We start from the raw sequence: 71,036 nt of genomic DNA on the forward strand, positions 1-71,036 counted from the left end.
CATCCGTTCCATCCAGTGGCTGGGCCGACAATCTTCGTGCCACATTGTTCACATTGTCCAATTAACACTTTGTATAGATTTTTTTGGTAAAAAATGAACGAAATAATGCAACTAATCTGAACGTAACGTTTGGCATGTATCAAACCAAGTTGCAACTATTCCTCAAAAAAAAAGAACCCAGTTAGCCACTAATTGCGCCAAACATATCTCGTAATTACGAACGAAAATGGGTTGACAATTATATCTGGAAATTCTTGGACTGAATTTATTGCTCTTCCTTTTTTAGAGAACAATAAGTTAGAATGGTGGGCGGCGGGTTGGCACGGGCACGGCGATGGCTCGGGCTTGTGTGATATGTGGTTCGACCCGCGGTCAGTGCACACGTTTTCGAAGCCCTGGAAAGATCGCGCTCGTTAAAAAAAACTTGCATCGAAGCGCATTACTTCAAAATAACTAATTAACCCTACAATCACGGATATATACCTTCCCATTCTACCGCATATCTACCCTATCCTAACCACCCCCATCTACCTTGTTTCTCCTCACATAGCCATCGCCGGGATCGCGCCATCGCCTCTCAAGCGACCACGCCGACGCCCATTAAAAAGGTCTCCTCCACGGCTTCTCTCATCTTCGATTGCAGTGCTCATTATTTTTTCCATTGATTCGACCAACAAGTAATTTCCGAAGAGATTAGAAAATCCAGCTTTTGCCATAGTTGAGTAGTTCTGGTGTGATTCGAGTACAAGATGTCATGCAAGAGCTTTTTGATTGATAGTTTGTACTAGTTGATCGTACGAACTGATTATGAATATTTTTTCACGGTCATATTGTTTCGAATTAGTTGGATGAGGGTGCGGATACAATTTTCATACTATGGGTATATGTGTTGCTGTAGGGACCATGGTCTCAGAGGCGCATAACAACCGTGCGGAGTATGACAAGTCTTTGCATGAAGCGCGTCAGGAGATCGACTTGAAGGTGCAAAAGGATCGCGCTGAGGTAGATAAGAAACTGAAAAAAGAACGTTCATACGTGGACAGGATGATAAAGGAGGAAAGTGAGGAGTTTTCCCGTAAGATGGCGAAGATGCGTCTTGATATTGAAGAAAAGTATAAGAGGGACTGTGAGTACATGGAAAAAAAGTTTGTCTTAGGCTACAAGGAAATGCATCAAACGTTGCAGAAGGACCGGAAGCTTGTGGACAGTATTATACAGACAGAGCGAGTCAGGATGGATGCCTATGTGTTGCAGGCACGTGCGGATATGGAAAGTAAGCTGCTACAGGAGCGGTCGGACATGGATTATAAGGCGATGCTGGAGAAGGTCCGCTTGGAAGGACATATGTTAGAAGACCGTGCGATCTCACGGCCACCCCGACAACATGTCTTCAATTATTCTCCCCCTGCAAGTATCTCGCACCGATTCTATATATTAAGGACCTACGTATTCTATGATACAAACATCTTCAATTTGTGGCAACCTTATGTCGGTGATTGTATGTAGGCTAAGCATCATGAGACGGCACAGTCGCCATTCACTCGAGACATTGCGATACAGTCACCCGTTCAATGCCACATCAGTCCACCCCAACAACATATCGTCAATTCTCCCCTTGTAAGTACCTCGCAACGATGCATACCCAAGATATGGTATGACCTTTCAAAACTTGTGTGTAAACCCACTATCGACGTTTCATACGCAGGATAAGAAACCTGTGATGGCAGACTCCCCAGTCACACCACATGAAGGATACATTCCACATAAAAAGGTGAGAAGGTTTGAGATGGCACAATCCCCAGTCACTCGACATGAAGGATACATTCCACATAAGCATGTAACAACGTCGCAATGTTGCTATGCACATAAAAAATTATGTTTGCCCCTTTACTCATTGAATGTATTAACTCTGATGTGAGATACTAGGTGCTGGTCATGGAATTTTTTGTTAGTAGGGATGATGAGATGTCACATGTCCCGAGAGCATACTTTGATGAACACCCGGCAGAAGTCAGAATTTTTGAACCCGCCAAAGTGACCTATGATCTCATTATGAGTGAAATGAGAGATACTTTTGGTTGCAAACTGGGAGCAGAACTGTACTACTTCTTACCCGGGTCTGCATGGAAGCTGCCAGAAGGAATGTTCTTGATTGCAGGACCAGATGATGTACAAAAAATGCTTTCTGATCTGAATGGCAGCAAGACATGTCACCTGTACATTGTGTACAATAGAACTACGGATTATTTTCCCGAGGATGACATTGATTCCGAGGTTCAAATTTTACATGTTACATGCATCTAGTTTATGGCTACATCTTTTTTGAGTTCTTCCTAATACAATTCCTATGGTTTTCTACAGGAAGTGAGAATCCAAGAAATGGAGGGTCTTGCTAGAGAGTTGGCAGAGAAAGACCAAGAACAACTTAAGTTGTATGGTTACATTGATGTTAAAGAGAAAAAGATTGAAGCACATGGGTCGTCGCCAACGACGCAACGCAAGAGGTCACTGGATTTTGGCAGTGCAGAAGACAATATGGAGTAGGCTCAATTGTTTTTCAACCAGTTTAAGCTTCAAACCAGGATTATTTAGTTGCAAACAAACATTTTGTTTTCTGTTTCACACTATGTTCGCAATTATGTTACAATTTATTCATGAGACAGTTCTTTGAACAACAATGCATGTGTTTTATGATCAATCATACAGTTGTTTCTGAGTTGTTTTTGAGATGGCATTGTGTCTAAAGAAGTTTTCATCTATAAAACTTGGCACGCAGTCGCATCGGAATCGCGTATCACGCGAGAGGCGTGCGTCGCACGGGAGCGCGTCGCACGCGAGCTTGTTTTCGGGTAGAAATCATAACATATTTCGGATAGATAAAGTTCACGTCCGCCACCTGCGCATGCAAACCCACGTCGCCGCCATTCCCATGCATGCATGCCTCAGGCGCAGACAACGAGACGGCCCATCCGAATTAGGCCCATCCAAATTAGGCCATTAGAACCCTCCCCGCACTCCACCTATTCCCCTCGCACTGTGGCCTCCCTCCCTCCATCGCCAGATCCCCTACTCGTCCCCCTCTGTCCGCCGCCCCTGCACGCCGTTGGCGACTCCACCCCCGCTGCCCCCCGCGCCCCCCGAACGGGATCGGCCGGATCCATCTCCTCAACCACCGCAGGACAGCGCAGGTACCCCAGTTTCTGTTCACGTCTCAATGGTATCCATGCTGATAATGCTAGGTAGATCGACTGAGTGTAGAAATTTTGTGCCACCAATCCACTTTTCTGGAAAATACTTGCTAGAAAACCATCTGAAACTTGTGATGCTTGCTACTGTATAATATAGGACTTTTCAAAGTTCTGTTATGATGGCACTATTGGACACATACAATAGAGCTGCGTTTTTAGTTGTTATACTTTCAGTTACCATCACTGCTTGGGAAAGGCCGAATTGGATGCATTCAGGTCTGAAGTTGATTGTGTATCATCATAATGTAGGTGCTGTGTTGTGTGATTCTTCATGCTGACAACTTCAGCTTTTTCAGTTATAGTGAAAGGCTTCTGTATAAAAAACTACTAAATGATCACAAAAACTTCTAGACAACATTCTGTATGATCTGACCAAAACTTGAACTAAATGATCACCAAAAGTTGAAGGATTTTGCATCACATCACAACCATAAGTGTTCTGCACCAGCATCATAACAATCACATAACTACATAACAAAAGCAAACTTGTTCATCATTACAAAAGCAAACTTGTTCAACATAACAAAAGCTAACTTGTTCAGCATTACAAAAGCAAACTTGTTCAACCAAATAAGTGCAAACTGAGACACATAATACCACAAACAACTCAATATCCCCAGTAGTAGGGGTCATCCCAATGATCCTCCGCCTGTTGCCAGTACTCCAAACCTTCTTTGACGATTTCGATTTTCTTCCATGCCTCGTAGGTGACGTGCGCATCTTTCGCTGCGTACTCGATGAGGTTGTTTGGCAGTGGGCTGTCCCCCCATAGTTTGTGGTCCAATTCCTTGTTGATCTTCTGCTTCATTTCCTTGTACGATGGGTGGATGAGGCTGGCTGCCAACTCAGCCAAAGCCTGCCACTTCTTTCCATTGTTTGGAACTCTCCATTTGCGCTGCATGTCGACGTACTTGTCGGGGTTGATCTCCAAACCAGACAATTTCATCTTCTCCTTGTCACCTCCAATGGAGAAGCCAACAAAGGTGTACAGCTTCTTCTCCTGCAGGAGCGGGCGGAGTTCCTTGGGCCTGCATCAAATTAATCTGGTGCATCAAATTCATCTACTTCAAAAACTTCAGAAACTACTAATTAGACATAAAATTCAGAACTAGTATTGCATCTACTCCAGAACTTCAGAACTAGTATTGCATCTACTTCAGAACTTCAGAACTATTACATCTACTTGAGAAACTTCAGAAACTTCAGAACTATTGCATCTACTTGAGAAACTTCAGAAACTACTAATTAGACAGAAACTTCAGAACTTCAGAACTAGTATTGCATCTACTTCAGAACTTCAGAACTATTGCATCTACTTCAGAAACTTCAGAAACTACAGAAACTACTAATTAGACAGAAACTTCAGAACTTCAGAACTAGTATTGCATCTACTTCAGAACTACAGAACTATTGCGTCTACTTCAGAAACTTCAGAAACTACTAATTAGACAGAAACATCAGAACTTCAGAAATGGATGTTTTTACCATTTGGTTGCCGCGGTGATGTGGTATACCAGGACGAGATCCTCCACGCATAACTGTAGAACTGCAGCCTTTTGCGGAGGTTCATCTTCCCTCGTATACTCGACATCAACGCCGATCGACCGAGAAAGCATGCCGCCGAGCCTCCTCCTGATCTCGCGGATCCTCTTGTTGGCTTCGTCTGGATTGCTGGTGCATACGACATCCAGCTTCTCCTTCTTCAGGTGGATATCAACCATGAGCGGCACGGTGTAGTCCTGCTTCTGCCCGGGGACCGGAACGTCGTCGTCGACCACCAGCGGCTCCTTGCCAGACGCCTCACCTTGGTGACGCTTGGCAGACGGAGGGGAGTTGCTCCACGATGCCTCCGCCATTCTCTTGGCAGACGGAGGGGAGTTGCTCCATGATTCCTCCGCCATTGCCCTCCTGGCCAGCGATGGTGGAGGCAGAGGGGAGTTGCTTGATGGTGGAGGCAGAGGGAGGAAGATGGAGCGGCAATGGAATGAGGAGGGAGGCAGAGGGAGGCAGATTGAGCGGCAATGGACTAGGAGGGGAGTTCCCTGCGTCGTGGGGAGTTGCCAGTGGAGGGGAGTCGTGGGGAGTTGCCAGTGGAGGGGAGACGTGGGGAGTTGCCTCGAAAACTCAAACGTCCTGCCCTTTGGCCCTCGAAAAATCTGGAGGGGAGACGTGGGCCCTTTGGTTTGTCCTGTTTCTGAAACAAAACAAAAAAAATAACAGCCATATTTTGCTCTCACTTCAACCATATTAAGAGATCAAAAATGGCACCAAAAAGTCACTCCAGCCATCCTAAATGGCACGAAAACAGCACCAAAACAACATCAGCCAAAACAGCAAAAAATGCATCCATCGATCGTTCTTTATTTCTTCTAACATTCCGTGTTCTGTGCAGTGAGATAGACACAACGCTACAAATGCAGGCTGACAACGCCCGCGATTTCATGACCATCAGGACAGAGGCGGCTTCATCCACGCTCCGGTCCCATGAGTCGAGTCGAAAGTAGTGATGCTATGTGTAGTTCTGAAACATTGATTGGCTCATGTTGTAATTAAACTTTAATGAATTGTATGTCTCTTTGGTTTGGACAGTCGTTCGACTTAGATGTAATCGATGCTATTTATTACTAGGACCATGAATTGTGCTATTAATGTCTTGCTTTTCTCTTCTGATCCTTTTGTTGCATACTTATTTATTGCTTATGTATTGTCTGTTGTTTGGCTTATGCATAGAGATGCCGTCATATGTCGTGTACAAGGGTAAGGTTCCCGGAGTCTATGACGACTGGGAGGAGTGTCGGAGACAGGTTCACCGTTTCAGCGGTAACAGTTACAAAGGGTACACCACTAGGGCGGAGGCGGAATCTAGATACGCCCGCTATCTAACGGGAGAGAGGAGGGAGCGTTGGAGGAACCGGATGAAGACCAGTTTCATAGCGATGATGCTCATCGTGATGACCGCAACTCTCTTCTATGTGATGGTAGTTTAGATGATCGATATCGACTTGTAATGTGAAGACAAACTCGCTACTCGCGGTCTCGAGACTTGTAATGTTCTATCTTTGTTCGGTCTTTTGAATTCGGAGACTAATATGATGAATTGTATTCGGAGAGCTATCTTCTATTGTATTGGATGAATGTGTTGTTGCTGTGTGGTGCTGTCTATATTCTGTCCAATAATATATTTTGTAACCTGTGAAAATATCAGAAATGTGCATTTTTTCGACCACCTCCAAATCACCTCAGTTTTGGCACACATGATCTCTTCCACAAACAAAACTAGGTTTCCAAGTTTTTGAATTTTTTTTGAATTTATAATGCCCTCTAGACTGACTGCTGAAAACATCGGTCTATGCCTCAAGGGGGCATTGTAAAATAATTTTTTTCAAAAATTTCTTGCATACACATGTTTTGCACATGTGGGTGACCATGTACAAGAAAATTTGGGTGATTTGGAGGTGGTCGAAAAATTCACGTTTTTTCAAAAGCTGGCTTAAGTTAACCAAATGGTCCCTCCGGGAATGCGGGCATTTTTTCGACCACCTCCAAATTACCTCAGTTTTGGCACACATGATCTCTTCCACAAACAAAACTAGGTTTCCAAGTTTTTGAATTTTTTTGAATTTATAATGCCCTCTAGACTGACTGCTGAAAACATCGGTCTATGCCTCAAGGGGACCTGCATGCAAGAGTCGGGGACCTGCATGCAAGAGTCGGGGACCTGCATGTGAATAGTGATTCATCAAGGCCTTGACAGCTACTGGCACAGCGGCGGCCGCCCGATTTGCATGCAGCGAAGATGAACGTGCATGGACGTTTTTCAAAGATTTCCAAGCACACCCCAGTGGGCCCCGCTTATTTAAAAAATACGTCATTCATTATTGCTCTGTAAATGAAGAATATGCATGATGATTATGAATATGCATGACAACCATAGTAAGGGTGAAGAATCATAGTGCCCAATTTGTTGAAATACATCATCATTCTTAAAGTTGGACATCAAATGATACGCACAGAAAATGGAAACGAAAGATGTCGAACTAATACAGTAACATGGCAGTACAACCGCACTTCACTAAATTACTGTCACGATGAAATAGAATGTAAAGACCACGTCACACAAAGCTGAATGGCACACGACTTTCTCTGGCTCATCGTCGGTTCATGCTATATGTAGATATCACAGTTCAGCCTCGAGATCCTACATAGAAGAATACAATAAATCACATGGACATCAATTATGAGTAAAACACATGCAAAAAAATATGAACATATTTCGTACCTCTAGCAATTTAGCGCATTTACGTCGATTGTGACCTGGTTTCTTGCAATAGCCACAGATATTATGTGATCTTGACTTCTTTGTCTTTGCTTGCAGCCTTTTCTTTGGTGCACCTCGTCCTGGCACATGCACGGGATCCAGAACCTTATCAACTTTCTGCGAGTGCGGCATCAACGGGCCAAACCTAATGCTGTTATGCTGAGCATTAGTTGACTCCTTGCTGTCAGCTTGTTCAAAACTTGATTGCTTGCCATGATGTTGTGCTTGCAAAAGCATCTTTAGACGGTGATAGTCCTCATCAGAGTGGCATGCCTGGAAACTTGCGGCATGACTACAATTCCACAACTCGCGGTACCTCTGCAGGCTTACCGAATAGTCATACATCTGGTTTTTTCTGGTAGGTGCGTATGCACATTTTGCATTCATAGTCCACCTAGTGGGAACGCAACAACCGGGCAGAATTGTTTGTTTTAAAATCCCCAATATGTAAAAAAATGTGGGAACATGGTGTGCCTGCGCATTCCAGCTTACGGCAAGAACAACTCACCCTGTGCAAAAGACCTCCTTGCTCTTTAATGCGCACTCCAAACTTTTTATCCATTCTTTCCTGCTTGGACACAACATAAGTGGAATCTTCTGATCCATCTAGTATCTCTCTAATATGACATTTGCTGACAGCATCTATGCTCCATAAGACCATCTTAAAGACACTAGGTGTGAAAACTGTTGCGGCGTGTTTCTCAAGCGGCGAAGCATTTTTCCTCTGTAAATGGAGCGGACTGCAAGGCTTCGACGTCATGGAGAGCTTCGTTAATCCGTCGCGACGCAAGGCAACGCTCATAGTGCTCTAGCATTTCAAACAACGACATCTTACCCTCAAGATGCGTATGTAGCACAGAGTTCAAGCTCTCACTCCTCTGATTGCTGCTCAATCCTAGGAAACAACGCCCCTCAAGATATGGAGCACACCACAACTTTCTCATCTGATACATCTGATGCAGCCAAGACTCCTCACTGGTTACTTTATTCCGTTGTAAGAATTGTATCCATTTTATCTCATGCTCTTCAATGGAGAAGTATCATAAATGAAAGATCTGAATTCCTCCTTTACGTCGTCATCATGCAGATGGCGTACAATGTTCTGCTGAATGTGCCATATACATAGTCTATGGTTTGAGTCTGGCCAGACCACCCTTATTGCTCTCTGCATTGCAAGGTCCCCATCTGTGATCACAGATATCGGATGCTTCTATGCCATGCAATCAGAAAAGGTCCGCAACATCCACTCGTATGCCTGGCTTGTTTCATGAGAAATTATACCACAGCCAAATATAACAGTGCTGCGGTGGTGATTCAACCCGACAAAAGGCATGAATGGCAGATTGTATTTGTTGGTTCTGTATGTGCTATCAAAAACAATAACGTCTCCGAAAGCCTCGTAGTCAAGTCGCGATTGACTATCAGCCCAGAACAGTCCCTTCAGATGGCCATGCTCGTCTACCAAGTACTTGAAGAAAAAATCCACATCTCGCTCTCGCCTCGCCATCATGTGCATGATCACCGTTTTAGCATCACCGGCACTGATTGTCTCCTGCTTATTAGCATGGCAGAAATAATAAACGTCCCTCTTTATGCATCCAACCTTATCAAATCCACCGTATTGAAAGCACAAAATATCCATAATACGGTATTTGCGGATCCCACATTTTTCCATGTCCACAATGTCCGCTTTCTGCTCATCACTAATTCATCTGTGCGAACGCAGCAGACAAGAAAGATCCCGTGGGGCTAGAGGATGGATGTGCTCATCGACGAAATCCTTGACAAACCACCGACCGGTTTCCTCCTGTCTCGTAATGACCAATTTAGCATTACACCCAACACGAGTTAAACTTCGTGGCCTCCTTTTTCTATCTTCCATCTTTCTTTTCATGTGCTTATCTTCGCGAAACCCTTGACGACTACACACAATTTTCCTTAAAATTATGTATTTGTTGGATCCATCCCACTCAATGTAGCTTTTCCTCACACTAAAACCTTTTTCAAGAGCATATTTGTTGTAGAATTCATAACCTTCAGCCTCACTATCAAACATCTTGCTGACAACATTTACATACTCGAACATACTCTCATCACTTGCATACGCCATGTCTTCCTGCATATGACATGTGAGGGAAACCAATCATCAACATCTTTCTGTTTATCAATGTTGCAGGTGTAAAATAGCTCATAGGCAAAGACAAGTGCATGGAAAAGACTTTGCTGGTTTGACATGTGAGGGAAACCAATCATCAACGTCCAACAAGTAGTATCTCATCTTCCTTTAAACTATATTTCATGCGCTATGCAAACCTAAAGTGATGATGACTTTAATAAACTAAATTAAGTGAACTATGGAACCAGTATCTCATCTTCCTTTACTATATCTCATCTCAAACGTCAACATCTTACTTAAACAAACATGATGCGATTAGCTCAAGAGAAACTATGCCACGATGAAGCTTTCCATTCGTTGTTCTAGTCCGTACCCGGATCTTGTGGGGTTGAGGTTGTACTGCATGCACGGTGGAGGGGCGCAACAGCCAAGAGAACGAGAAGAACGCCAAGCCGAATTCATACCTTAAGGATGGTACGCGCGAAGAGATGGGATCGCCCGCCGCGGTCGCCGCCGATTCAGCCGGCGCAGATCCGGCCTTCTTCTTCTTCGGTGACGGCATGGGGGGCTGGGGTTGGTTGGGTGGAGGACGAGGACGATGAATTTATTCCTCTCGCCGGGCAGGTCGAGGACGGAGAAGGTCAGGAGCGGCGAGCGGCGACGAATAGATCGGAGGAGGATTCTAAATTAAATTGCATGCACTAGGGAAACCTAAATCGATGATGACTAAAAAAATCAAAGTAGGAATGTAAGCTATGAAACAAAGTAAGTTTATGGCCTATCTCCTGCAGGCATTGATATCTCCTGCTGCATCAAGAAAAACAAGCCTACTTTCAGAACAAGCATTGATATCTCCCGGCGGCCTAACCGAGGGGCCAACCGCAGAGTATAGATCCATCTACGAGGAAGTTGGAGTTTTTGCCAATAGTCACTTCCAGCGGGCCAATCAAATGGGGAGGATTTGAGATTCGGGCGATTCATACCTTAGGATGCAAGCCCGGAAGCGATGTGATCGGCGGGGGCGAGTTCCTATAGTGCCGCCGCCGACACTGCCGCCGCAGATGTCGCGCCTTAATCTTCTTTCCTGAAGCCGAGCACGTCGTTTATAGTGAATGGGACGAGGTGGAGGACGACGACGCCGCCGCCGAAGGTGTTGGTTCCTCTCGCCGGGCTCGTCGGACAGAAGGAAGAGGACGGGAACGAGAACTTGATGAGAACGAGGACTGGATCTAGACGTCGTGGACGTGATCGGTTCAAAACAGAATATTTTACCCTGAACCATTATGCCCTTCTCTGATTAAACTAATTAAGTTAATTCATTTTTAATCCCCCACCAGATCGGACGGCCAATAAAAATCGGAGGGGTAAGTACTCGAAAGTACTGCCAGTACTTTCCCAATCACCGTAAAACACCTCAATAAAATAACTAGGTGAACAAATTGGTGTTTATTATCACCTCCTGACAATATATCAATGATCCTATCATGTATGGCTATGCTTTTAGTCTTTCATAATTCCAATGGTTGGTAGATATATGTATAGATAATTGTGTCGTGTATGGGACCAAATCCTCACGTGTTCCCGATATTTCTGCAGTGTGTATTTGATTAGTGATGCTTTGCCTTGTTGGATTCATGCAGCCATCTCTCTGTAAAGATGTCGTCGCCGGTGTCCAATTCCAAGAAGTTGCGCGGATCAGCAGCACATGGTGTTGACAGGCTCAGCAGCCTTCCTGACCCGCTGCTCCATCTTGTGATGTCCTTCCTGCCGATGCCAGAAGTCGTCCGCACATGCTTGCTCTCCCCAAGGTGGCGTGATCTCTGGGCCTCCGTGCCCTTCATCCACCTAGACTACAATGACTTCGTGGATGGTGAGGATGATCAGGAGAAGAGAGAGATGGATCAGAATAGGCTGCATAAGTTTGGGGATCACTTGCTACTCTTGCGGGATGGCACTCTACCCTTGGATGAGGCTCGGATCTTATTCAGAGATGGTGATTTTGAAACCAAATGTGATACGTGGATTCGTCATGCCATCAGGCATAAAGCTCGTTTGCTTCATGTCTATGGTTCTAGCGACATCGGAATAATATTCGACAACAGGTCAATGTTTTCTTCTCAGCACCTGAGAAGAATCAAACTCCAAGAGGTCAGTTTGGATGACAGTTTTTTCAAGCTGCTGAATTTTGACTTCCATGTGCTTGAACATCTAGAGCTGGGGCATTGCAATGTCTTGGACCCGCAGCAGATGTCATCAAGGTTGCTCAAGACTATACGCATATCCTGCTGTTATTTCAACCAAGGTCTCGAGATTTGTGCTCCAAACCTAAACCATCTGTCTATCCTCGACCCAACATATCCTGCTGTTTTCTAGTAACCAGGGATTTGCATTATCTAGTTACAACTTCTATAAGTCTAAGATCTGGTGTTCTCCAAGGCAATCGAGGCAAAATATTGGATTATAGTATACTCCATGGCCTCTCACATGTCACAGCCTTGGAGTTGTATCACCATTATCTGAGGTACGATTGATTGGGCTTTCCTTTTTTCACATTTATGTGACATGCTAGTTTAGCTGAATATTATCTACTGCGTTGCTAGATTTTCTAGTATTAGGTACCTCTTGATATCAGTGCAAGACACAATCTTCTTTATTGTTTAACCAACTATTTTACAAATCCTATTTGTCATGTTGCTATTATAACTAGCTTCATTAATTTCATCTTTGATGAACATGAAGCACGCATTCGAGAGGGGTTTGCAAACATGCCCAGTGTTTGGCAACCTCACAAGTCTGGTGCTGGACGAATGGTGCATGGCTTCCGACTTCACTCCGCTGCTTCTCATTCTCCGGCACTCCCCTAAACTGAAGGATCTGACCTTTAAGCTCAAAATGGTAATACTCCTTTAAGATAGATTTGCCTATGTAGTGTGGAACCTTGAACTAATGTGCTACCCTGCTGTCTCTTGGCACACTGAATGCAGGAGCAGTGTGGAACATGCAAGGATGTTGACCGTCATCTGTCAGCGAGTAAGGAATCGTCACCGGAGAACTATCCTACCATCGAGAGGACTGTGATCTACTGCGGCAAAGATGATCCAAGGGTGAGCGCATTGGTGCAGGTGCTGCTACCGATTGTCATCCCATGCGGGGAAATTAGCATCAAAGGTCACTAGTAGTATCAAACACATTCCTCACTCAAGTATGGTTTGATCTCGGCATAGTGGCTCCCTCCTCTGGCGAGCGCAGAGTCCTCAATTTTTTTTCTTGAAAACTCAGTTAAAAAATGTTTCTTTGGGAAAGAAATAGGAGACTGGAGTCTTTGTTGCAACAAAAAAAAAATCATCACGCGTCTACGCGATTCGTTTCTTTGTTTTCGCGTATGTGCCATGCAGCAAAAGAGTTAAAAAATGAGGAAAATCTAACGCGTGCGCCTGAGAGGTTTGATGCGTACTCGACAACACAAGCGAATCGAAGCAGGCCGTCGAATAGACAACCTGTCAAATGGGCGCTGGACAGGGCGCTTGATCTTGCGACTACAGGAAGGGAGAATGGACTGAAACCTGCCAAGACCCTAGCTAAGTGGCGGCCTCCTGCCATGGGGTCACTGAAACTGAATGTTGATGCGAGTTTGTGCGAAAATGATCATCATGGCAGCACCGGAATCATCATCCGTGATCATATGGGTAACCTGATCAGAGGACAAGCGATCTGGTATTATTGTCTCCTCACTGCTAATTGCCGAGACGTATGCCACTTCGGGATGGGGTTCGTCTGCTGGCCTATGATATTGGTCTCCGATCTGTGATTATAGAGTGATGCCCACCAATTTGTGAGATGGCTGGATCAAGGTACCTATGACAGATCACCACCGATGGTTGTGTGCCGGGAGTAAAAGAGCCAACTGCAAGTTTTGATTCTTTCACTGTTGATTACATCGGGAGAGAAGGAAATCGGTGGCACATATTTGTGCCAAGCAACCTAGAACTACTACTAGACGTAGATGTCTTTGGATCACCTTTGTTCAAAAAAAAAATAGCTTATGCTTTGCAGTTTGATTGTAACCCCGATTATATATATAATGAAAACGAAGCAGGTCGTACGTATAGTCGGTATAGAGGAGACGCACGAAGCGTCCAAGTAATTAACAAGGGTCTGGCCCAAACATTGCAAGCGTACATCCTTCTGCTGGATAAGATCCAATCCACCCGCCGTACGTACGTGCGTACGATGTCGGCGCAGATGTCTTCCAACCTCCCCGACGAACTCCTCGACCTGGTCTACGGCCGGATCGCCAACCCGCTCGGCCGCGTGCGCTTCGCCGCCGTCTGCCGGGCGTGGCGCGCCGTAGCATCATGGCGACCGCCTCCGCCGCCTCTCCCGATGCTGCTCCTCTCCACGTACGACCGGGCCAAAACCAAGGACCTTCCCCTCTACTGCCTTGAGGATGGAGGGCTCCTGCGTGTCCGCCTTCCACGCACGCCCAAAGGCGCGGCGCGCAAACGGATCGTCGGATCTCACCAAGGTGGATGGGTTGCCATGGTGTCCGCTGGCCGCGTCATGGTACTTAACGTCTTCTCCCGCGCCAAGGTGGTGCTCTCGACTAAGCAAGGCGATTACTCCATGGACCCCTCCAAAATCTCCAAAATCATCTTCTCGGAGGAACCCACCTCCGAGACTTGCGTCCTTGCCGCCATCACCCATGGCTGGATGGTCGCTCTTTGCAGAGTTAATTCTACTACAGGGTGGACCGTGAAAGCATGTGGCATGGGGATGCTCAAGGATATAGCCTTCTACCATGGGGAGCTCTACGGGCTCCTCCAACTAGATGGTCAGGTGGTCAGATTGCTGAAGTTCGGCACCAGCAGCAGCACATATGAACTTGTACTGGTCACGACCATCCAGACCATGGTCACCGAAAGCCTTCCTTATCTCTTGATGGAGGACGACGACGACGCGGTTGTGCATGCCATCTACATCTTCGAGATGGGCAACAAGCTGACGATGGCGGTCAAGACCGGAGAGTTTTTCTTCAGGCTATATGAGCTACTCATATGTGCCAACGCTAACTCTAGGTGGGGAGAGATGACAAGCTTGCATGACTACGCACTATTCTTGGGCCCAACGTGCTCCACAGCTGTGGAGGTGTGTGCGGAAGGGCGTGGCGGGGTGCAGAGAAACCACATCTATTACTCCAATGAAAGATATGGCCATCTTCCTCTTCATAAGAGGTATCTCACAAAAATTGCCGATGGTCGTGCCGTGTCCTACGACGATGATGAAATACCGTGTTACGACGGGAAGGTGATTGTGTCACAAGGAATTTATGGTGAGCGTGGCGTTCAAGCTGCCATGTGGCTTGTCCCACCACACATCTAGCAGACTAGCAGGATTTTTAAATCAAAGTTTGTGATGACAAGAAGGTGATTGTGTCATGTGGATTTTATTCTGAGCGTGGCGTTTAAGCTTCCGTAGATATGTCTAGCACCATCCATAAGTCATTATCAATGGCAAGACACATGCTTGTAATGCAATGAAATTCTCTCATGACTCTGTGCATTGTGTGATGCAGACACCCGACACGAGGTAAGTCCTCCTTTTAGAAAGCAACGTCACTTGCTTACCCTTTTTTTGCCGGCCCTCAACAAGCCTCGGAGAGACCCCACCGCAATTTGGCAATTTTGGAGACATGTGAGCATCGCTCGGTATTGTACAAGAAATTTGGCGAATGCATGTTATATGTAAGTTGTAAAATTAAGGAAAACATTCAAAAATCTCCGGGCTGATCACTTCGCTTCATGGGCCGCCTCCATTGCGCTACACATGTCCCTGTGAGGGTCCACCCCACCACTATCCTTATCTCCAAGAACCCGCCCCGTCCAAATTTTTTTCTCCCTAAGTTTGTCTTGTTCCTTGAACCGAGTTTTCTCGAGACCATCTCATTGCGGTCGTACGCCATGGCGGCAGCAACCCTCTCTGGACACACTGTTGTAGTCTCTGCTCCACCGTCAGTCCCATTGCTGCAAGCGGCGGGACCACACAAAGGTGACCACTGCTGCCGTGAAAGGCGTGGTGTCATAGGAGAACCTATTGCCAGTTGCCACCCCTTCGCAGGACTCTGCAGCCACATCATGGTTGCCATCGTCGTTTGCTGCAGGCTGGAGGCGAACCAACACCAACCAAGTCGCCGAGGTTGCAGTTGTGTCGATGCTGCAACCCACCCCGTGTACAAGGCCCAGTAAAATGTATGCTACGAAAAAAAAACTAACCCCAATTGCACAGCACAAATACGACTCGCAGGGCGAACGATCCTACGATATATAGGGTCGCGCTATTCGTCACCCTGGGTGAGGAATAGTTATTCTTCACCCCCCTCTATTTTACCATCAATGCATCGTAATTTTACGTTCAGTAAGTTTCGTCTTATTTCCGACGCAAAAAGGGACCGTAAGAAAATATATAATCATTGTAAAAAATATTTTATGTCATGTAAAATTACAAATGTAAAAACATAGTCTAAAATACACATAAACTGCAAATTTTCTTGTCTTATGACCTATTTTTTTATTTTTTATGTCAAATTTTTCGTAGTGAATCAATAGGAATGTAACTATTTGAATTCGAAACGTAATTTAATTATGAAATGATCGTAAGATTACCTCGAGTGAAGAATAACTTATTCTGCACCCTGGGTGATAAATAGTAACACTATATATATATATATATACCCTCCTGCAATTGCTCCCTACCACCCTCGCCACCTGTTTGCACCGCCACGCCGATGCTGCGGTTTGTTGATGACTCGTCGGTCGGCGTGCAGCGCACGGCCATCTGCATCACCACTGTCGTGAGAGGCTAGGCGTCAGGTGATTTTGTGGTAGGCAACTTTCTTTTTTTGAGACTAGTTGTGGTACGCAACTGAGTATATATATATATATATATATATATAGCAAACAGGTGGCGAGGGTGGTAGGGAGCAATTGCAGGAGGGCGTCAGGGCGAGGAGCAAGACAACGGCATTCGAGGACCTCAAAGTTAGGATCCTCGGCGGTCTGCAATTCAACATTGGTTCTATTTCTAATCCCTCGTCTAATTATTTGTCATGCAGAGGCTGGGTGTGGGCAATCTCACATGCTTCATAATTATTCACAAGTTCAGTACTCTCATGATGCTGTCAAATAAGAAAATCAAGAGCCAAGCAGCAAACAGCAAAATAACCTCTTGGACAGCAATAAACAATTCTGAATTTTCTATTAGTGAAGTGTTGTCCATAATACAACCACAAACCAAGGATCAGAGTAGTCCCTTGGACACTACTTTTTGGAACAAGAAGGTTTACCTGAATCAAACCATACAAACATTTCTGAATTTTTGGCTAGACAAATGGTACTACTATAATATCATGAAATAAAAAATATATCATTTCCTATCACAGCATCTATGAGATCAGTTATGCTTGTGCCATGCAAACCACTTCACTGCTATTACAGAAAACATATCAGAATCTTATGTATTACTACCAATTTGCTGGCTTAGGTTCGGCACTTTTTCTGCTAATCATCTAAGCAGAGAGGATTATGATACTATTAATCACTGTAATGCCTTTCTATTGACTCATCATCAGAGCTGAATGTGCAAATCTACAAGAGCTTTGTTGGGGTTGGAGTTGATTCATCTGTAATCAGTGTTGGTCCTGCTGCTGCAGTCCATAAATTTTCAGAGTCTGAACAAACACACACACTTGGATAGACAGAATTATGTTGTTTAATTCTCCAGACATTTTGGATAACTAAGCTAATCAGGTGACTGTAGCTCCAGGAAAAACACAAATAAAGAACAATCGATTAAAACAAAACGAGCTCATAATATCCTTTTGATTCCCTGATGGTAGTTGGCGCCTAGCTAAGCATAAACGAGCTCATAACCGGTTACAACAAGTTTATAAAATTATAAAGATTTTAACAGCAAGTTTATTTTACACAAACAGGATGATGAAAAGGAGCTGCCATGGAAGAAAAGAGAGCACGTGCACAAGGGAAATGAATGAAAAGGAAAATCTCTGAAAACATGAAGTTTAAAACTAATCTCCTGATGAGCTCGGGCTTAAGCAGAACTACCGAGGATACCTTGAAGATAACGCAAACTCCTCTTCCATACTATACTGCCTGGACAATTCCGCGCTCCTACTTCCATCTGCAGTCCGGGGACAATTTCTTACATCACCCTCCTCATGTCCCCTGGATGCTTGAGTGCCTTCGAGTTTGATCTCCACTTGCTTCATGGATGGACGATCCTCTCCTCTTAATGTTATACACATTGCTGCAATTGCTGCGACTTCTTCAATTTCGCTGCCTCCTTCTTCCATTACTTGCGGATCTAGTATCTCTGACAAATTACCTTGTGTGAATAAGGTAGAAAAATGTGTGACAAGGCCTTCCTCTTCAGAAGAGACGTATGAAAATGGTTTCTTTCTAGTCAACAACTCTAGAAGCAGGACACCGAAGCTGTACACATCACTTTTTTCAGTGAGACGCCCAGTATAGAAGTACATGGGGTCCAGATATCCTCTTGTACCTTGCACTCTTGTTGTGATCCCTGGTCTATCCACCGGAACATATCTTGAAGCTCCAAAGTCTGCAACTTTTGCTGTTAGAGTATCATCCAAAAGTATGTTAACAGACTTGATATCTCTATGGATGATGGGTACTGAAGCTGTTGAGTGAAGATGAGCTAAAGATCTGGCAGTCTCAGTTGCTATCCGTAGCCTATCATTCCATGACAACGATTTTGGCCCATCAACATGAAGATGATCATAAAGGGTACCGTTGGATATAAACTCATAGACCAACATGGGGACCTCTGTTTCAAGGTAACAACCATAGAGTTTTACAACATTTCTATGGTTGATCTAGGACTGGACGCTCGAGCGAGCTTTTCGGCTCGGCCCGAAACTCGCTCCAGCTCGGCCCAACTCAGCTCGGCCCGACAAGAAAATAGGCCGAGCCGAGCTAGCAAATTTAGGCCCGTTCGACGACCGAGCCGAGCCGGTTTCCGCTCGGTCCAACTCGGTGGCTCGTTTTGCAGCCCAATTAATTTTTTTTAGATAATTCTCAGCCCATTTCCTAGACATAGCAGCCTACAGGAGCAGCCCAAGCCCATTAAAAGCACCCCGACTCACATGTGCGTCCCCCAGCGAGCGAATGCAGCCGCCGCTGCTTAGGGTTTGCGCCTTGCCGCCCTGCCGCCGTCCAGCCAGTGGCCACCACCCTACGCCGTGCTCCTCGCCGCGCATGAAGCTGTATGGCTCGCCGTCGACACCGACGGCGTACGTGCCTGTTCGCCGCTGCGCCGGACGCCGCCGTTCGTCGTTGTCGTGATTCCTCGCCGGCAAAAGCAGGTATGGCCTGCAGTCCATGCCCTCCTCTCCCGACGATGACCCCAGCAGCCGGCCACGCGGAGGAGACTTTGCGAGCACACACACGCGCCCACACTTCACCGGCGTCGCCCGGCGGCGCGCATGCACACACCGGCCGCTCCCATGCATACTGAAGACTGAACATACACATCGGCGCTCACTCACACGAGCCGCTCGGGCTGGACCGAGCAGGAGGCAAGACGAGCCGAGCCACTAAAAGTAGGCTCGTTCACCAACCGAGCCGAGCCGAGCCAGCTCGCTCATGGGCGAGCCAAAGCCTAGCTCGGATCAAACTCGGCTCGGCTCGGCTCGTGTCCAGCCCTAGGTTGATCAATGATAGGATAGCAACCTCATTAATGAATTCATCAATCTCCTTTTGAATCACCGCCTTTGGTTTCTTGATGGCTACAACATGAAGATCTGATAGGATCCCTTTGTAGACTGTACCATGCCCACCACCACCAAGCTCACGAGATTTACCAAATCTGTTTGTTGCCTTCTCTAGCTCATCTAAGGTAATAATCATTCTTTCTGCAATATCAGCTCTTTGTGATACCAATTGTTGCAACAATTGTCCACGGTTTTTTTCGAAGAACTTCTGTTTCAACATTTGCGCTCTTCGATGTTTGAATCTCTTGTGTGTGAAGGATCCAACGAGAAGGAATACTATGATGCCTGTCCCAACAGCAACTCCTATGCTGAGGTATATACCTACAAAGATGTACATGGTATTATTCATTTTCAATATCATTGGATTAGTATTATACACTTGGTCTACAGTTACTCAACAGCAGGAGTAATCAACAAAGTTCACTCAAAAGTAACTTTTTGGCAAGAAGAAAATTGTGTCAGAGTTCAAGTTGGACCAAGAAACGTACATCAAGTTCTCTTCTTATTAATTATGATTAACAAGCAAGTATTTTCACAGGAAGAAGCAAATTAAATCGATTAGTATCTACACTAGAATGCCAATATGTATTGCTTGAAAGGAATACCAAGTGGAATACAATACTTGTCTTGATGTGAAATTAACCAGGAGGAATGTTGCAGCATTGCTTACCTGTAGATAAAGGCTTGCGGCGACCTGGAGGCAAAAGTGAAATAGACAAGGTTAAAAACTATAGACGAACAAGAAAATTAATAGCGTAAACACATACTCCCTCCATCCCGAAATATAAGATCATTTTTGACACTAACTTAGTGTCAAAAATGGTTTTATATTTTGGGATGGAGGGAGTATATTATAATCGTAGATAGAGGTTCTAACCTTTACAACCGTCCACGAGGTAGGGGTTGCTGCCGCGCTTATCGTAGGCATACATGCACTGGCATACATAGCCTCTGCTTCCTCCTTTGCAGTTGCTGTTCTTGCTCTTGCAGAGCTTGCGGGCTACTTCTGCCGGACAGCCCGGATGCGCCTTCATGCCAGCAGGTCGCGGTAAGCCCTGAATGACCTCCCACTGCAGAACTTGGGGAACCTGCACCTTGGCTATTCCCTCCCGCTCCACCATTTCCTTGGACAACCGTCGCCGATCGAACCACCCCTCCTCTGCGATTAGCGCGTACCCTGGATGTAACGTCAAGTCCTGGTTGGCGTTCTTGTTGAGCTTTTGAATTGACAGCTGTGTGGGCAAGCCGTTAGAGGACATGGAGATGTGCGCCTGGCAGCAGCCTATGCCGTAGCAGTTTCTGCCTGTACGCCCCAGTGCCTTCTCGATGTAGGTTTCACTAGCGTTGGAGGGGCAGAAGGAGCCACAACCGCTGATGAAATCCTTGTTGCTATCTGAGTTCAGCGTCACCTGAAGGTTGCAGCCCAACAGGATGAACTCGTTGCTAGTCGATAGCGAGTAGGGTGCCTCCGAGTAGTTGCCAAGCATAAAATAACCTTCTGAGAAGCGCACCGTGAAAATGGCGTTGGTGCTGATGACGCGCACCGTGTTGTTCCAGAGGGAGATCTTTGCGACATGGAAGGACATGTACGAACCGAGGACGAGGTCGCGGAGGACGAGGAGTGGCTTAGCAGGTTGCTGGCTTGTATCACAGGTGAGGCTGAACCCAGGCCAGTAGCAATCGGCAGAGCCAATGCCGAAGGGGTATGGCACGTCTACATCACCGCAGGACGTACTGCAGTTACCTAATTGAAAAAATAACAACGTCATACTAATTCATTGTTCTCAATTTCTGATGGATTTGGGCTAACTCTTAGGACAGCACGTGCCTAGAGGTGTAATTAGGCTCTAAAGTGATCATGATGCAGATTGAAATTTTTTTTGCCTGTCTATTTTGTCTCACTCATGGTATAATATATATTGCCAGAGTGGTAGACCGTGTGTTCTCATATTACTGCTGCTGTCTCCTGTAGTTTATTTGTTTTCATTTTTGGTAACATCCCAAATGGAGCTTTGCTGGAGACCCAGTGAGGTTTGTTTGTAATTTCAGAATGTTTTTTCAACTGAATGATCCTAATTGTACTTCTATGATGCAAAAATTGTACGTGGTTTTATCTGATGAATATTTTGCTGCTGCTAAAATTTTTTTGCCAGGAAGTTTAATCAGCAAAATGATTTTCACACAGATTTTATGGATAACATCTTGAGATGTGCAGGGAGATGTACGGCGATGGAATGAGATGTGAGTGAGGTGAGGGCTTGTGCCGGTGTTGTGATAGTGAGATGTGAGTGAGGGCTTGTGCCGTCATTGCCGTGCGGTGATAGATACGAGTGAATTGTTCTTTTTAAGTAAGAAAAAAATGAGCATCTAGCTGCATTTTCTGTTTATGAGAGGCGACTTTTTTATAAGGAAAAAAGCAGTTGTTTGCCGTAAGATAAATGACATAACAAAAAAATTATAATAAGAACATCACATATCCTAAATCGTAAATTTCCTAGAATAATCATAAGTTTTATTAAAATTGAAATGTCTTGAGGTGACGTGGTTGGAAGGGGTCAAAAAATCACTAAGTTTTATACAACAAAAGGATGTGCAAGGGATGATAGCCCACAATTGAAATTCACTGGCTACAGTTTTGGTATATCTAGATGCCAACGTATATTTTCAAACTGGTTAGTATTCCAACAAGTATGGACGGGTAAATTAATGTATTAAATTAATGTATTTTATTATCATAACATTCAACATACAAGCATTATTTTATTATCACTATATTCAAGATAATATTAATTTATCCAATTGTAGGGATGTGTGTGTCTTTTTTGTTTTTTATTTTATGCTCTCGTGGAACGGTAAAGGATTGGCCAGTTTACACAGTGATTATTTTCTATTGCACATTTTTAGACCTTCCACGTGCAATAATATTCATGCTAGCTGCATATATTGCTTGTGCAAGATGGTTATGAGCCGATGAAGATACTTTTATTATATTTACTAAAGTATCGTGTGAATGAAGCTAAAACAATCCTTCTGATATTGTACGAGAATATCTTAAGCGCATCAATAGATCTTAATTCCTAACATATTATTAGTTAAATCATCGCTCTCTATGCATACATTGTCAAATTATATCATTTTTATTAACTTATACTGCATTGCGAAAGTGGATTTCAATATTACCCAATTGTTAAGCTATCATTTTTGTACATGTCTATATATAACATCAATAAAATATATTAAATGGCCGTGGCAATGCATTCTACTAGTGATCAATAATAAAGCTCTTCAAGTCTGAAAGAAAACGAAGCAGGTCGTACGTATAGAGGAGACGTACGAAGCGTTCAATATAATTCACAAGGGTCCGCCCAAACATTGCAAGCGTGCCTTCTTGCTTCTTCTCCTCGATAAGACTACCGGAGACCTACACCGCATCATATATAGATCCAATCCACCCGCCGTACGTGCGTGTGTACGACGATCGGCGTAGATGTCTTCCCAACTCCCCGACGAGCTCCTCGACCTGGTCTACAGCCGGATCGCCAACCCGCTCGGCCGCGTGCGCTTCGCCGCCGTCGCATCCTGGCGACCGCCTCCGCCGCCTCTCCCGATGCTGCTCCTCTCCACGTACAACCGCGCCAAAACCAAAGACCTCTACTGCCTTGAGGACGGAGGGCTCCTGCGTGTCCGCCTTCCACCCACGCCCAAAGTCGTCGCTCGCAAGTGGATCATCGGATCTCACCAAGGTGGATGGGTTGCCATGGTGTCCGCTGGCCGCATCATGGTACTGAATCTCTTCTCCGGCGCCAAGGTGGTGCTCTCAGAACAGCAAAGGAGGATCGACCCTAGCGATAACCCCACCGAGCCCTCCAGGGTCTCCAAAATCATCTTCTCAGAGGAACCCACATCCGAGACTTGCGTCCTCGCTGCCATCACCCACGGCTGCATGGTCGCGCTTTGCAGAGTTGGTTCTGGTAAAGGGTGGACCGTGAAAGCATGTGCCATGGGGTACCTCAAGGATATAGCCTTCTGCAATGGGGAGCTCTACGGGCTCCAGCTAGATCGTCCTCTGGTCAGATTGCTCAAGTTTGGCATCATCGGTGGCGCAAATGAACTTGCACTGGTCGCGACCATCCAGACCGTGGTCTTCCAAAGCCTTCCTTATCTTTTGTGGGAAGAAGACGATGATGTGGATGTGCATGCCGTCTATATCTTCGAGATGGGCAACAAGCTCATGATGGCGGTCAAGACAGGGGAGTATTTCTTCAGGCTATTTCAGCTGGGCAAATAGCTCCCATGCGACATCTTTGAGTTGAATTGTCTCTCATGCGACGTCGTTGGTTGTAATGTCGTTGGTTGTAATGGCTCTCATGCGACGTCTCCCAGCGCAGAAATAGCTCAAGCAAGACAACCCGTTTACGCGGCTAGTTGGCTGTTAGTTGGGCTGAGGTTTGGTTGGGACACCGGGGGTTATGTGCTCTGACTGGTGGGGTCCACCTAGGGCCACGTAGTCAAGAATCAACCGTCCACGACTCGACCGGTGACTGTGACCGTGCTCGACTCGACCGTGCTGGACTTGGCGAGCGGCGCCGCCGTAAGCATCTTCTTCGGCAGAGGCAGCTTTTTCTTCTCCGTGGTGGTGGAGCGCATTTCTCGGCAGCGGCAGAGCTATTGCGAGTGAGTACTTTCGAAACCCTAGTCCCACTCCCTAGAATTTTGGGGGATCTGTGGCCTCATGCTGCCCCTCTGTTTCTTGGCGATTTAGAATCTCGATTGGATCCAGGGCCTGTTTCTTCTCCGCGGCCTGGTGGTGGAGTGCCTTTCTCGGCAGCGGCTATTGCGAGTGAGTATTTTCCAAACTCTAGTCCCATTCCCCAGAATTTTTGATAAATCTGTGACCTCATGCTGCCCCTGTTTCTTGGCGTTTTAGAATCTCGATTGGAAAGGAGCGCGGGGGCTGAATGAGATGGAGCGAGGAGACGGTGCTTCAAATCGGTAATGCCACCCTCTTTTCTCTTTTAGCTGTTATCGAACTCGATTTGGTAGTGACTGTCGCTTACACTATCGCCGCTACCTGCCATTGACAAAACAGGGGAGGTTCAGGTTCTGCCACCACATTCGCAATTATAGTGGAATTTTTTCCCTGTAAAGCCAAGCTCATTTATGGCAGTGTCCAAGACATTGATAGAGATACCACCATGAGGTTGGATGTCGAACTTGCAGATGTTGATCCCCAAGAATTGGAGAGCATGAAGGAGAAGGTCGTGGGCAATTTGGTGGAGAGAATTGGGGAGAGTATTGTTTGGGGTCCAGAACAAGAGGTATCTCTGCAACGTTTCGATAACTATAATGGTGAATATGTGAGAATTGAAGATGGAGAATCCATGGTTGCTGAAATTGATCAGCAAGAAGGTTGGGCAAGCAAACAAGTAACATTTTATGCAGAGCTAATTGATCTGCAAACTCATTCCAGAGTTGGTTATGTGCCATCAAAGATGGCTGCACAGGTGGAAGATGATGAGTGGGTTTCACAAAACAAGATGTTGGCATTGTTGATTGAACCGACTGTAGTAGCTGAAGATACAGGGATTGGTGCAGATGGAGAGGAGGAAACCCATGGTGCTAGGAAGATTGTTGTTGACTGGAATGTAGTAGAGTTGAATGAAAAAAACAGATTTGGTCATTACACCAATATCTGACATTGATATGGCCGAAATTTTTGGCATTCAAGTTGATGACAAAGATAAGGAGAAGGATGAAAGTTCTTTGCCTGCTGATGGTAACACAGGCCCTAGAAATGCAAATGAGGATGAAGAAGAGCTGATGAGAGAGGCTGCAGTTGATGTGGATGATGCAGATGATAATGAGCTGGTTTGTTTGTATGAGAAAGAGAACCCAGTTATTGAGGTGGGAAAGTTGTGGCCAAGCATGAAGGAGTTTAGGATGTCTTTCAGGACCTATGCAGTGAAAAAAGAGTTTGATGCCAAGACTATGTGGACTGATCAAAATAAATTTTATGCTCGGTGCAAAGGTTATGATGGTGGTAGCAATCCTTGCAAATGGTACTTGTCTGCCAGACTACAACCCGATGGAAGTACAGTAAGGGTAAATCAAATACCACACCAGCATACATGTATGACCACTTCACAGAGAGTTTCAAAGATGACATCACAGCTTTGGGTTACAGAGAAGATTACTCCTATTTTAGCGAAGACTCCAAACACTACTGCAAAGAGGCTTAAAGTTGACTTGGAGAAGCTGTACCCCATCCAGCTGCAATATACCACAATGTGGAAAGCAAAACAAAGGGCCATGAAATCATTGTATGGTGACTGAGCAAATACATTTAGGATGTTGTATAGTTTTAAAGCAGAGGTGGAGAAGAGGTCACCTGGAAGTGTGGTGGAGATAGATACAGAGGTAACAGAGGATGGCAAGGTTTTATTCAGCAAGTTTTTTATATGTTTGAAGCCTTGCATAGATGGATTCAAAGCAGGTTGTCGTCCATATTTGAGCATAGACTCATCATTTCTGACTGGAACGTGGAATGGTCAGTTGGCTGCATGCAATGCTCTAGATGGACACAACCGGATGTTCCCAACTGCAATAGGAATGTTTCAATCAGAGACAAAGGCATCATGGATATGGTTCATGATGCAACTGAAAAGATGCATAGGGCCAGTTTCTTCTTTGGCCATCCACACAGATGCATGTAAAGGGTTGGAAAATGCAGTAAAAAATGTTTTCCCCCATGCTGAGCAGAGGGAGTGCTTTGGACATATGTGGATGAATCTGATAAAAAAATTTAGAGTAGATGAATTTGGGCGCATGTGGCCAGCAGCAAGATCCTACACCAGACAGACACATTCCTATCACCTTGGTAAGATATTGGCATCATGTAGTGATAATGAATTTCCTTCATGGTTGAACACCCACCATTCTCTGTTGTGGTACAGATCTGGTTTTAATACTGCCATAAAATGTGATCATATCAATAACAACTTGGCAGAAAGTTTTAACAACAAAGTGAAGGATTTGAAAGACTTGCCTGTGCATGACATGGTGGACCAAATAAGGATCATGATCATGCGTTTGTGGGAGTTGAGAGGAAAAATTGCTAATATTTTGGAAGGGGACAAGCTTCCGGCAGTGGTACAACTGATGGTCAACAGGAGTAGAAATCTTTCACATCTATCTGTTGAGAAATCTTCCTTGTGGGGTGCTGAAGTTAGAGATACAAAGAGTGGCAAGAGGCATGTGGTAAATACTGAGTTGCATGAGTGCACTTGCCAAGAGTGGCAACACAATGGAAAACCATATGAGCATTCCATACTTTTTTGGCATCTAAACCCAGGTTAAATATGCACCCATATTTGCATGAGTATTATTCAGTACAAAAATTCAAAGCTGCATATGCAAGTCCAATTCCTGCACTGACTGACCAATCTCAGTGGCTTGAGGTGGAAATAGAATTTACCTTGTGTCCTCCTGTCACTAGAAGAAAGGCTGGGAGGCCAAAATAGAGCAGATTCAAAGCTTGGTTTGAGAAAGGTGGTTGTAGTAAGAAGGGAAAAAGGAAAAGGAAAAGAATGATAAGCCCAAAAGGGCTCAAAAAGGTAACAAAAATAGGTGCAAGTTGTGTGAGGTACTTGGGCATAGAATTGGTTCATCCAAATGCATCTACACTCCTCAGAGGCCAAAGTATGTTTATGTTATTGTTTTTGCAAGTTTTTGATTTTGCTACTTGTTCTAGTATCTAACCAAGTGAAATGCTTTATTTCTTAGGAGGAAGAATGCAGAAAAAGCCCCACCTCTTGTTGTTGAACAATGCTGGTCAGTGAAAAAAGCAAGACTCAATGGCTTTAGAAGGAAGAGCACTAAGAAGATAATGTTTGGTGAGAAAGATATGGAGCAAACTGAAACTGTTACTGCTGAACATGAGCTAAGTGTTTCTGTTTTGGACGATGTGATGCATACTGAATCTGTTTTGCAGGCGCTAGGGCAATCTGAAATTGTTGCAGATGAAGCAACTATTGTGCTGCCATGTGAATCTGCTTTGACAGCTGGGTTGCCATGTTTGGAGGTTGTGCTGCGAAGTGTTGAGTTGCAAACTGAAGTAGTTGAACAATGTGTGCCATCTACTCAATCTGCAGAAGTGCAAACTGAAGAAGTGGGACATAGTCAGGTGCAAAAGTTGAGGGGGCCTAGTGGAGTTGGCAAGAAAACCAAGGGGCCAAAAAGCAAGAGCATCAGCATCAACAAACTATGCGCCATGGAACCAAACAATGGAAAAAAGGAGAAGAAATCGAGTGCTAGAAAGAAGCAAAAGAAATAGAATCGAAATCATTCAAATTTGATGTGAAAACTTAAGTTTGTTGTCATTTGATGTGAAAACTTATGTTCTTTCATGTGAAAACTTATGTGCTATGATGTTGATTTGACTTGAAATTCAAATTCAAATTTGAACTGACATTCAAATTTGAACCTATCTCCAATATTTTTGGAGTTCATTTGTTTGTTTTGTGATGTTGCATTGTTTTATGTACTACTATGCACTTTAGTTCATAAATCCAACCCTTTTTGCGAAGTCCAACTCATAGTCACTGAAAATGTTGTCCAAACAGGCTCCAAAGTAAGGAAAAACGACCCCATTTATAAGCAAGTTTTTTTCAACCTTCTCAAAATCACCCAAAAAGATTTTCTTAGCTTATATTATACCTATATAGGATCAATACGAAGTCTCACCTTTTTTTGAATAAGTATTCATATTATTAATTTATTTTTGAAAAAACACCCTTTAATAAAAAGTCAGCAATAAAACAAGTTTAAAAATTTAAAATGCAAAAACAACTTTAGATCCTGCTTAGTCACTCCAAAATGAAGCTAAGGTGAGGTTTTTGATTTTTTGCATTTTCAAAACCTCAAACCCTCTTCTCACTCGTTTGAACTCTATGCAACCTCAGTCGAGATAGTCCAATTTGTGAAGGTTTTTTCATGCAAAGATCATTAGATCAAGTTTATCATTTTATATCATAACTATGTAACATAACAAGACTATATGCGCAGGTTTTTCATTTTTTCGATTTTTTTGAATTAGTTATACATATTTGAATGTTCGGTCAAACCTTTCAAAACCCCGTTGACTACCTCCAAAACCCATGTAATCCTAACGCCAAACGTCCACCGTCGATCTAACCCTAACGCCAAACTGCGGCCATTGGAGAGGCCTTCTAGAAGGATTCCGCGGTGCGATCCGTGGGAGCCCTGATTCAACAATCTAATTGGCCACCTTGTTTTTTCTCTGACAAACAGACAACCTTGAGCGGGGGAGCATCTCAGTGACCGTTGGGCCGAGCGGATCGGGCCCGGCAGAGCCTGGCGTGCGTGCGCACGGCCGTCGTGCTCTGTTGGCATGCATGCGAGAGGGATGGGCTGCATGCAAGAGGGTCATTGACATGTGGGCCATGCCTGTCCCATGCATGCCATGCAACGGCGTCGCAGCCTAGCTATTCTGTGCTCATGAACGCTGGGACACAGCCTAGCCATTTGCATGCGGGCTTGCATGCACGCATCGACGCAGTAAAGCAGCGGCAGGGGCAGCGTATAGGTACATCGCATCTATGCTATTTTAACAATTGCATGTTTGAACCTGAGACACGGGACGGATGCGTCGGTGGTGCAGCTCCTTTTCACGCACGGATGAACGGGCCTGTTTCCCACGCGGCATCACCGCCGATGCAAGTCCACGAAACGAAGCATCTCGCCTGTGCCGCCCGTGCCTCTTTGGATGCTCTGCCTGCCTTTTTGAATTAATGCCCGCAATTACTTATGCCAGCACGAACGGAGAAGAGAAAACGATCGAAGGCATCGTGTACATTGACTACGGCTGCAACACGGCTATAAAAGGGCACCATTTCCTCATCCCTCTCACACTCATCTCTCAAGCCTCCTCCGCTTCTTCTTTTCAAGCCAAGTCCACCACTCGAGCCACCATGCAGTTCTACGACCCTACCTACCGTCGCCCTCGCACCGTGCCGGAGAGGGAGTACCCGGCCGGAGTCATAGTCGAGAATAGCCTGAGGGTGTGGGCCATCTCAAGGTGGAGGGGCCCTAGAGAGTTGACTCGCTTCTTGTTTTTGGAGGGCATGTTGTGATGTGATATGGTCAAGACGTGATGAGATATAAGTTTTTGTATGAGATGATCATGTTTTGTTGAAGTTATCGGCAACTGGCAGAAGCCTTATGGTTGTCTCTTTATTGCATAAGATGCAAGCGCCAAATAATTGCTTTACTATATCGCTATGCGATAGCAATAGTTGTAAGAGCAATAGTTGGTGAGACGACCATGTGATGACGCATTGATATAGATCAAGATGCTGGAGATCATGGTGTCATGCCGGTGATGATGGAGATCATGACGATGCTTTGGAGATGGAGATCAAAGGCACAAGATGATGGCCATATCATGTCACATATTTTGATTGCATGTGATGTTTATCTTTTATGCATCTTATTTTCCTTTGATTGACTGTAGCATTATAAGATGATCTCTCACTAAATTTCAAGATAAAAGTGTTCTCCCTGAGTATGCACCGTTACCAAAGTTCGTCGTGCCCAGACACCACGTGATGATCAGGTGTGATAAGCTCTACGTCCATCTACAATGGGTGCAAGCCAGTTTTGCACACGCAGAATACTCGGGTTAAACTTGACGATCCTAGCATATGCAGATATGGCCTCGGAACATAGTGATGTTCACCATTGATAACTACTCCATTTCATGTGATGATCGGTTATGGTTTAGTTGATTTGGATCACGTGATCACTTAGATGATTAGAGGGATGTCTATCTAAGTGAAAGTTCTTAAGTAATATGATTAATTGAACTTTAATTTATCATGAACTTAGTCATGATAGTATTTTGCAAATAATATTGTAGATCAATAGATCGCGTTGTTGCTTCCCTATGTTTTATATGTGTTCCTAGATAAAACTAAGTTGAAAGATCATAGTAGCAATGATACGGACTGAGTGCATGATCTGAGGTTTATCCTCATTACTGCATAGAAGAATTATGTCATTGATGCACCGCTAGGTGACAGAACTATTGCAGGAGCAGATGCAGACGTTATGAACATTTTGACAAAGCTCGGTATGCTGACTACTTGATATTTAGTGCACCATGCTTTACGGCTTAGAACCGGGACTTCAAAAATGTTTTGAATGCCACGGAGCATATAAGATGTTCCAAGAGTTGAAATTGGTATTTCGTACTCATGCCCGTGTCGAGAGGTATGAGACCTCTGACAGTACTTTGCCTACAAGATGGAGGAGAATAGCTCAACCAGTGAGCATGTGCTCAGATTGTCTGAGTAATACAATTGCTTGAATCAAGTGGGAGTTAATCTTCCAGATAAGATAGTAATTGACAAAGTTCTCTAGTCACTATCACCAAGTTATTAGAACTTCGTGATGAACTATAATATGCAAGGGATGATGAAAACAATTCCCAAAGCTCTTCGCGATGCTAAAATCAGCGAAGGTAGAAATCAAAGAAAAATATCAAGTATTGATGGTTGACAAGATCACTAGTTTCAAGAAAAAGGGCAAAGGGAAGAAGGGGAACTTCAAGAAGAACGGAAAGCAAGTTGCTGCTCAAGTGAAGAAGCCCAAGTCTGGACCTAAGCCTGAGACTAAGTGCTCCTACTGCAAAGGGACTGGTCACTGGAAGCGGAACTACCCCAAGTATTTGGTGGGTAAGAAGGATGGCAAAGTGAACAAAGCTATATTTGATATACAAGTTATTGATGTGTACCTTACTAGTGTTTATAGTAGCCCCTGGGTATTTGATACTTGTTCGGTTGCTAAAAATTAGTAACTCGAAACAGGAGTTACAGCATAAACAGAGACTAGTTGAGGGTGAGGTGACGATGTGTGTTGGAAGTAGTTCCAAGATTGATATGATCATCATCGCACACTCCCTATACTTTCGGGATTAGTGTTGAACCTAAATAAGTGTTATTTGGTGTTTGCATTGAGCATGAATATGATTTGATCATGTTTATTGCAATACGGTTATTCATGTAAGTTAGAGAATAATTGTTGTTCTGTTTACATGAATAAAACCTTCTATGGTCATACACCCAATGAAAATGGTTTGTTGGATCTCGATCGTGTGATACACATATTCATAATATTGATGCCAAAAGATGCAAAGTTAATAATGATAGTGCAACATATTTGTGGCACTGCCATTTAGGTCATATTGGTGTAAAGCGCGTGAAGAAACTACATGCTGATGGATTTTTGGAATCACTTGATTATGAATCACTTGATGCTTGCGAACCATGCCTCATGGGCAAGATGACTAAAACGCCGTTCTCCAGAACAATGGAGCGAGCAACTGACTTATTGGAAATAATACATATTGATGTATGCAGCCCGATGAGTGTTAAGGCTTGCGGCAAGTATCGTTATTTTCTGACCTTCACAGGTGATTTGAGCAGATATGGGTATATCTACTTGATGAAACATAAGTCTGAAACATTTGAAAAGTTCAAAGAATTTCAGAGTGAAGTAGAGAATCATTGTAACAAGAAAATAAAGTTTCTACGATCTGATCGCAGAGGCAAATATTTGAGTTACGTGTTTGGCCTTCAATTAAAACAAAAAAACAATGCGGAATAATTTCGCAACTCACGCCACCTGGAACACCATAGCGTAATGGTGTGTCCGAACATCGTAACCGTACTTTATTAGATATGGTTCAATCTACACTAGTAGAAAACAGGGCTTTAGTCACGAGGCAATATTCACATTAGTCCCAGTTCAGTCACGAACTGGGACTAATGTGAGCATTGGTCCCGGTTCGTGCGGCTAAGGCTTTAGTCCCGGTTCACCTGAGCCCTTTAGTCCCGGTTTGAGACAGGAACCGAGACTAAAGGGTGCGATGCCCTTTAGTCCCGGTTTGTATCCCAAACCGGGACTAAAGATTAGACCTTTAGTCCCGGTTTGAGACACGAACCGGGACTAAAGGGTGCGATGCCCTTTAGTCCCGGTTTGTGTCTCAAACCGGGACTAAAAGTCCCATTTTCAAACTCTACCCCCCCCCCCCCTGGTGGATCGCCTTTTTGTTTTCAAAAAATCAAAAGAAAATGATAAAAACTTCAAAAAATAAAATCCTTCGAGAGGTAGTTATATTACTACATCTACTAGTTAGGAAAATTTAAAAACTTAAATTTGGACATGTTTTTCAAAAAATGTAGGGAAAATGTAAAACGGCTATAACTTTTGCATACGATGTCGGAAAAAACGTATAATATATCAAAATGTTCGGAACAAAAATCCGCATCCGATGGAGACGGCCTACGGCCTGTTTGCAAATTTTTAGAATCCTCAAATTCTAAAAGGAAAAAAAGTTATGCTCAAATTTCAGTTTTTTTTGAATTTTTATTAAGTCTGGTCAAACTATGGTCAAACTACTTATTCAAGAAGTATTAGTGTTACTAAATAATTATTCAAGAATATTAGTGTTACTAAATAATTATTTTAGTTTTTTTGAATTTTGGTCAACTATGGTCAAACTGTGGTCAAACTGTGGTCAAACTACTTACTCAAGAAATATTAGTGTTACTAAATAATTATTGATTTTTAGAACAATAGTTTCAAACTCAAACAGTGAAATGTGTGACTTCGTGCTCAAGCTAAATTCCTGAGGGTTAATAGGATTGACATCTTACTATTGTCAGGAAAACAACAAGTGCAGACTTGGAAACGAGGGAGAATAGAACTCGGAAGTTAAGCGTGCTCAGGCTGGAGTAGTGAGAGGACGGGTGACCATTCGGGAAGTTAGATGATTTGGAATGATGAGGGGTGATTAGAGATTAAAGGTTAAATTGAGCAGTGATGAGGGGTGATTAGAGATTAGAGGTTAAAATAATTCAGAAATTTGAAATTCAAAAAAAATTCAAATTTTTTTTTCAAAAAAATTCATAAAATTTCCTTTAGTACCGGTTGGTGTTACCAACCGGGACTAAAGGTGGACCTCTAGGCAACGGCCACGTGGAGGGCCTTTAGTCCCGGTTCCAGTTAGAACCGGGACTAAAGGGGGAGGCTTTAGTACCGACCCTTTAGTCCCGGTTCCAGAACCGGGACTAAAGGCCCCTTATGAACCGGGACTAAAGGCCCTTTTCTACTAGTGCTATGATGTTTCTTATCGATTTACCACTATAGTTTTGGGGTTATGCATTAGAGACAGCTGCATTCACGTTAAAAAGGGCACCATCTAAATCCGTTGAGACGACACCGTATGAACTGTGGTTTGGCAAGAAACCAAAGTTGTCGTTTCTTAAAGTTTGGGGTTGCGATGCTTATAAGGAAAAGTTTCATCCTGATAAGCTCAAACCCAATCGGAGAAATGCGACTTCATAGGATACCCAAAGGAGACAGTTGGGTACACCTTCTATCACAGATCCGAAGGCAAGACATTTGTTGCTAAGAATTGATCCTTTCTAGAGAAGGAGTTTCTCTCGAAAGAAGTGAGTGGGAGGAAGGTAGAACTTGATGAAGTAACTGTACCTGCTCCCTTATTGGAAAGTAGTTCATCACAGAAACCGGTTCCTCTGACACCTACACCAATTAGTGAGGAAGATAAATGATGTTGATCATGAAACTTCAGATCAAGTTACTACCGAACCTCGTAGGTCAACTAGAGTAAGATCCGCACCAGAGTGGTACGGTAATCCTGTTCTGGAGGTCATGTTGCTTGACCAAGGCAAACCTACGAACTATGAAGAAGCGATGGTGAGCCCAGATTCCGTGAAATGGCTTGAGGCCATAAAATCTGAGATGGGATCCGTGTATGAGCACAAAGTGTGGACTTTGGTTGACTTGCCCGATGATCGACAAGCCATAGAAAATAAATGGATCTTCTAGAGGAAGACAAACATTGATAGTAGTGTTACTCTCTACAAAGCTAGAATTTTCGCAAAAGGTTTTCGACAAGTTCAAGGTGTTGACTACGATGAGAGTTTCTCACTCGTATCTATGCTTAAGTCTGTCCGAATCATGTTAGCAATTTCCACATTTTATGAAATCTGGCAAATGGATAAACAAAATTGCATTCCTTAATGGATTTATTAAAGAAGAGTTGTATATGATGCAACCAGAAGGTTTTGTCGATCCTAAAGGTGCTGACAAAATGTGCAAGCTCCAGCGATCCATCTATGGACTGGTGCAAGCATCTCGGAGGTGGAATATACGCTTTGATGAGTTGATCAAAGCATATAGTTTTATACAGACTTGCGGTGAAGCCTGTATTTACAAGAAAGTGAGTGGGAGCACTACAGCCTTTCCGATAAGTATATGTGAGTGACATATTGTTGACCAGAAATAATGTAGAATTTTCTGGAAAGCATAAAGGAGTATTTGAAAGGTGTTTTTCAAAGAAAGACCTCGGTAAAGTTGCTTACATATTGAGCATCAAGATCTATAGAGATAGATCAAGACGCTTGATAAGTTTTTTCAATGAGTACATACCTTGACAAGATTTTGAAGTAGTTCAAAATGGAACAGTCAAAGAAAGAGTTCTTGCCTGTGTTACAAGGTTTGAAATTGAGTAAGACTCAAATCCCGACCACGGCAGAAGATAGAAAGAGAATGAAAGTCATTCCCTATGCCTCAGCCATAGGTTCTATAAAGTATGCGATGCTATGTACCAGATCTATTGTATACCCTACACTGTGTTTAGTAAGGGAGTACAATAGTGATCTAGGAGTAGATCACTGGACAGCGGTCAAAATTATCCTTAGTGGAATAAGGATATATTTCTCGATTATGGAGGTGACAAAAGGTTCGTCGTAAAGGGTTACATTGATTCAAATTTTGAGACTGATCCAGATGACTCTAAGCCTCAATCTGGATGTATATTGAGAGTGGGAGTAATTAGCTAGAGTAGCTCCGTGTAGAGCATTGTTGACATAGAAATTTACAAAATACATACGGATCTGAATGTGGCAGACCCGTTGACTAAACTTCTCTCACAAGCAAAACATGATCACACCTAAGTACTCTTTGGGTGTTAATCACATAGTGATGTGAACTAGATTATTGACTCTAGTAAACCCTTTGGGTGTTGGTCACATGACGATGTGAACTATGGGTGTTAATCACATGGTGATGTGAACTATTAATGTTAAATCACATGGCGATGTGATCTAGATTATTGACTCTAGTGCAAGTGGGAGACTGAAGGAAATATACCCTAGAGGCAATAATAAAGTTATTATTTATTTCCTTATTTCATGATAAATGTTTATTATTCATGCTAGAATTGTATTAACCAGAAACATAATACATGTGTGAATACATAGACAAACAGAGTGTCACTAGTATGCCTCTACTTGACTAGCTCGTTAATCAAAGATGGTTATGTTTCCTAGCCATAGACATGAGTTGTCATTTGATTAATGGGATCACATCATTAGGAGAATGATGTGATTGACTTGACCCATTCCGTTAGCTTAGCACTTGATCGTTTAGTATGTTGCTATTGCTTTCTTCATGACTTATCCATGTTCCTATGACTATGAGATTATGCAACTCCCGTTTACTGGAGGAACACTTTGTGTGCTACCAAACGTCACAACATAACTTGGTGATTATAAAGGTGCTCTACAGGTGTCTCCGAAGGTACTTGTTGGGTTGGCGTATTTCGAGATTAGGATTTGTCACTCTGATTGTCGGAGAGGTATCTCTGGGCCCTCTCGGTAATGCACATCACTTAAGCCTTGCAAGCATTGCAACTAATGAGTTAGTTGCGGGATGATGTATTACGGAACGAGTAAAGAGACTTGCCGGTAACGAGATTGAACTAGGTATTGAGATACCGACGATCGAATCTCGGGCAAGTAACATACCGATGACAAAGGGAACAACGTATGTTGTTATGCGGTCTGACCGATAAAGATCTTCGTAGAATATGTGGGAGCCAATATGAGCATCCAGGTTCCGCTATTGGTTATTGATCGGAGACGTGTCTCGGTCATGTCTACATAGTTCTCGAACCCATAGGGTCCGCACGCTTAACGTTTCGATGACAGTTATATTATGAGTTTATATGTTTTGATGTACCGAAGGTTGTTCAGAGTCCCGGATGTGATCACGGACATAACGAGGAGTCTCAAAATGGTAGAGACATGAACATTGATACATTGGAAGCCTATGTTTGGATATCGGAAGTGTTCCGGGTGAAATCGGGATTTTACCGGAGTACCAGAGGGGTTACCGGAACCCCCGGGGGTTAATGGGCCTTTGCGGAGAAGAGGAGAGGCGGCCAGGGCTGGGCCGCGCGCCCCTCCCCCCTAGTCCGAATAGGACAAGGAGAGGGGGGTGGCGCCCCCCTTCCTTCCTCTCTCCCTCCTCTTACCCCCCCCCCCCAGTCCTAATCCAACTAGGAAAGGGGGGGGGTCCTACTCCCGGTGGGAGTAGGACTCCTCCTGGCGCGCCCCTCTTGGCCGGCCGCACCTCCCCCCCTTGCTCCTTTATATACGGGGGCAGGGGGCACCCTAGAGACACAACAATTGATCGTTTGATCTTTTAGCCGCGTCCGGTGCCCCCCTCCACCATAGTCCACCTCGATAATACTGTAGCGGTGCTTAGGCGAAGCCCTGCATCGGTAGAACATCATCATCGTCACCACGTCGTCATGCTGACGAAACTCTCCCTCAACACTCTGCTGCATCGGAGTTCGAGGGACGTCATCAGGCTGAACGTGTGCTGAACTCGGAGGTGCCGTGCGTTCGGTACTTGATCGGTCGGATCGTGAAGACGTAGGACTACATCAACCGCGTTGTGCTAATGCTTCCGCTTTCGGTCTACGAGGGTACGTAGACAACACTCTCCCCTCTCGTTGCTATGCATCACCATGATCTTGCGTGTGCGTAGGATTTTTTTGGAATTACTACGTTCCCCAACATCTAGATATCCAATGACACCTTGGGCAAATAGTTGAGATCTCTGAGAGGAAGACTGGAACTCGCAGGCGTCTAGATCGAGGAGGCCGTCATGAAGCAGATTGGCAGATTGGTTCGTCTTCTTCTCTACAGCCGGCTGGTGGTGAAGCCAGTAGCCCCCACACCACCAGCCGGCTGCAGAGAAGAAGACGAACCAGATCGCCACTGTCGTCACTGTCGCCGGATCTGGCGGAGATTAGTCGCAAAAAGACCTGCGCCGCCGCCTCCCATGGACAACAGCCAATCAGGCCGAAACTCATAGCGGTCGCCGCAACCCCCTGGTCCAGATCGGGCCAATGGCGGGCCTGCTGCTGCCACCGCCTGCCATGGCAGCAACGCCTTGGATGGCGCCGCACAGGACTGGCCTCGCTTGATCCATCCACCCCCATCGCCGCCACCACAGCGTCTTCTCCTCCACATCCTCCATCTTCACGTGTCCGCCACTCTGCATCTCCGCCCAGATGCGTCGTCGCTACGTGCCTTCTCCGCCCTCCGCCTTCAGGAGATGAGCGCCGCCACCTACGGTGGCAGCGGCCAGGGACACTAGTAAAAAACGGGCCTTTAGTCCCGGTTCTGGAACCGGGACTAAAGGGTCGGGACTAAAGCCCAAAACTTTTAGTCCCGGTTCGTTTATGAACGGGACTAAAGGGGCTCCACGTGGCTGTTGTCTGGAGCTCCACCTTTAGTCCCGGTTGGTGTTACCAACCGGGACTAAAGGAATTTTTTTGTTGGAAAAAAATTGAATTTTTTAATTTTTTCCTGATTTTCAAATTTCTGAAATATTTGACAATTTAATCTCTAATCACCCCTCATCACTGCTGAATTTAATCTCTGATCTCTAATCACCCCTCATCATTCCAAATCGTCTAACTTCCCGGCCGGTCACCCATCCTCTCACTACTCCAGCCTGAGCATGCTTAACTTCCGAGTTCTATTCTCCCTCGTTTCCCAGTCTGCACTTGTTGTTTTCCTGACAATAGTAACCTGTCAATCCTATTAACCCTTAGGAGTTGAACTTGAGCATGAAGTCACACGTTTCACCGTTTGAGTTCGAAACTATTATTCTTAAAACCAACAATTATTTAGTAACGCTATTATTTCTTGAATAAGTAGTTTGACCACAGTTTGACCAGAAATTCAAATAAAACATAAATTTGAGGATAACTTTTTTTTCCATTCAGAATTTGAGGGTTCTAAAAATTTGCAAAACGGCCTATGGCGATCGAAATCGGATCCGGAATTTTGTGCTGAACATTTTGATATATTATACGTTTTTTTCGACATTGTATGCAAAAGTTATGACCGTTTTACTTTTTGATAACACTTTTTGCAAAACATGTCCAAATTTATGTTTATAATTTTCCTAACTAGTAGATGTAGTAACATAACTACATCTCAAAGGATTTTAATTTTTAAAGTTTTTACCATTTTCTTTTGTTTTTTCAAAACTGAAATGGCGATACACGGGGGGGGGGGGGGGGGGGGGTTGAACCCCTTTAGTCCGGGATGTTGTCCATCCAATCCTACCGTCGACTACATCTGCTAGCACCGTCCCAGCCAGAGTCACAAATTTAAATGACTAAAACAACTATATAAGCAAAGAAGTATTGTTTTAATTAAAATCATAATTTAAATTATTCTAAAAATAACCAAATAAATCTTACTGTGACAACAATCTGACATGTGATTAGGAGCGAAAAGAATTAAATTAAAACCTATTTTTAAACTCAAATTATTCACAATCTAGGGTTTGAAGAAAATTTGAACAAATTCATATTTAAATCATTCAAATTTGAAAATTAATGGCACAAACAGAAACTAGACAAAATTTTGAATCTAACGCAAAAAGAATCACTCAAAACCATCAAATATCCTAAAAGATATAAGCAATTTGAAACATAAACTAAAAACAGAAAACAAATGAAAAAACAACAAATTTCAGAACCCCTTTAGTCCCGGTTTGAGACACGAACCGGGACTAAAGGGCATCGCACCCTTTAGTCCCAGTTGGTGTCACTAGTAGAAAAAGGGTCAAATGTTCAGCTCATTAGTCCCGGTTTGTATTTGAGCCGGCACTAATGTGACCATTAGTGACAGTTCTGACGGCTATGCTTAGTGCTGGTTCGTATTGAATGTTTAGTACCGATTCGTGCCACGAACCGGTACTAAAGGGGTGGTGCCAGGCTGGCGTCAGGCCGGGGCCCCACGGGCCCCTTTAGTGCGGGTTTGTGACACAAACCGGTACTGAAGGTCTAACCTATAGTACCGGTTTGTGTCACAAACCGGCACTAAAGGAGTCTTAACCTATAGTCCCGGTTGGAGACACAAACCGGCACTATAGGGCAATTTTCAAACTCTACCCCCTGTGTATCGCCATTTCAGTTTTGAAAAAAAAACAAAAGAAAATGATAAAAACTTCAAAAATGAAAATCCTTCGAGATGTAGTTATGTTACTAGATCTACTAGTTAGGGAAATTTAAATTTGGACATGTTTTGCAAAAAAGTGTGATGAAAAAGTAAAACGACCATATCTTTTGCATACGATGTCAAAAAAACATATAAATATCAAAATGTTCAGAACAAAAATCTGCATCCGATTTTGACCGCCATAGGCCTGTTTGCAAATTTTTAGAATCCTAAAATTCCAAAAGGAAAAAAAGATATGCTCAAATTTTAGTTTTTCTAAATTTTGGTCAAACTGTGGTCAAACTACTTATTCAAGAAATATTAATGTTACTAAATAATTATTCAAGAATATTAGTGTTACTAAATAATTATTTCAGTTTTTTCAATTTTGGTCAAATCTGGTCAAACTACTTATTCAAGTAATAATAGTTTCAAACTCAAACGGGGAAACGTGTGACCTAATGCTCAAGCTAAACAATTGAGGGTTAATAGGATTGACAGCTTACTATTGTAGGAAAACAACAAGTGCAGACTTGAAAACTATGGGGAATAGAACTCCGAAGTTAAGCGTGCTCAGGCTGAAGTAGTGAGAGGATGGGTGACCGGCCGGGAAGTTAGATGAATTGGAATGAGTGATCAACACTTGAGCAGTTAAGAGGGGTGATTAGAGACTAAATCGTCAAATAATTCAAAAAATTGAAAATAAAAAACATTTTTTTCAAAAAATTCAAAAAAATTCAAAAAAAAACCTTTAGTACTAAAGGTCCACCATACGGCGGCGCGGGCTCGCGCCACGTGGTGGGCCTTTAGTGGCGGTTCGTGCGGAACCGGGACTAAAGGGGGGACCTTTAGTCCCCATCCTTTAGTGTCGGTTGCAGAACCGGCACTAAAGGCCTCTACGGACCGGTGCTATAGTCCGGTTCTGCACTAGTGTGTCTCAAACCGGGACTAAAGGTCTAATCTTCAGTCCCGGTTTGAGACATGAATTGGGACTAAAGGGTATCGCACCCTTTAGTCACGGTTCGTGTGTCAAACCGGGACTAAAGGTCCCATTTGAACTGGGACTAATGCCTTCCCGACGCTCTAGCCGCTTGAACCGGGACTAATGCTCACATTAGTCCCGGTTCATAATGCAACCGGGACTAAAGAGTGCATTGAGTTTGGACCAAAGCCCTGTTTTCTACTAGTGAGAATCGGCCAGGGGACGCGCTGGCTGAGGACGGGGGCCTCCGGTGCCACCCGAGCGAGGGCGACACGTCTAGATATGTCTAGCACCATCCATAAGTCATTATCAATGGCAAAGCACAAGCTTGCTAATGCAATGAAATTGTCTCATGACTCTGTGGCGTTGTGTGATGCAGAGCCCCGAGGTAAGTTCTCCTTTAACAAAGAAAAAATGTCACGTGCTTATTATTTTGCTGGCCCTCAACAAGCCTCAGAGAGACCAGACCTGAATTTGGTGATTTTCGAGTGTTGTGAGTATCGCTGGGTATTGTACAAGTTAAGAACTTCGCAACTAGATGAAAGGTGATCTTCACCGTACCAATTACAGGTTGTACAGTGTTACATATATGGACGCTAGGTAGTACAACATATACATGCGCTAGAGGTGGAGATTGTGCGTAACAGACGCACGACTCCCATGAGGCGTGTGCGACCCGATCGGCCCAGCCGAGTGACTCGTTCACGTACGTCCTGGAGGCGTCTTCCAACACACTTTATATATAAATTCTAAAGTTAAGGAAGCTAGCAGCATAATACTTCAGCAAGTATAATGATTAGGTATCAAGTTTGAACCAGAATATTGAAAACACTCAAAAATCTCTGGGTTGATCGCGTCGCTTCGTGTTCATCCCACAGCTTATCCTTATCACTAGAAACCTGCCCCATCCACTTGTTATTCCTCGAGTTTGTTCTCCTTGGACAGAGTTTTCTCACCAAACAACCCTCTCTGGCCACCGTGCTGCAGTCTCTGCCCGTTGCTGCAAGATGGGGGGACTACACAAAGGCGACCAGAGGCGCGATGCTGCAGGAGAACCTCCGGGCACCGCTTCGCGGGACTCTAACGCCACCCCTGCCACACATTTCATTGTACCGTGCTGCAACCCACTTCATCGCAGCAGCCGTGGTTTGATGCAGGCTAGAGGTGAGCCAAAAATCGCCGAGGTTGCAGCATCGTTGATGTTGCAACCCACCTGATTATGGTGGCTGCCTTTGCTGCAGGATGGAGGCGAGCCAACACTGACTATCCCCGCACCTCTCGTCCAGGATCAGTCGTTCACAAGTTCAGTACTACACGCTGTCAAATGAGACAATCAAACCAAGGAGCAAAGTAACCTGGACAGCAATAAACCTGATGATAAATGCTCGGATTTCAAGGAACAAGTTTACCTGAATCAAACCATGCTGTCGTTTACAAGGTCAGTAGTGTCCATAATACAACCACAAACCAAGGATCAGAGTAGTCTCTTCTCTTGGACACCACATTTTGGAATAAGGCTTACTTGAATCAAATTATACTAACATTTCTGAATTTTTGACTAGACAAATTGTAGTATAATATCATGAACTAGGATAATATCATTTCCTCTAACAGCATCCATGAGATCAGTTATTTTTGTGGCGTGCAGATAATTTCGCTGCTATAACTGAAAACATATCAAACTCTTAAGTTTTACAGCCAATTTGGTCGTTTAGGTTCATGACTTTTTCGGCTAACCATCTAAGCAGAGAGGATTATGATACTGTTAAGCATTGCAATGTCTTTCTACCGACTCATCAGAGCCGAATGTGCAAATCTAAAAGAGCTTTGTTGTCATTGGGGTTGATCTATCTGTAATGGGTGTTTGTCCTGCTGCTGCAGTCCATAACATTTTGGAGTCTGGAGAAATACTCACACTTGGATAGATGGAATTATGTTGTTTGATTCTCTTGACAGTTTGGATAACTAAGCTCCAGGAAAAACACAAATAAAGAACAATCGATCTGAACAAAGCGAGCTCATTACATTCTTTTGATTCCCTAATGATAGCCGCCGCCTAGCTAAGCATGTGGTTACAGCAAGTTTATAAAATTACAGAGAGTTTAACACCAAGTTTATTTTAAACAAAGGATAACAAAAAGGAGCTTCCATGGAAATAAAATCAAAGGAGAATCTCTGAAAACGTGATGTTTAAAACTAATCTCCTGATGAGCTCGGGCTTAAGCAGAACTACCGAGGGTACCTTGAAGATGAAGCGAACTCCTCTTCCATACTATACTGCCTGGACAATACCTCGCTCCTACTTCCATCAGCACTCGGGGGACAATTTCTTGCATTACCGCCCTCATGTCCCCTGGATGCTTGAGTGCCTTCGAGTTTGATCTCCACTTGCTTCATGGACGGACGATCCTCTCCTCTTAATGTTACACATATTACGGCAAGTGCTGCGACTTCTTCCATTTCTCTGCCTCCCTCTTCCATAACTTGCGGATCTAGTATCTCTGACAAATTGCCTTGTGTGAATAAGGTAGAAAAATGTGTGACAAGGCCTTCATCTTCGGAAGAAATGTACGAAAATGGTTTCTTTCTAGTCAACAACTCCAGAAGCAGGACACCAAAGCTGTACACATCACTTTTTTCCGTGAGACGCCCGGTATAGAAATACATGGGGTCCAAATATCCTCTTGTACCTTGCACTCTTGTTGTGATCCCTGATCTATCCACTGGAACATATCTTGAAGCTCCAAAGTCTGCGACTTTTGCTGTTAGAGTATCATCCAAAAGTATGTTAACAGACTTGATATCTCTGTGGATGATGGGCACTGAATCTGTTGAGTGAAGATGAGCTAAAGATCTGGCAGTCTCAGTTGCTATCCGTAGCCTATCATTCTTTCTGCAATATCAGCTCTTTGTGATACCAATTGTTGCAACAATTGTCCTCGGTTTTTTTCAAAGAACTTCTGTTTCAACATCTGTGCTCTTCGATGTTGGAATTTCTTATGTGTGAAGGATCCAGCGAGAACAAATAGTATGATGCCTGTGCCAACAGCAACTCCTATGCCGAGGTATATACCTGCAAAGATGTAAATAGTACTATTCATTTGTCAATCATGAGCATAGAATTATACACTTGATCTACACTACTCAGCAGCAGCACTAATCAACAAAGTTCACTCAAGTAATTTCTGGCTTCGTGAGTTCATATCACAAGAAGAAAATTGTTTTCAGAAAGTTTAGGTTTTAAGAGAAATAATTTTAAATGTAAGAGTTCAAGTTGGACCAAGAAACATACATCAAGTTATCTTATTATTAATTACGAGTAACAAGGAAGCATTATCATGGGAAGAAGCAAATTAAGTCGGTTAGTATCTACCCTAGAATGCCAATATGTATTGCTTGAAACAAATACCAAGTGAAATAGTACTTGTCTTTGATGTGTTATTAAACAGAAGGAGAAAAGTTGCAGCGTTTGCTCACACCTGTAGATGTGAGCAAAAATGAAATACACTAGGTTAAAAACTATAGAGGAACAAGGAAATTAATAGTGTAAACACATATATTAGAATTGCAGATAGATTTTGTAACCTTTGCATCCGTCGGCGAGGTAGGGGTTGCTGCCCAGCTTGTTGGAGCCATCCATGCACTGGCATAAATAGCCTCTGCTCCCTCGTTTGCAGTAGCTGTTCTTACTCTTGCAGAGCTTGATGGCTACCTCTGCTGGACAGCCCTTATTCCCCTTGATCTCAGCTGGTCGCGGTAAGCCCTGCATGACCTCCCACTGCAGAACTTGGGGAACCTGCACCTTGGCTATTTCAGATTCATCCCGCCCCGCCATCTCCCTGGACAACCGTCGCTGATCGAACCATCCCTCCTCTGCGATTAGCATGTATGGGGGCTGTGATGTCGTGTCCTGGTCACTGTTCTCGTTGATCTTTTGATAGTTCCACACCGTGGGCAAGCCTTTGGAGGACATGGAGATGTGCGCCTGGCAGCAGCCCATGCCGTAGCAGTTTCTGCCTCTACGCTGCAGTGTCGTTTCGATATAGGTGTCACTGACATTGAAGGGGCAGAAGGAGGCACAACCGCTGATGAAATCCTCGGTGCCATCCCATTTCAGCGTTGCCTGAAGGTTGCAGCCTGATAGAATGAACTCGTTGCCGGTCGATAGTGAGTAGGGCGCCTCCGAGTAGTTGCCAAACATAAAAAAACCACTTGAGGAGCTGGGGTCGATAGGCATGATGGCGTTGGTGCGGAGGATGTGCACCGTGCTGTTCCGGAGGGAGATCTCCGTGACGTGGAAGGAGTCATCCAAGCCGTCGACGAGGTAACGGAGGACGAGGAGTGGCTTTGCTGGTTGTTGGCTTGTATTACAGATGAGGTTGAACCCTGGCCAGTAGCAATCGGCAGAGCCAATGCCGAAGGGGTACGGCACGTCTACATCCCCGCAGGACGTGCTGCAGTTATCTATTTGAGAAAGTAGCTACATCATTAATTATTCATTGATTTCAATTTCTGATGGATTTAGGGTGCCTCTTCTGACAGCACATGCCGAGAGGTTTTATTAAGCTCTAAAGGGATCATGATACATATTGAATTTCCCTTGTCTATTTTTTTCTCTCACTCATTTGTTTTTTTCATTATTGGTAATGTCCCAAATGGAGCATTGCTGAAGACCCAGTGGAGTTCGTTTGTCATTTTAGGTTTTTCAACTTAATGATCCTAATTGTACTTATATGATGTGAAATGTCTACGTGGTTTATCAGACGGATATGTTAAGCATCATTGTTGCTATTTTTTTTCGAAAAGGGGGATCTCCCCGGCCTCTGCATCAGAACGATGCATACGGCCATCTTATTAACCAAATAACAAAAAGTGCCAACAAGGTTCCACGGTCTCCAGCCAAACAAAAGGCAAAGGATAAATGCAAAAGTTTGGCAGAAGTTTATCTGCAAAATGAATTTCACAGTTTGGCCGACAAAGGTTTTTATGGTAAATTGGTTTGTCATAAAGAAGGAGGTGTTGAAATCATTTGCGCTCATTTTTAAGTTGGGCAAGAACATTTCAATATTCCTCTTTGGTCTCCGATGCGAACCTTCACTTTTAATGTTCTGGGGTGAATTCTAGATTGATATTTCTGTAACAAAACGGCGCTGTTTAAGAGTAGATTTGCAAATTGGAGTGAATAGTGCTAATTCCTTGATGATTTATGCTCTTGTTTTAGTGAACCTATGGTTTCTTCGACTTGCTAACTAAATCCTTAATGTCGCATTGATGTAACATTTTTTGTGTGCAATCTATTTTGTTAAGAGAAAAGTATACTTTTCATCCCTCAATTCTTGGAGGAGTCTAGATTTGGTCCCTCAACTCCGAAACCGGACAACTTGCATCCTTAACTTCCGAAACAGGACAAGCGTCATCCTTGGTCACAGTTTTGACCGGTTTTGGTGCTGTCCCATCCCGGTTTTGACTGTGCCAACTCAAATTCGCATATTTTTCCCAAGTCCGCGTAATGTTTTCAAAGTCGGGTACTTATTTCAAATACGTGAACTTTTTGAAATTTTCTGTACTTTTTTCAAATCCGTGTACTTTTTCCAAGTTCACATACTTATTCAAATATGCGTACTTTTTTCAAAATTTCATGTATTTTTTCTTTCAAATTCATGTACTTTTTAAAATTGACGTACTTTTTCATATTCGCGTACATTTTTTTGGAAAGAGTTCATGAATTTGAAAAATTCATGCGAACTCGAAAAAAGTACGTGGATTTGTTTTTTTGTACACAAAAATAAGCAGATTTGAAAAAAATATGCAAATGTTTAAAAAATCATGGATTTGAAAAAAGTACGCAAATTACAAAATTGTTCACTGATTTGAAAAAAGTATGTTTACTTTTTGAAAAAAAAATATGCGACCTTGGAAAAACTACGCGGATTTGAAAAGTGCATGTGAATTTCAAAAAGTTCATGGATATAAAATATTTACACGAATTTGAGTATGCGCTGGTCAAAACTGGGGTTAGTCAGCACCAAAACCGGTCAAAACCGAGACCAGGGACGAACCTTGTCCGGTTTCGGTAGTTGGGGGTGCAAGTTGTCCGGTTTTGGAGTTGAGGGACTAAATCTAGACTTCACCAAAAGTTAAGGGACGAAAAATATACTTTTCTCTATTTGTTAATGGTCCTGCATTTGTTTTCTAAGATAATGGCACTAAATAGCCAATTACAAACTCGGTAGTTCGCTAGTTGCTGATCATTTAACTGCACAGTTAATCGAATGTATCTGGTGTTAAAAGCTTTTTGACTTGTTGAGGGATGAATACGGTCTGTTCTTTCATCCCTTATTTGACTTCATCTCGATAGTAAAAATAACGAGGTCGCTGCCATATTGCTTACCTGAGATGGAGTTGAGGCAGCCACCGGGAAGGCCGGGGTCGCCATGGGTTCCTGGTGGACACCGGCAATCATGTGATCCATCCAAATTGGTACAATCACCATAACACTTAGCGTACCATTCATCGCTGCACTCGTCGATATCTACACAAAGCCGAACCAACACATGCTAGCATTAATCAAAGAGAAACCACCAAAATTTATTGCTCGTCTCAAATCAGGAAAAGAAAGTATTGTCAAAGACTGACCTTTGCATCCATCGGCGATGTAGGGATTCCCTTTGTAGCCCTCTTTGCAATAGCATGTGTAGCCTCTCTTGCCCTTTGTGCACTCGCTGTGCTTGCTCTTGCAGACGTCGGAGCATTTTGCGTCATGGCCAATGACCTCCCAATCCAACAGCAAAGGAACTTGCATTGCATCTGCTGACGAGGGGGCGTCTGTTCGTAAAAGCTCGCGGAAAACCGTTGTACGGCTGAACCAATAATAACCAGTGACAAAGACATGCACCCGCCACTGCTGGTCCGTGCTGCGGTTCCAGCCGAACCAGTTGAGCTGCACGTTGTAGGACATGCTGTTGGCAAGCCATCCTGCGACCTCCGTGGGGTCGAAGACAATGTCCGACTGGCAGCAGCCACTGCCAGAGCATTGCATGCCATCTTCGAGTGTGGATCGCGCCTGGGAGAGTCCGTCACCGTTTTTGCAAACAGAAGAACAACTGCTCATGGTCACATTGCCGTTCCTGAGCGTTGCCTGGACGTTGCAGCCCACAAGGATGAGCTGGTTGGATGAAATCATGAAGGGCCCATTGGTCATAAGACCGCCTCCGAGCATGCCTTCACCATTGCCGTCGACTTCTACGTCGCCCGTGCGTGTGACATACAAAAATGTCGACCGATTACTAATGGAGAGGTCTTGGACTTGGAGCGTGCCGTCGCCAAGCAGCAACCGCGGCGGGTTGCTTGTGCCGTCACAGGTGAGGTTGAACCCGGGCCAGTAGCACCTGGCGGGGCCCATGCCGAACGGGTACGGCACGCTCATGTTGCCACAGGTGATGTCGCAGTCAGGCATTCCTTGCGCCTCCTCCGGAGAAACTTCTGCTCCAGCGAGGAGCGGCGACGTCAGCACGGCAACCGCTGTGTGGCCGCCATCACCACCCCCAGGATGGTTGTTATGTGCGCCATTGAGTGGTTGAGCATATGTGCCTAGCTAGCTAGCTCCTGAACCATGCATCGCTCTCCAGCCGGGCCGGCTTATAAAGATGGCGTGCACTTTGGCGGCCCAGCTATCAAGAGTTAAAAGTAAATTTTCGACAAGTGAGAACCAAGGGCATTTCCAAGGGGCGTCAAATGTCCTCTCCATCTGTCGAAAACGTGTACCATGGTACCCAAGGGGCAAGCCTAGCTGTCCACATATTCTATCGAACAGGCTGTGTGCCCCGTGGAGTGTGAAACGTGACCGGGATGAGTTGTGGTGATGGTCGAGAGGGAGGCGTCCATCACCACCACATGCTCATGATGCTCTCGTCCGCCGGACCGCCGCCCCCGCCTACCAGCTCTAGGGGAGTCCTGGTGTGCACCCATAATCCAGGACACCGTCACCATGGCCATTTGATTATTTTTGTGTCCAAACAAGGGCCCAACTTAACATCAATAAATTGGTAAAAGTAGTAGAGTACAGAAGCTAGCTGGAATATAATGATACATTTTGACCCAACATCTGACATGTGAGTAGGCCGTACATGTGGCGTGATGCTCGCTCTGAATTTTTCGACTGCCAGGATTCCAAGAGAACATTTGAGCAGGCAGAACACGTAGCATGGTACTCACTCTGAATTTTGCAGGAGTGCCGAGATTCCAACATGTGAGCAGGCAGGAGCAGGACAGGCGTGAATCCCGTTCTCGGTAAATAAACAAACCTATCAAAGAAACCTTGCCGGCAGACTTGGGCTCTGAGTCCTAGGCTGACCATAGTGGTGGTATCTTAGTCGGTATCATACACTCGGGACTAGCAAACACACTGATGTGGCAGATAATTAAAGAAGAGAGAGAGAGAGAGAGTTAGAGTAACATATATAGATACCATGCTAGGGTTACAAGAGATGCATGCTAGTAGAACCTTAAATGACAGGCATTTAGATCTGAGAGAGATTTCCCGAAGTGGAACATGGTTTCTAGGGTTCTGTAAACCGAGCAATGCTCTCTGCTGCACCCTCTCGAATGCAGTGTACGAATCCAAGTAATCCTTACAGTACGTCCTAGATATGGAAGCAGCAGCATGAGTCATGCATGCATACCAGTAGAACCTTATAAATGGGAGACCTTCAGATCTGGGAGTGATTACCCAAAGTGGAACAGCAAGCAGTTTGCAATGTTCGTTTCTGAATCATGGAATGAGTAATAGCAGTCTTTAAAGCCTATTACTGTTTGTTTGCATCTTCTTGATTGTGTTTGCTTTGCCAAGAAAGTACTTGGAGCTCGTTGGACATGCTTCTTTGGGTTGAACTCATTGACCGTGAGCTCTATAAATAGGTCAAACTGCTTCTTTGTGTGTGCTTCAAACTGCTAGTTCTCTGTATGCCGCGTGTGCGTGCTTCATACATATCGCATTCCATTGTTAACAAACACCATGATTCTGCTTGCAGCACCCACCCACGTCCTTTATTTTTCTAATCAATCTACTGTCTCTATACATGCTTTCATCCATCCCTGTATCTTTGCATGATTAAATTCTTTCTGCTTGCTCAAAACATGTTCAACTGCATATGCTTCATTTCCACCTTTTTACCTGACGAGCACTTTCTCCATCTCTCCCAGGTCTGCTGTTGTTGCTGCCTTGTGCTCAACATTTAATGTGTAACTGCTGCCAGTGTCGTGAAAATGGAGATACATGTCTAACTGCATGTCTAGCTCCCTCTTTTGTGCTGCTGTAGAAGTACCTTGCTCTGTTCCATGGCCATCATATTTCTTTCATAAAATGCTCTAGTGAACAGGATTCATACATAAGTTGGCTACTTTTCCTCAAGTTATTTGTGCATTTATAAACCTATTTGAACTTTTCTATTACTGCTGGATCATGTTAATCCTTGTAGAGCATTTTTGTTTGTTCTGAACCTGTTTGTTATGTCAGTTTTCATGTGACAACCTTGATGTGCTAGTTTATTTTATTGCAAAGCTTGCCGTGCTAGGTCCAGAGCATAAGGTGCCCTGCTTGGCTCGTGCTGAATCTAGTTAGGTAGAGGAATCCTTGCTAATTCTGGCAAGTTTTTTGCTTTAACATCCGAGTTAAAGAAAACTGGAATTGATCTTACAAGTGGCTCAAAACGTGAGACTGCCTTGATTCCATTTTAAGGTTGTCACTAACCTGGTAGTTTTATTTGGTGATGCAGTTTGTAAGTTAAAATGATGTCCATGGTTCAGGCCATGTGTGATTTCTCTTGACATAGGTGCTCCTCCCATGCTATGTCTCTCTGTTGAATAGATAGGTTCAATTTTCCTTTGTTATATTTCTAGTTTAAGCATAAGCAGGTTCTAGTAAGTGTCTATGCATGTGGCTCATGAGTCAGAATATCTAATCTAATTAGGGACTGTAGACCTGCTGTGTCATGTGCAAACTTGCTTGCATTTAGTTCAGAAATCTCTGAATTCTTTGATGTTTGCTTTCACTCAATGATTATGGTAGTCAAATTAGATGCCTCCTCTGCTGCAATTCACTCGTCTCCCTGTCATGGTTTGTCTTGAATTTTGGTAGTGTGACAAACACATTAGTAAATTCTAGTTTTTGGGTGCTAATTCTAGTTACTTTATATGAAGCAAAAGTTATCTTGCAGCCATCTAATGTGCAATTCTAATAATATTTCATATCCTATTTTTTAGTTTTATATGTCATTCGTGCATTCATTCCTTTCTTATGTACCAGCTCCCTAATCATGTTTTTTGTTTTTTGGGTTGCTATCTTAGGTGAGTGTCCTATATGGGGAAGCAAAGCAGCAGCATGCTGCTCCTTTGGAAGGTCGGCTCCTGGACCATTTGTGCTCTGCTTGATACCTGCTCTTTGTATTGTTGCTGCATTGATGCTGAGATGTAAGTGAGATGGATGCATTTTTCTTGGAATTTGGTTGTGACAGGCAAGACTTACTGTATGTGAGGCTTGTGAGCTCGCTTTAGTGTTCTTTCCTGTAATATTGTAAGCGAGATGGATGCATTTTTTGGTGCCTGTAGTGTTCTTTCCTGTACTCATGTAATACTGTAAGGGAGATGCATGTCTAAGAGAGAATTATAGAGTGTTTGCTATTCAAATGTGTAAACTGGAAATCAGTGAATAAAAAGACCAAATGTTCTATTGGACCAAATAATATATGGGCTCTAAAAAGGCTATGGCCGAAATAATAGTGGACTAGAACATTGTTTATTTCTGGAAAACATGAACAAACAGGCTTAATGAAATGGTTTGCAAAAGGGCCATGGCCTAGAAAATTAAAAGGCTGAATTGTTGGGCTTGGCCCATGAAGCTGACAAAAAATTCATAGGAAAAAAATATATAAATGGGCTGAAGTAATGGGCTAGGCCCATGTAGAATACCGAATTGGACCGGGCTGAATCTTGTGCCACATCAGCTTGCCACGCTGGATACCTACGTGGCCTGGGGAGGTTGCTAGTGACCAAAAATTTGGTCAAAGAACCAACGACCTTTTACATATCACAAAGAAGGTCACTAATTTCAGTTTATGACTGCTAACTTTTGACCTTCTGTTTTTGGTCACAAAAAGGTCGCAAATAAAAAACTATGACCTTTTAGGGACCAATAGTGAGGGTCACAAGTTGACATATTTTTCGTAGTGGGTGAACACCGGCTCGAGCCCGAGTGAGGGGTCAAGACGGCAACTCCGGGACGAGGCCCGAGGAGGCGTCCGGTGAGACAACCGGCGAGGCGGCCACCGAGGCACCCAAGCCGGCCGGGGAGAGGGCGTCGCCCGAGGCGCTTGAGGTAGCGGGGCCGGCCGAGTGGCGGGAGAAAGCGCCGGCGGCGAAGCCGGCAGAGACGGCGACAAAGGCGTGGGGGCGCGAGGCGCAACTCGTCCCACGACGCAAGGACCGCCAAAGCCTGGAGGCGGTCCGAGAGACGAATAGGGCCGTCCACCTGACGGGGTCGCCGAAGGGCCGCCGGTGGCCGGCGACGACGGGGCGACGAGAGGTACCTGGTGCTGAAACGGAAACACTTTCTCATCAAAGTAAACGTGTCAGGAGGTGAATACACGATGTGAGACAGGATGGTAGCAGTGGTAGCCTTTGGTGTTAGGTGGGTAGCCGAGAAAGATGCAGGCGACGGAGCGGGTGCAAGCTTATGAGGTGCAGTGGCGGCGATGCTAGGGTAGCAGAGACAGCCGAAGATGCGAAGCTCCTCATAAGAGGGCGGTGCACCGAAGAGGAGGTGATGAGGTGCAAAGTTCCCGCGAGTGCGACAGGGGCGGATGTTAATGAGGAGGGATGCGGTGGCGAGAGCGTCTGGCCAAAAGCAAGGAGGCACATTAGCATGAAAAAGAAGGGTCTGAACGCAGTCGTTAAGAGTGCGAAGGACACGCTCAACGCGCCCGTTCTGTTGCGAAGTGTGCGGGCATGTGAGACGAAAAGTCGTGCCGTCGAACTCCTTCCCATTATCTGTCTGAAACACGAGAATGAGACGACCAAACTGTGTGAAAACATAGGAGTAGAAAGCGGCGAGAGTGGAGATGACATCCGACTTACGACGCAACGGGAAGGTCCACACATAGTGTGTAAAATCATCAAGGATAACAAGATAATAAAGATAGCCAGTATTACTTGCAATAGGAGAGGTCCAAACATCACTATGAATTAACTTAAACGGGTATGATGCAACATGAGAAGATACCCTAAACGAAAGACGAGCATGTTTGCCGAGGCGACATGCATGAGACGAGTGCTCCTTGATCTTAATACACGTGAAAGGAAAACTCCGAAGTATATAACGAAGGGTGGCGGGGTTGGGATGACCCAAGCGAGCATGCCAAAGATCCACTCCGGTGGCGAGAGCGACAGGAGCGGCGGATGTGGTGGAGTGGACCGGGTAGAGCTCGTCGGGGCTGTCACTTGGTGGGGTACCATCCGGGTACGAGCGTCCTTAACAGAAAAACCACACTCATCAAACTCAACGGTAACATGATTTTCACGTGTCAAAGAACGAATAGAGACACGATTTTTAATAAGGTCAGGAGAAACTAAGATGTTAGATAATGACAATGGAGTAGAAGTAGATGGAAAAGATGCATGTCTGATGTAAGTAATGGTAAGGGAGGAACCGTCACCGACGGTGATGCGGGCGGAAGTCTGGACGGGATAGGAGGTGTGGAGGTTACCGGGATGAGCCGCCATGTGCACGGTAGCTCTGATACGTCTCCAAGGTATCTATAATTTTTGATTGCTCCATGCTATATTATCTACTGTTTTGGACTATATTGTGTTTTATTTTCCACTTTTATATTATTTTTGGGACTAACCTATTAACCGGAGGCCCAGCCCAGAATTGCTGTTTTTTTGCCTATTTCAGTATTTCGGAGAAACAGAATATCAAACGGAGTCCAAACGGAATGAAACCTTCGGGAACGTGATTTTCTCACCGAACATGATCCAGGAGACTTGGACCCTACGCCAAGGCATCAGAGAAGCGGTCACGAGGGTGGGGGGCGCCCCCCCTAGGGCGCGGCCCCCTGTCTCGTGGGCCCCTCCGTGCTCCACCGACGTACTCCTTGCTCCTATATATACCTACTGTTGGGTTTCGTAGTAATTTCAAAAAATTTCCTACGCACACGCAAGATCATGTGATGCATAGCAACGAGAGGGGAGAGTGTTGTCTACGTACCCACGCAGACCGACTGCGGAAGCGATGACGCAACGTAGAGGAAGTAGTCGTACGTCTTCACGATCCAACCGATCAAGCACTGAAACTACGGCACCTCCGAGTTCGAGCACACGTTCAGCTCGATGACGATCCCCGGACTCCGATCCAGCAAAGTGTCGGGGAAGAGTTCCGTCAGCACGACGGTGTGGTGACGATCTTGATGTACTACAGCAGCAGGGCTTCGCCTAAACTCCGCTACAATATTATCGAGGACTATGGTGGCTGGGGGCACCGCACACGGCTAAGGAATAGATCACGTGGATTAACTTGTGTGTTTCTGGGGTGCCTCTGCCTCAGTATATAAAGGAGCCAAGGGGGAGAGGGGCACCGGCCAGGAGGAGGGCGCAGGAGGAGTCCTACTCCTTCCGGGAGTAGGACTCCCCCCCCCCAATCCTAGTTGGACTAGGATTCCCCGAGGGGGAAAGAGGGAGAGGGGGGCCGGCCACCTTCTCCTAGTCCTAATAGGACTAGGGGAGGGGGGAGGTGCGCAGCCACCTTGGGCTGCCCCTTTCTCCTTTCCACTAAAGCCCATTAAGGCCCATATGGCTCCCGGGGGGTTCCGGTAACGTCCCGGTACTCCGGTAAAATCCCGATTTCACCCGGAACACTTCCGATATCCAAACATAGGCTTCCAATATATCAATCTTTACGTCTCGACCATTTTGAGACTCCTCGTCATGTCCATGATCACATCCGGGACTCCGAACAACCTTCGGTACATCAAAATGCATAAACTCATAATATAACTGTCATCGTAACCTTAAGCGTGCGGACCCTACGGGTTCGAGAACAATGTAGACATGACCGAGACACGTCTCCGGTCAATAACCAATAGCGGGACCTGGATGCCCATATTGGCTCCTACATATTCTACGAAGATCTTTATCGGTCAGACCGCATAACAACATATGTTGTTCCCTTTGTCATCGGTATGTTACTTGCCCGAGATTCGATCGTCGGTATCCAATACCTAGTTCAATCTCGTTACCGGCAAGTCTCTTTACTCGTTCCGTAATACATCATATCACAACTAACATCTTAGTTACAATGCTTGCAAGGCTTATGTGATGTGTATTACCGAGAGGGCCCCAGAGATACCTCTCCGACAATCGGAGTGACAAAACCTAATCTCGAAATACGCCAACCAACATGTACCTTTGGAGACACCTGTAGTACTCCTTTATAATCACCCAGTTACGTTGTGACGTTTGGTAGTACCCAAAGTGTTCCTCCGGTAAACGGGAGTTGCATAATCTCATAGTTATAGGAACATGTATAAGTCATGAAGAAAGCAATAGCAACATACTAAACGATCGGGTGCTAAGCTAATGGAATGGGTCATGTCAATCAGATCATTCAACTAATGATGTGACCTCGTTAATCAAATAACAACTCTTTGTTCATGGTTAGGAAACATAACCATCTTTGATTAACGAGCTAGTCAAGTAGAGGCATACTAGTGACACTCTGTTTGTCTATGTATTCACACATGTATTATGTTTCCGGTTAATACAATTCTAGCATGAATAATAAACATTTATCATGATATAAGGAAATAAATAATAACTTTATTATTGCCTTTAGGGCATATTTCCTTCAGTCTCCCACTTGCACTAGAGTCAATAATCTAGATTACACTGTAATGATTCTAACACCCATGGAGCTTTGGTGCTGATCATATTTTGCTCGTGGAAGAGGCTTAGTCAACGGGTCTGCAACATTCAGATCCGTATGTATCTTGGAAATCTCTATGTCTCCCACCTGGACTAGATCCCGGATGGAATTGAAGCGTCTCTTGATGTGCTTGGTCCTTTTGTGAAATCTGGATTCCTTTGCCAAGGCAATTGCACCAGTATTGTCACAAAAGATTTTCATTGGTCCCGATGCACTAGGTATGACACCTAGATCGGATATGAACTCCTTCATCCAGACTCCTTGGTTTGCTGCTTCCGAAGCAGCTATGTACTCCGCTTCACATGTAGATCCCGCTACGACGCTTTGTTTAGAACTGCACCAACTGACAGCTCCACCGTTTAATGTAAACACGTATCCGGTTTGCGATTTAGAATCGTCCGGATCAGTGTCAAAGCTTGCATCAACGTAACCTTTTACGGTGAGCTCTTTGTCACCTCCATATACGAGAAACATATCCTTAGTCCTTTTCAGGTATTTCAGGATGTTCTTAACCGCTGTCCAGTGATCCACTCCTGGATTACTTTGGTACCTCCCTGCTAAACTTATAGCAAGGCACACATCAGGTCTGGTACACAGCATTGCATACATGATAGTGCCTATGGCTGAAGCATAGGGAACATCTTTCATTTTCTCTCTATCTTCTGCAGTGGTCGGGCATTGAGTCTGACTCAACTTCACACCTTGTAACACAGGCAAGAACCCTTTCTTTGCTTGATCCATTTTGAACCTTTTCAAAATCTTGTCAAGGTATGTGCTTTGTGAAAGTCCAATTAAGCGTCTTGATCTATCTCTATAGATCTTAATGCCTAATATGTAAGCAGCTTCACCGAGGTCTTTCATTGAAAAACTCTTATTCAAGTATCCCTTTATGCTATCCAGAAATTCTATATCATTTCCAATCAGCAATATGTCATCCACATATAATATCAGAAATGCTACAGAGCTCCCACTCACTTTCTTGTAAATACAGGCTTCTCCGAAAGTCTGTATAAAACCAAATGCTTTGATCACACTATCAAAACGTTTATTCCAACTCCGAGAGGCTTGCACCAGTCCATAAATGGATCGCTGGAGCTTGCATACTTTGTTAGCTCCCTTTGGATCGATAAAACCTTCCGGTTGTATCATATACAACTATTCTTCCAGAAATCCATTCAGGAATGCAGTTTTGACATCCATCTGCCAAATTTCATAATCATAAAATGCGGCAATTGCTAACATGATTCGGACAGACTTAAGCATCGCTACGGGTGAGAAGGTCTCATCGTAGTCAACCCCTTGAATTTGTCGAAAACCTTTTGCGACAAGTCGAGCTTTGTAGACAGTAACATTACCATCAGTGTCAGTCTTCTTCTTGAAGATCCATTTATTCACAATCGCTTGCCGATCATCGGGCAAGTCAACCAAAGTCCATACTTTGTTCTCATACATGGATCCCATCTCAGATTTCATGGCTTCAAGCCACTTTGCGGAATCTGGGCTCACCATCGCTTCTTCATAGTTCGTAGGTTCATCATGATCTAGTAGCATGATTTCCAGAACAGGATTACCGTACCACTCTGGTGCGGATCTCGCTCTGGTCGATCTACGAGGTTCAGTAGTATCTTGACCTGAAGTTTCATGATCAACATCATTAGCTTCCTCACTAATTGGTATAGATGTCGCAGAAAGAGTTTTCTATGATGTACTATTTTCCAATAAGGGAGCAGGTACAGTTACCTCGTCAAGTTCTACTTTCCTCCCACTCACTTCTTTCGAGAGAAACTCCTTCTCTAGAAAGGATCCATTCTTAGCAACGAATGTCTTGCCTTCGGATCTGTGATAGAAGGTGTACCCAACAGTCTCCTTTGGGTATCCTATGAAGATACATTTCTCCGATTTGGGTTCGAGCTTATCAGGTTGAAGCTTTTTCACATAAGCATCGCAGCCCCAAACTTTAAGAAACGACAACTTTGGTTTCTTGCTAAACCATAGTTCATAAGGCGTCGTCTCAACGGATTTTGATGGTGCCCTATTTAATGTGAATGCAGCCGTCTCTAAAGCATAACCCCAAAACGATAGCGGTAAATCAGTAAGAGACATCATAGATCGCACCATATCTAGTAAAGTACGATTACGACGTTCGGACACACCATTACGCTGTGGTGTTCCGGGTGGGGTAAGTTGCGAAACTATTCCACAATTTTTCAAATGTACACCAAACTCGTAACTCAAATATTCTCCTCCACGATCAGATCGTAGAAACTTTATTTTCTTGTTACGATGATTTTCCACTTCACTCTGAAATTCTTTGAACTTTTCAAATGTTTCAGACTTATGTTTCATTAAGTAGATATACCCATATCTGCTTAAGTCATCTGTGAAGGTGAGAAAATAACGATATCCGCCACGAGCCTCAATATTCATCGGACCACATACATCGGTATGTATGATTTCCAACAAGTCTGTTGCTCTCTCCATAGTACCGGAGAACGGTGTTTTAGTCATCTTGCCCGAGAGGCACGGTTCGCAAGTACCAAGTGATTCATAATCAAGTGGTTCCAAAAGTCCATCAGTATGGAGTTTCTTCATGCGCTTTACACCGATATGACCTAAACGACAGTGCCACAAATAAGTTGCACTTTCATTATCAACTCTGCATTTTTTGGCTTCAACATTATGAATATGCGTATCACTACTATCGAGATTCATCAAAAATAGACCACTCTTCAAAGGTGCATGACCATAAAAGATATTACTCATATAAATAGAACAACCATTATTCTCTGATTTAAATGAATAACCGTCTCGCATTAAACAAGATTCAGATATAATGTTCATGCTCAACGCTGGCACCAAATAACAATTATTTAGGTCTAATATTAATCCCGAAGGTAGATGTAGAGGTAGCGTGTCGACCGCGATCACATCGACTTTGAAATCGTTTCCCACGCGCATCGTCACCTCGTCCTTTGCCAGTGCCCGCTTATTCCGTAGTCCCTGTTTCGAGTTGCAAATATTAGCAACTGAATCAGTATCAAATACCCAGGTGCTACTGCGAGCTCTAGTAAGGTACACATCAATAACATGTATATCACATATACCTTTGATCACCTTGCCATCCTTCTTATCCGCCAAATACTTGGGGCAGTTCCGCTTCCAGTGACCAGTCTGCTTGCAGTAGAAGCACTCAGTTTCAGGCTTAGGTCCAGACTTGGGTTTCTTCTCCTGAGCAGCAACTTGTTTGCCGTTCTTCTTGAAGTTCCCCTTCTTCTTCCCTTTGCCCTTTTTCTTGAAACTAGTGGTTTTGTTAACCATCAACACTTGATGCTCCTTCTTGATTTCTACCTCCGCAGCTTTCAGCATGGCGAAGAGCTCGGGAATAGTCTTGTTCATCCCTTGTATATTATAGTTCATCACGAAGCTCTTGTAGCTTGGTGGCAGTGATTGGAGAATTCTGTCAATGACGCAATCATCTGGAAGATTAACTCCCATCTGAATCAAGTGATTATTATACCCAGACATTTTGAGTATATGCTCACTGACAGAACTGTTCTCCTCAATCTTGCAGCTATAGAACTTATTGGAGACTTCATATCTCTCAATCCGGGCATTTGCTTGAAATATTAACTTCAACTCCTGGAACATCTCATATGCTCCATGATGTTCAAAACGTCGTTGAAGTCCCGATTCTAAGCCGTAAAGCATGGCACACTGAACTATCGAGTAGTCATCAGCTTTGCTCTGCCAGACGTTCATAACATCTGGTGTTGCTCCAGCAGCAGGCCTGGCACCCAGCGGTGCTTCCAGGACGTAATTCTTCTGTGCAGCAATGAGGATAATCCTCAAGTTACGGACCCAGTCCGTGTAATTGCTACCATCATCTTTCAACTTTGCTTTCTCAAGGAACGCATTAAAATTCAACGGAACAATAGCACGAGCCATCTATCTACAATCAACATAAACAAGCAAGATACTATCAGGTACTAAGTTCATGATAAGTTTAAGTTCAATTAATCAAATTACTTAAGAACTCCCACTTAGATAGACATCCCTTTAATCTTCTAAGTGATTACGTGATCCAAATCAACTAAACCATAACCGATCATCACGTGAGATGGAGTAGTTTTCAATGGTGAACATCGTTATGTTGATCATATCTACTATATGATTCACGCTCGACCTTTCGGTCTCCGTGTTCCGAGGCCATATCTGCATATGCTAGGCTCGTCAAGTTTAACCTGAGTATTCTGCGTGTGCAAAACTGGCTTGCACCCGTTGTAGATGGACGTAGAGCTTATCACACCCGATCATCACGTGGTGTCTGGGCACGACGAACTTTGGCAACGGTGCATACTCAGGGAGAACACATCTTGATAATTTAGTGAGAGATCATCTTATAATGCTACCGTCAATCAAAGCAAGATAAGATGCATAAAAGGATAAACATCACATGCAATCAATATAAGTGATATGATATGGCCATCATCATCTTGTGCTTGTGATCTCCATCTCCGAAGCACCATTATGATCACCATCGTCACCGGCGCGACACCTTGATCTCCATCGTAGCATCGTTGTCGTTTCGCCAATATTATGCTTCCACGACTATCACTACCGCTTAGTAATAAAGTAAAGCATTACATCGCGATTTCATTGCATACAATAAAGCGACAACCATATGGCTCCTGCCAGTTGCCGATAACTCGGTTACAAAACATGATCATCTCATACAATAAAATTCAGCATCATGCCTTGACCATATCACATCACAACATGCCCTGCAAAAACAAGTTAGACGTCCTCTACTTTGTTGTTGCAAGTTTTACGTGGCTGCTACGGGCTTAAGTAAGAACCAATCTCACCTACGCATCAAAACCACAACGATAGTTTGTCAAATAGACTCCGTTTTAACCTTCGCAAGGACCGGGCGTAGCCATACTTGGTTCAACTAAAGTTGGAGAGACAGTCGCCCGCAAGCCACCTGTGTGCAAAGCACGTCGCGGGAACCGGTCTCGCGTAAGCGTACGCGTAAGGTTGGTCCGGGTCGTCTCGTCCAACAATACCGCCGAACCAAAGTATGACATGCTGGTATGAAGTATGACTTATATCGCCCACAACTCACTTGTGTTCTACTCGTGCATATAACATCAACATAAATAACCTAGGCTCGGATGCCACTGTTGGGTTTCGTAGTAATTTCAAAAAATTTCCTACGCACACGCAAGATCATGTGATGCATAGCAACGAGAGGGGAGAGTGTTGTCTACGTACCCATGCAGACCGACTGCGGAAGCGATGACGCAACGTAGAGGAAGTAGTCGTACGTCTTCACGATCCAACCGATCAAGCACCGAAACTACAGCACCTCCGAGTTCGAGCACACGTTCAGCTCGATGACGATCCCCGGACTCCGATCCAGCAAAGTGTCGGGGAAGAGTTCCGTCAGCACAACGGCGTGGTGACGATCTTGATGTACTACAGCAGCAGGGCTTCGCCTAAACTCCGCTACAATATTATCGAGGACTATGGTGGCTGGGGGCACCGCACACGGTTAAGGAATAGATCACGTGGATCAACTTGTGTGTTTCTGGGGTGCCTCTGCCTCAGTATATAAAGGAGCCAAGGGGGAGAGGGGCACCGGCCAGGAGGAGGGCGCAGGAGGAGTCCTACTCCTTCCGGGAGTAGGAATCCCCCCCCCCAATCCTAGTTGGACTAGGATTCCCCGAGGGGGAAAGAGGGAGAGGGGGGTCGGCCACCTTCTCCTAGTCCTAATAGGACTAGGGGAGGGGGGAGGTGCGCAGCCACCTTGGGCTTCCCCTTTCTCCTTTCCACTAAAGCCCATTAAGGCCCATATGGCTCCCGGGGGGTTCCGGTAACCTCCCGGTACTCCGGTAAAATCCCGATTTCACCCGGAACACTTCCGATATCCAAACATAGGCTTCCAATATATCAATCTTTACGTCTCGACCATTTCGAGACTCCTCGTCATGTCCATGATCACATCCGGGACTCCGAACAACCTTCGGTACATCAAAATGCATAAACTCATAATATAACTGTCATCGTAACCTTAAGCGTGCGGACCCTACGGGTTCGAGAACAATGTAGACATGAACGAGACACATATCCGGTCAATAACCAATAGCGGGACCTGGATGCCCATATTGGCTCCTACATATTCTACGAAGATCTTTATCGGTCAGACCGCATAACAACATACGTTGTTCCCTTTGTCATCGGTATGTTACTTGCCCGAGATTCGATCGTCGGTATCCAATACCTAGTTCAATCTCGTTACCGGCAAGTCTCTTTACTCGTTCCTTAATACATCATCTCACAACTAACATCTTAGTTACAATGCTTGCAAGGCTTATGTGATGTGTATTACCGAGAGGGCCCCAGAGATACCTCTCCGACAATCGGAGTGACAAAACCTAATCTCGAAATACGCCAACCCAACATGTACCTTTGGAGACACCTGTAGTACTCCTTTATAATCACCCAGTTACGTTGTGACGTTTGGTAGTACCCAAAGTGTTCCTCCGGTAAACGGGAGTTGCATAATCTCATAGTTATAGGAACATGTATAAGTCATGAAGAAAGCAATAGCAACATACTAAACGATCGGGTGCTAAGCTAATGGAATGGGTCATGTCAATTAGATCATTCAACTAATGATGTGACCTCGTTAATCAAATAACAACTCTTTGTTCATGGTTAGGAAACATAACCATCTTTGATTAACGAGCTAGTCAAGTAGAGGCATACTAGTGACACTCTGTTTGTCTATGTATTCACACATGTATTATGTTTCCGGTTAATACAATTCTAGCATGAATAATAAACATTTATCATGATATAAGGAAATAAATAATAACTTTATTATTGCCTCTAGGGCATATTTCCTTCACCTACGTACCCCCAAACGATCAGAATAGGAGCAAAAAACTTAATTCCACCGCCGCAACTTTCTGTATCCATGAGATCCCATCTTGGGGCATGTTCCGGAGCTCAGACGGAGAGGGCCGTCATCACGGAGGGCTTCTACATCATCATAGCCTCTCCGATGAAGTGTGAGTAGTTTACCTCAGACCTTCGGGTCCATACTTAGTAGCTAGATGGCTTCTTCTCTCTTTTTGGATCTCAATACAAAGTTCTCCCCCTCTCTTGTGGAGATCTATTCGATGTAATCTTCTTCTTTTTGCGGTGTGTTTGTTGAGACCGATGGATTGTGGGTTTATGATCAAGTCTATCTATGAATAATATTTGAATCTTCTCTGAATTCTTTTATGTATGATTGGTTATCTTTGCAAGTCTCTTCGAATTATCCGTTTGGTTTGGCCAACTAGATTGGTAGTTCTTATCATGGGAGAAGTGCTTAGCTTTGGGTTCGATCTTGCGGTGTCATTTCCCAGTGACAGAAGGGGCAGCGAGGCACGTATTGTATCATTGCCATCGAGGATAACAAGATGGGGTTTATTTCATATTGCATGAACTTATCTCTCTACATCATGTCATCTTGCTTAAGGCGTTACTCTGTTTTTAACTTAATACTCTAGATGCATGCTGGATAACGGTCGATGAGTGGAGTAATAGTAGTAGATGCAGAATCGTTTCGGTCTACTTGTCACGGACGTGATGCCTATATACATGATCATGCCTAGATATTCTCATAACTATGCTCAATTCTGTCAATTGCTCAACAGTAATTTCTTCACCTATCGTAGAATACTTATGCTCTTGAGAGAAGCCAATACTTTGCTAAGATATGACATGCATGACCATAAATAGAATCATCTATGATAGCAATCTGTGATACTATGCACTGAGGGTAGTATCATACACTAGTATCATATGCATGATACTAGTATATGATACTCCTGACTATGAGTAGCCTTAAGAACCTCTAGGAGAGTCTCAATATTGGGCAAATTGACATAATAATTGTCATTATGACAATTCTGACAAAAAATGCAGCCAGAGTCTGTCATACGGGGCCCAATCGTCATAAGTTTTGGAGCAATTTAGGTCAGTATACCGAGCCTAAAGCGAGCCCTCTCAGCGATTTGCATTTTCGATAGTACGATTTGACGATCTGGGTATCTCTGGCCGTCGGATCCCCTGTCTACAACCATCTGTCCCGCATGTCGCCTAGCTGTCCTAATGGGCTGCTGCTCTTGAGGCCGAAACGATGAAATCTGGCAAACTGGGCATGTTCGGCCCATAAGTAGAGTATGTTGTGTTTGTGTGCTCGTTATTTTTTCCCCATAGAGGAGATAGAGCGACCCGGGATGCATGAGAGAGGGATCGACCCAAAGGCGATGCAAATAAAGAGGAGAGGGATCGAGCCAAGGCGACGCGAGACGTGCGCTGGGACCGGCCGGGACACCCACCACCAGTCATATCCTCTTTGGCTTCTCCCTTCCCTCAGTCCCTCCGTGACCTCATCCGCCCATCCACCCCCGGCGGCTCCAGGAGGAGCACCAAACCGCAAGCACCGGCAGCGGCACGCCATCCACTCCCCATTCACGCTCTGTTGGCGACACCTTCTAGTCCGAGCCCAACTCGCCGTGGTCAGCTATGGCGGCAAGGTGGCGCCTCTCCTTCCACCGGTCCTGAGATCCACCGACATCAGCGCCGAGTGCCTAATATCGGCACGCCTCCTCCGGATGTGAGTTTCACTTGGAATTATTTTTTCCTGCTTACTATAGGATGAAAGTGTAGTGTCTTTGCTGGAGTTCAAGTCCCAGACTTAACATTGGTGCTCGCATTTACCTAGATTTATTTCAGGACTTTCGGCGATATGCGTTCAGTGGGAGGAGACGTTCCCTCGACTACGAAGGCATATATGGCGACTTCGTCAATCTTAAGAATGTGATGGCTCAGTCTCTCAGAGGCGCTCATAGGGGTAGGGTGTACATGCGTCCATTCATAAGGTTGATTGTATGATTGTGTATATGAACGACTTCGATTGTGTTGTGCTAAAAAAACAGTGTCGGCCTTATTACACACAGTTAGCCTTTCCCAGTGAGTTGTGGATCATAAGCAGCTGAAATTAGGGCACACGTAGTTTATTTTTTCAACCTTAGGCAACTTAGTAATAACACACAATTTCTCCTTAGTGCATGCGATTGGGGCTATAGTACGTACCTGTACTGGTTTAAGCTAAAGATCCAAGACTCCAAGTCCGCGGACCAGTCGTCACGCTCTGTGAGCACCACATGCACCAAGACATTGAGTTCTTTTGTTCTCATCAAGAATTTCTTAGCGAGGACAAATCATGCTGCACTGCAACACGGTGTACAAGCGCTGGCATGTCATGTCTTCGCATGGACAAATCATGATGCTCATGCTTTCGGTGCTGCACTGCAACGGTGTACAACTCTGGCCTGACATTCTTGACTCGTCGATGCCGGTCAATGAACGGCTTACTGCGGTTTTGAAATTTTGTGTGTGGTTGTCTGGCTGAGTATCTCGACATTTACTCGTCGATGTCTTTTTGAGTATAATTTTTATTATGTTTGAGATGTTTTGTACTTCTAATAATCTTTTTATAATAAATTTGAATCTTTTTCCAAACAATGTCCGATACGAGGCCTACTGTGCATTTACTTACTGGTGAAGGTCCAACTTTGCAGACCAGTGGTCACGCTCTGTGAGCCCCACATGCATGCATCCAGACTGTTGAGTTCTTTTGTTCCCATCAAGAATGTCTTCGCAAGGACAAATCAAGCTGTTCACGCTATCGATGCTGCACTGCAACACGAGAGTTGTACAAAAGTTGGCCTGTCATATGTTCGCAAGGACAAATCATGATGTCGATGCTGCACTGCAACAAGGTGTACAACTCTGGCCTGACGTTCTTGACTCAACGATGCCGGTCAATGAACAGCCTGCATCGGTCACGAAATTGTGTGTGATTGTCTGGTAGATTACCATGAACCTTCCCAACTGGCATTCGGTGTAACAATGATTCAAGCTGTGACCGAAACGCATTTTCGGTATAGATCCATCCATGGCGTGACGACCCGGGCGCACCTGGCGCGATGACTTCATACCAAAGGTGTTTGTACGTCCCTTGGTAAACACAACAGCTCACAGTCACATGCTCACAGCAGACAGTGTGAATTAATGGACGTGGTAACGAAGTTGCAGGGCAGAATCCACAACTCCAGAGTCTAGTAATATTTCCCACACAAGAAAAAAAATAAGATGCTGCCGATGGAATACAACATTTTACAGTAGAAGCGATATATAGGGGCGATATGACCTCGGGTCCCAACGGAATATCAGAGCAACCACATCTCTTCTAGGATGGAAGTAGCTTAAGACTGAAGAGGCAACGACCCTAATGCAAGTGACTCATTGTTGTATGAACTAGATGGTCTTGGCGGCAGGCGGCCCACCCTAGGCCTTTGCGTGCGATCACCATGGTGGGCAGGACAGTGCCTTGGTGTCGAGGGTTCTTTCTGGTGTCGTGTTGGGTGGTGCCCTGAGGTCTTGGGTGCCTCCCGCTGGTCCGTTTTGGTGGCTAGCGTGGTTCTGGGCGGTGAGGTGGCGAGGAAGGGGAGGACCGACTGTCGGTGAAAAATGAGCGGACTTCAGTCATGATGGGGGATGGTGGTGTCCACCGTTACGCTGATGAAGGCATAGTCATTGCAAGTCTTGTCTTGTCGCTCGGGCTACTCCGGTAGAAACCCTAGATATGGGTCTTCCAGATCAAACAACGGCAAAACTTGGCACCGTTCTTCTCCTTAGGGGCATCGTTTTGGAGCAGCCGCTGGAGGGGCATGGAGGTGGAGCGGTGTCCTAAACACCGGGTCTCGGTGGCATGGCGCAGCGGAGTCTCGGTGGCGGATGCATCTTGATGGATGAGCGCTATCGCAGCTGGCCTGGCGTGGATAATGCGGATATCTATCCAGAGGATGGGTCAACTGTTCGATGGTGGTGACGACTTCCGAAGCATGTGCATGTGGTACACGCTTAGGGTCTGCTGGATCGGATATGTGCTCCCAGTACGCCATGCGGGCGGCTCCATGATGACCCCGATGATCTAGATGGTTTGGTGTCGTGATGGCATCCCTATTGTCGAGTTTGTAGGTGTGGAGTTGTGGCTTCATGTTGTTTGATATATGTTTTACTAGACCTTTGTTTTTTCAGCAAAACTCTATATCTATTCATCAAACATCATGTCAGTATGAAGATAACAAGAAGTAATAAAAATTACATCCATGTCCGTAGATCACGTAGCGACAACTACAAGCACTAGAGCGAGCCGAAGCCGCGCTGCCATCATCGCCCCTTCCTCACTAGAGCTGGGCAGAGCTTGCTAGACAATCAGAAAGTCGTCATGCTAAGGCCCCAAAAGACCAGCGCACCAGAATAGCAACCACCTCTCGATGAAGAGAAGCATAAATTAGAAGGATCCAACTTGTGGACACATGAACATAGACAAATGAAGACCGCATACACACAGATCCGCCAAAGGCAAACACCGACCAAAGCCAGTGAGATTTGCTAGAGACACATCTCCACACGCCCCCCAACGACGCGAGATGCACTGCCGCGACAGGAGCTAGACGAGGAGAACTTTATTTGATCTTGAGAGAGTTGTCGCCACCTTACCTTCCTGAATATAACACAAACCCTAAAAAGACTAAAAGACAACTAAAACGAAGCATGAGCCCTCCAGCTGGCCAGGGCCAGGGTCCTCATTGATTAACATCAAAATTAGAAATGGTTGGGTGCTTCATTGAAAATTTCATGTTAATCAATGAAATATCCAATGCTCTAATTTTTCTATTTTTAATATATATTTTATACCAGGACGACCCATTTCCACTAATAAACGAATAATGGAAATACAAAACCATCCAATGTTTAAGGAGACGGGAAAGGGAAAGCGAGTGCAAAGTATCGCTGAAAAATCCACCACAGGAGCTCGCCCACGAGACAACTGCTTTGGGGCGATTGGGCGAAAATCCGACGACACCTAGCGAGCCAACGTCTCAGAAAACAGTACCATAAGAGAACAGGTTCACAAGGAGAATTAGTTTCTACGGGGACGCTCATGCAGGTGCAAAACATAGGCAGCAAAAGGAGTTTAAAAGGCCTCTAAGGCTCCAGCACATGTACAAGAAGCAGCAGCAGGAGCAGCATATCACCAAACACACGACTAAGAAAATCAATGGCCATCTCACCCAGCTCGGAGCTCCTCTCCCAGCCCCAACAATGGCAGCTCCTCCTCCTTCTGGCACTCGTCTCCCTCGTGCTCTTAACGAGGAGACTGAGCAACAAAGGGCTCAAGCTACCGCCAGGCCCAGCCCGGGCTCCAATCCTGGGGAACCTGCACCAGCTAGGCGTGCTGCCGCACCGGAGCTTACGGGATCTTGCGCGGAAGCACGGGCCGGTGATGCAGCTGCAGCTCGGCACCGTGCGGACGGTGGTGGTGTCGTCGGCTGAGGCGGCGCGCGAGGTGATGAAGACGCACGACGAGGACTGCTGCACCCGACCCGTGTCCCCCGGGATGAAGCGGTTGTCCTACGGCCTCAAGAACGTCGGGTTCGCGCCATACGGCGCCTACTGGCACGCCATGCGCAAGTTCTTCGTGGTCGAGCTCTTCGGCGTGCGCCATGTCGAGGCAGCATGGCATGCCCGCCAGCATCAGGTACGGACAAGGATACATGCTATTCAGTACATATTTCAGTGGATTAATGTGGCACGCGTCCTCATAAAATAAGAGATGGTGGATACAAACTGTGCATAGTATAAAACCTCATGTACTCTATTGAACCCATGGTCGATTAGGTGGACAAACTAATGAACACCTTGAGCGGCTTGGCCGGAGAGCCGGTAGCGCTCAAGGAGCACATCTTAAGCCTGGCCGATGGCATCATCGGCATGCTTGGATTTGGCGACATGTACAACAGCGACAAGTTCCCACACCACAAGAACTTGGAGCACGTGCTTGAGGAGGCCATACACGTGCAGTCCAGCTTTTCCGCGGAGGACTATTTCCCCAACATCGTCGGCCGCCTAGTCGACCAAATCACTGGCCTCGCATCTCGTCGTGAGCGGGTCTTCAAGCTGCTTGATACATTCTTCGAGGTCATCATTGAGCAGCATCTTGACCCTCAACGTGCCAAGCCACACAACGGTGACCTCGTTGACCGTCTCATCGATCTATGGAAGGACACCAGTGGCAACCTCAACATCACAAGAGACCATGTCAAGGGCAACATATTTGTAAGTCATATTAGTTTTTTTTACTATATGTAAGTCATATTAGTTACCTCTATACATCATGTCATGTCTCGATTGAGGGAAAAAAGATCAACTAACTGACATCACTCGCTCACCACCATGCATGCATGCAGGGCACGTTCATTGGTGGCTCGGACACGACCACGGCGACGATTCTATGGGCGATGGCAGAGCTGACCCGGAATCCACGACTACTGGAGAGGGTGCAAGACGAGATCAGGGCCGTGGTGGGAGGCAATGACAGGGTGCGACCAGACGATCTATCCAAGCTGGTCTTCCTCAAGATGGTGGTGAAGGAGACCCTACGGCTGCACCCACCAGCGACGATGCTACTGCCGAGGGAGGCCATGCGGGACATCCGAATTGGGGGCTATGACGTATTGGCCAAGACGCGAATCTATGTGAACGTGTGGGCCATTTGTAGGGACCCGGCAAGCTGGCCAGACGACCCGGAGGATTTCAAACCGGAGAGGTTTGAGACGAGCGAGATAGACTTCAAGGGAGGGCATTTTGAGCTAACTCCATTCGGCGCAGGGCGGCGGATATGCCCTGCACTGTCTATGAGCACGGCCACCGTGGAGTTCACGCTGGCCAACCTGCTATACCACTTCGATTGGGCGCTCCCCGAGGGGATCGTGATTAGCATGCAGGAGGAAGGCAAGCTTATCCCCCTCCTGCAGACACCGCTCTTGCTGGTGCCCACCCCATATACCAGCACATCTGAGCACAACGAGGCATGGCATGACACACCCGAGACAGATCCGGTCAAAATTAATTTGTTCCCATGTATGGAGTAAACTTGCATGTAATCTTGTCACTCTTATCCACTTCGTATGTACTACCAGTCTATTACCTTGAAAGACATTATATCTAAATAATAAACTCGGCACCTTCATGTTGATGTAAAACGAGATGAATATACAAAAAGCATTGTTTTAATTATTAAGCCTCAAGGGCAAGTACATATAGAGGTACAAACTTGGTGGATAAGTAGCCTAGAGACTAGGTGTGTTTTGATGTTTATTTCTATACTTCATAATTTCTATTGTTTAAAATCAAACATATATTTTGTATTCGAACATTCCCCTTGTGTCATAGTGGTGGCAACACACACCATTAAGACTTAGAAAAGATGAATAAGATGCCTTTCATACGGCTTTTGGCATCATAGACGTGCACTCCACTATGTGTGTATGCCTCGGCCACCTGTCCATTGCTGGTTCATGAGCTGTCTTGATGACCGCATGTGTGTTCGAAGTCTTAGGAGCATCATGAATAGTAGTGGCAACACGGACACTTTTGGCCAGAGTAGAAGCCGTCGGAACTGCTCAAGCGAGGTGATAACCATTGTTGCTTACATCATTGTGGTTGAGAGTATGGGCGTGGTAGCCGTGGTCGGTTAAGCCATAGGTGATGACACCGAGGGAGGAGCAACACAGAATGTAGGAGTGGCATTAGACATGCAAATATGTTGAGCGTAATCGGTCACTGAGGGAGGAATTGATGTTATGTGGACTATCCTAGCATTGAGAGAACCATAATCTATTGTAGGCTTGTAGCAAAGATGAACCAAGGGTAAGCACTCTGGTGCGGGTGTTGCTTCCGATTTTCAGCATCAAAGGTTACTATAGTGTAGGGGTTTGAGTTTATGGACAATATTTTGGTAGTGGTCTAATGTGTTTGTATGTCAAATAAGTGTGTTAGGATGCATATTTTGTTAGTGCTATCGATGGAACATTATGTCAAGAACTATTTTTTTATTGACCTTTACGGGTTTGAAATCATGGACAGTACTTGACCCCCTTCTGTAGTAGAAACGAAATTTTAAGATGCTACCACTTACCCCCTAAGAGGTAAGAGGAAATTTTGATCTAGCCATCAGCTTACCAAGCGTAAATTTGGCTATCTATACA

The 71,036-nt window shown here is 44.8% G+C and overlaps 6 protein-coding genes and 2 pseudogenes across 8 annotated transcripts; 4 read left to right on the forward strand and 4 right to left on the reverse strand.

Annotated features, from left to right (window-relative positions):
- Positions 1–7,425: 7,425 nt before the first annotated feature.
- LOC147982472 (protein FAR1-RELATED SEQUENCE 5-like) lies at positions 7,426–9,883 on the reverse strand (annotated as a pseudogene).
- Positions 9,884–11,338: 1,455 nt separating this feature from the next.
- LOC147982473 (putative F-box/FBD/LRR-repeat protein At1g78760) lies at positions 11,339–13,490 on the forward strand. The gene is made up of 5 exons (XM_087516315.1): positions 11,339–11,545; positions 11,579–11,984; positions 12,390–12,577; positions 12,667–12,850; positions 13,078–13,490. The coding sequence occupies exons 1-5, from the start codon at positions 11,339–11,341 to the stop codon at positions 13,488–13,490; spliced, it is 1,398 nt and encodes a 465-aa protein (XP_087372441.1).
- A 422-nt stretch (positions 13,491–13,912) lies between these two features.
- Positions 13,913–15,061, forward strand: LOC147982474 (uncharacterized). The gene has a single exon (XM_087516316.1). The coding sequence runs from the start codon at positions 13,913–13,915 to the stop codon at positions 15,059–15,061; it is 1,149 nt and encodes a 382-aa protein (XP_087372442.1).
- A 2,734-nt stretch (positions 15,062–17,795) lies between these two features.
- Positions 17,796–21,223, reverse strand: LOC147982475 (wall-associated receptor kinase 5-like). Of its 2 annotated transcripts, none has more exons than XM_087514414.1 (3): positions 20,365–21,223; positions 19,430–19,910; positions 17,796–18,591 (listed from the first exon to the last, which is right to left on the reverse strand). In XM_087514414.1, the coding sequence occupies exons 2-3, from the start codon at positions 19,846–19,848 to the stop codon at positions 17,796–17,798; spliced, it is 1,215 nt and encodes a 404-aa protein (XP_087370540.1). In that variant the 5' UTR covers positions 19,849–19,910; positions 20,365–21,223. The 2 variants fall into 2 exon arrangements, with proteins under 2 accessions (XP_087370540.1, XP_087370541.1); XM_087514415.1 differs by having other exon boundaries at positions 19,430–19,825; positions 20,340–21,223.
- Positions 20,360–21,795, reverse strand: LOC125547381 (wall-associated receptor kinase 3-like). The gene is made up of 2 exons (XM_048711269.2): positions 21,687–21,795; positions 20,360–21,231 (listed from the first exon to the last, which is right to left on the reverse strand). Exons 1-2 carry the CDS (start codon positions 21,793–21,795, stop codon positions 20,360–20,362), a joined length of 981 nt encoding a protein of 326 aa, XP_048567226.2.
- Positions 21,796–22,974: 1,179 nt separating this feature from the next.
- On the forward strand, positions 22,975–23,775 carry LOC147982476 (uncharacterized). Its single transcript, XM_087516317.1, has one exon. It carries the CDS (start codon positions 22,975–22,977, stop codon positions 23,773–23,775), a length of 801 nt encoding a protein of 266 aa, XP_087372443.1.
- Positions 23,776–42,926: 19,151 nt separating this feature from the next.
- LOC125547382 (wall-associated receptor kinase 5-like) lies at positions 42,927–48,470 on the reverse strand (annotated as a pseudogene). The gene is made up of 4 exons (XR_015599211.1): positions 47,520–48,470; positions 47,275–47,415; positions 44,469–45,347; positions 42,927–43,956 (listed from the first exon to the last, which is right to left on the reverse strand). The product of XR_015599211.1 is annotated as a wall-associated receptor kinase 5-like (transcript).
- Positions 48,471–67,972: 19,502 nt separating this feature from the next.
- LOC125546342 (4-hydroxyphenylacetaldehyde oxime monooxygenase-like) lies at positions 67,973–70,034 on the forward strand. The gene is made up of 3 exons (XM_048710586.2): positions 67,973–68,527; positions 68,668–69,105; positions 69,237–70,034. The coding sequence occupies exons 1-3, from the start codon at positions 68,048–68,050 to the stop codon at positions 69,918–69,920; spliced, it is 1,602 nt and encodes a 533-aa protein (XP_048566543.2). The 5' UTR covers positions 67,973–68,047; the 3' UTR covers positions 69,921–70,034.
- The last annotated feature ends 1,002 nt before the right edge of the window (positions 70,035–71,036 follow it).

This window comes from Triticum urartu, chromosome 3A, assembly GCF_056163025.1.
Source record: "Triticum urartu cultivar PI428250 chromosome 3A, HENAU_Tu73, whole genome shotgun sequence".
In the NCBI taxonomy this organism is placed as follows: Eukaryota; Viridiplantae; Streptophyta; class Magnoliopsida; order Poales; family Poaceae; genus Triticum; species Triticum urartu.

Bases quoted from the DNA above. Each gene is read 5' to 3' on its own strand.
- LOC147982473 (XM_087516315.1), top strand. From the start codon at position 11,339: ATGTCGTCGCCGGTGTCCAATTCCAAGAAGTTGCGCGGATCAGCAGCA. The intron at 11,546-11,578 runs GTGGATGGTGAG...GAGAAGAGAGAG, and splicing joins ACCTAGACTACAATGACTTC to ATGGATCAGAATAGGCTGCA. The intron at 11,985-12,389 runs GTCTCGAGATTT...TATTATAACTAG, and splicing joins CTGCTGTTATTTCAACCAAG to CTTCATTAATTTCATCTTTG.
- LOC147982474 (XM_087516316.1), top strand. From the start codon at position 13,913: ATGTCGGCGCAGATGTCTTCCAACCTCCCCGACGAACTCCTCGACCTG.
- LOC147982475 (XM_087514414.1), bottom strand. From the start codon at position 19,848: ATGATATTGAAAATGAATAATACCATGTACATCTTTGTAGGTATATAC. The intron at 18,592-19,429 runs GATCAACCTAGG...CGTCCAGTCCTA, and splicing joins GAGGTTGCTATCCTATCATT to GATCAACCATAGAAATGTTG.
- LOC125547381 (XM_048711269.2), bottom strand. From the start codon at position 21,795: ATGACGGCACAAGCCCTCACTCACATCTCACTATCACAACACCGGCAC. The intron at 21,232-21,686 runs GTTATCCATAAA...TTTTTCAATTAG, and splicing joins CTCCCTGCACATCTCAAGAT to GTAACTGCAGTACGTCCTGC.
- LOC147982476 (XM_087516317.1), top strand. From the start codon at position 22,975: ATGTCTTCCCAACTCCCCGACGAGCTCCTCGACCTGGTCTACAGCCGG.
- LOC125546342 (XM_048710586.2), top strand. From the start codon at position 68,048: ATGGCCATCTCACCCAGCTCGGAGCTCCTCTCCCAGCCCCAACAATGG. The intron at 68,528-68,667 runs GTACGGACAAGG...ATGGTCGATTAG, and splicing joins GGCATGCCCGCCAGCATCAG to GTGGACAAACTAATGAACAC. The intron at 69,106-69,236 runs GTAAGTCATATT...GCATGCATGCAG, and splicing joins ATGTCAAGGGCAACATATTT to GGCACGTTCATTGGTGGCTC.